This window comes from Lissotriton vulgaris, chromosome 2_1 (assembly GCF_964263255.1).
Source record: "Lissotriton vulgaris chromosome 2_1, aLisVul1.2, whole genome shotgun sequence".
Lineage (NCBI taxonomy): Eukaryota > Metazoa > Chordata > Amphibia > Caudata > Salamandridae > Lissotriton > Lissotriton vulgaris.
In genome coordinates, this window is record NC_141687.1 from 1,597,834,827 (window position 1) to 1,597,906,915 (window position 72,089).

The window sequence follows — 72,089 nt, forward strand, 5'->3', positions numbered from 1 at the left end:
TGTTTGCTCCACTGATCCTCTGCAGAGTGATATATATATATATATATATATATATATATTCACCGAAAAAAACATAGGTTATAGACCATATATAGTTAGGAATTAGCATTTACAAAACCTTATTTTACTCACACAAAACCGTTGAAATTTGCATATATAGTTAGTTGCACTAACTATATATCGCGCACCCGCAATCCACTGCTGATCATGTCACATATTACATCATTCATGAGATGGTCAGTGACATCACTGATGACATCACTGATGACATCTCAAATGACATCACTGATGACAACATCCAGTGACTGTATGTTTCTGTAAAGTTAAAATATGTCTTACATTATTGTATGGCTTTGTTTATGTTTTTGCTAACACTCAATAAAAATTTCTTAAACAAAAAAAAAAAAAAAAAAAAAGCTTTCTGTCAAATCTGGTGGAAATCTATTAAGCGGTTTTGGCTGTAGCTGTGTCTAATTTTGCAATGGAAAATAAATAGATAAAATGCTTTTTGGGATGCCTCATTTTTCTCAGCCCCCACTTGATCTTTCTCCCCAAAACTTTCCAGGAGGGAGCCGAGGTGGATGAATCATTTTTTGGGAAGGTTCATGAGTATTTGTCAGATGGCACCAAAGTTATAGGGAAACCAAAAAATTATTTTCCTAGGCAAACTTGGTCCTAACTGTAAGTACCCATTGGTGACAGTTACTTGGTAATATATGCATGGATGTATGCATATATATATAGTAGATTTATCTTTTCAAAATATGTCCTTTTTTGATAATGGAAAGCGTAACAGACTTTATTGCTTTTGCTGATGAATTCAATTTCTAGACAGATCATTATTTTATGTGATGTTCACAAATTGCATTTGTTTATTGGAATGAATCTGTAGTAACCTATTTTTCTTATCCATTGGACTTAAGAATGTTGCTTCAGGAAAAAACTAGCCTCTTTAAAGCATGCCCTGATTTATGTTTTGGCTTTTTCTCAAATTGTATTCTAGTTGGAACTATGTGCACCTTATATATCGTTCAATGGGCAGCAATATAAAACTTTCAGTAACACTCTACATTATAGCGCATGAACATGTACCTCATCTTCTCATATGTTATCCATTTATTTGGGTCATTCTTACTTGGTACCTTGTCTCTTTGGTCAAATCAAATGGCAATCATCAGTTGGCAGTTCAAGAATACTTGGTAGAGAACAACCTCCTTAATGACCATCTTTCAGGATGAGAACCTGCCAGTAGCACAGAATGTACTCTAACCGTTATCAAAGAAGCCACTCTCCTCTGCCTAAGTGAATACAAAAAAAGAAGCCTAATGATTTCCTGACATCTGCTGACTGTGACATGATGGGGAGAAATCCCCATTGAAAGATTGGAATACTATACAGGTGGGTCCAGAGTCACTTTGGCTTTCATCCATTCCTTACTTATCAACCAAAGCCGAAGAAAATCGAATGAATACAGTGGAAACATCTTCATGATTGGTATTATGAGGCAGCCCTGGGGATCACCACTGTCTTGCTTTCTTTGGAGTGTCTACATAAGCCTTCTGGTACGGCTCTTTGAAGAAACAAGTGCATTTCCAAATATATTCAGATTACACCCAAATCAAGTTAACCTGGAGAATGACACAATACACTAGTCTAACCACTTGCTCAATCCAAAACTTTCATTGGATGAAGGTGAACCTAAACAGAAAGAAGAAAGCTGAAATAGAATCATAGTCATGGTAGGGTTTTAAGGACTCCTTGCCTTTGGTGTTATCCCAGAACCACTGAATGTCTCCTGTGCTACATCAAAAATTAGGAACCTCTGGATTATTACCGACCCACAGCACTCCTTTGTTCCCCAGATCACTGCATGGGAACCTCCTTCCTCCAAAAAAAGGCCTACCCTCCTCTGAACTGATCACTTTGTGGAGTTCACAAGACTGCCGGACACAGCCCACCTTAACGACTGAAAAATCGTGTGCTCCAAGTTCCAAAAAAGCTCACCAAAGACTCCAAAAGCTGCAATATTAGGCAGTGACCACATCGCTGAATGTCTTCTATTAGCATTTCATTGGCCTTCATTTGAACCTTTTCATTGACCTTCGGTTGAACCTATAGTCAGATTTTTGGGGGTGTGCCTCTCTAGGCCATGGAATGTCCTTGGCCAAAATCCCTGAGGAACCCAAACTATGTGACTTGGAAAACAGCTGATCAAAAAACACTTCAAAACTGCCTACAAGTGAACATGAGCATATAAGGGTCACAATTGAAGATTTTGACTTTTTGTTCCATATTTCAGCGCTCGGAAGTAACCAAAAAGAGACATTCAGCACTTTACAAAGCTTCCAAAATAAGATTTCTAAACACTTTTAAACAATTAACAAGATTAGGTTATATGTTTTGACATTTTGTATTGTTTCATGTAACATACCCTTAACTAAACTTGTGAGTTAGGGGCTCTGGTCTTTTCGGCACTTCATTTGAAGGTATTGCCAGCCAGGTCACTGTTGAGAAGGTTTTAGCCGCTCTGTGAAAAAAGAAAACTTACAGCTAGATTCATCAAGCATTTTTGCGGGCGCAAACGGTGTGAATCGCTGAATTCGGCCGTTTGCGTCCGCAAAAATGGTATTTGGAATTCATCAATGGGTCATGAACTCGCAATTTGAAAAATCGCAAAAAATTGTGATTTTTCAAATTGCGATGGCATTTAAGGAATCTCAATTTGAGATTCCTTAAATGCTATTCATGAACCATTAAAAAATTGCGATTTCGCTATTTTTTGCCGCTATTTACCGCGAAGTCTGACTTCGTGGTAAATAGCAAAAACTGAGAAAAATGCACTTTTGTGCATTTTTCTCAGTTGTATGTTACACACACACATGTCCTTTGGACATGTGTGTGCACAACATAAGTCTAAATTTACATTTCAGGGGTGCTACATGGTGTCCTTTGGACACCCCTGGCACCCTTGAAATCGCATCCTTATTTGCGATTAGCAATTTGCTAATCGCAAATAAGGAATGTGTAGGAATCGCAATTTATTTAGCGATTCCTACATGAATCCTGTTTTGCAAGTCCTTAATAGCGATTTCTTAATAATCGCTATTAAGGACTCGCAAAATGGGACAATGATGAATCTAGCTGATAATTTCTATTTTTTTTCGAATACTTCATCTCACATTTTTTTCTTCAGTAACTGCATGTAAATTGAATTGGTAATATATATCGAGACACAACTGTAGCATTTTGTCCCTCTATTTTTCCTCACTATTCGATGTCTGTTAAAATGGATTCAAGGTACTCGGGGGCAAATTTACAAACACCTTGCAGCACTTTTGCACAACTGTTGCGTCACATTTTGTCCAGTCATGTTGCAGCCCATTTACAGCGTGATGCATCTAGGGAGATACGTCATGTTGTAAAGTGCTGAGACACATTATACCTGTGTCAGGTATAATGTATGCAGGGTGGGCATTTCCACGCAGGAAAGCCTCGTAGAAGTGACCCAGTGAAATATGCAAGATTTTACTACGCCTCTTCTAGGACGCCACTGCGTCAAAACTCTACGCCTCCTTGGAGCAGGCGTAAGGAGTGACGCAGTGTTTTGGGAATAGGCCTCCCCATGCATTGCTGGAGTTGTGTCGTGCTTGCGACACGACTCCTGCAATGAGTGACCTTTGCACCAACAGATGCGTCAGAATTTCTGACACATCTGTCAATCCTTGCGCCATTGTGCGCCGTATTGTAAATACAGCGCATCCATGGTGGCACAAGGGTTTTGCAAGGAGGTGCAGGGAAGCTGAGGTATCTGTACAGATGCATCAGTTTCTTGTAAATCTATCCCTCTGCAACCACTTTGAGTAGACTGATTATGGCATAATTATTGAGGCATACCTTTGTATTGAGTTTGATCTTCTCATTGTGATTTGGGCTAGACTGAAGGATCACTACCTTCTTGTGTGGGCATCAGGCAATACCTGTAGCAAATTTACGAAGGAAAGTAAATTGTTGATCTATTAAGTTCTTTAAGTCCCAGTAATCTTTACAGCAGTGGTGTGTAGATGATACACATGTATTCTATGGTCCTGAGTTTCCTTTTGCATTAGGTGGTACTGTTGGCATCTGGAAATACAATTACATTTCTATTGCTTCAGATTGTGGCATTTTCTTGTCTCTTTTGGTGTTCAAAGGCATTATTTAGTATTGCTGGAATTCTTCACAAAAATAGAGATCGGGAGAAGGATTATGTTTGGGAAGGGGGGAAATTAATCTACTTTCTAGAATTCGTCATCGTTTTCAATAAAGGACATATCTGTCTAGCTTTGCAACTAGGAACACTGACTTTGCGGTGCTTAAGGACTAAGGAAAATAGGGCTCACAGTAATAAGCATTGCAAACAAGACCCTCATAATGAGTAGCTAGGAATCTTGGTCATTATCGCCCCTGCATCACAGGAAGTAACACTACCTGGGGTCTCTGCAACTCTGTGGTGGGGGATTTTAACAGGGATTTTGATATTCTTTATGAATTGAAGAATAACATGAGGAATCAGACTTAACATGTCAATTACTACAGGCTCTGAGCTGACTCCTCATAATCCTGAATTATCCTTGCAAAAAATAACCTACACTCTGTTTGGTTAGGCAGATTAACTGCCCAAAGCGTGGTGACAGCTGCAAAGGTGTCTCAGGTGATTTGTCTTTCATACGATGACTGCTCCTTTCATGACCTAGGTGTGCCATGGGCTTCTTAGAGACATATGCCCCTACTGATTGGGCTTTGGGCGTATAGCTGTCAGGATCCTGTTCAGTCAAAAGGGGGACCAGGTCTGCTCAATGCCAGTCTAAGCAAGTATGAGTGATTTGTGGTGGGGCATGTTTCGCCACTATGAAAGGAGGAGTCCCTAGGCACTGAAGCAGCTGATACTTTGTGAATTCCTCTTTAAGCATGAATGGGAGGTCTGAACAGACTCCAAAGCTGCATGTGCTCTCACGCTTGCAGTTTGCCACCAACACTGTCGGTTTGAGAGCAAGTCCAAAATCACCGGACAGTGCAGCATGAGCCTTGTCCCGAATGGCATTATGGTCTGCTACCCACAGAGCTTATCGCAGAACACATCAGAAGAAAGGGCAGTTGCCGAGGCCCTGGCAGCCATAAACATTTACAGAAGAGGGTGATGCAGTGCCAAGCCCATCGGTAATCTTCGGGATGGCAGCATGTCAAGACAATAAGGGCACGAACAGTGCCACACTGGAAAGCCCTGGAATGTGCAGCACACACAATAATGGCTGACATGCCCACAGAGATGATGAGGTGTGAAGGAACCACAGTGCAATAGGGCAGTCGCTCTATTACGAACAGTATGCCAGGCAGACCTGTTCACCACAGTGGGTGCCTATGGTGAACTTTATCTCCCTTCCCTTGCTGGGCTCTTCTCCAGTCCTCTCACACTGGCTACTGGAGCTTCTGTAGTGTTGCTAACCACCACCCCATGTTTTATTACACTCGCCCCTTCTTCTCTTGTGTATTGGAGGAATTCAAACCAGGGTTTTGAAGGGGGGTTCAAAGGCCTGGCCCCAACCTCAGCAGCACATGCCATGTTCTTCTTCACCCCATACTGGCAAACTCTTGCTCCCCTGGGGTTGGACAGATGACCGTAGGCATGGTGGTAGGCATTGTATGAACATCACCTGGTCCCCTTAGAGCACCTTATTGATCCTCTGAACATAACACCTGGGACACTTGGCTAGAGCAATCATGATGAAGGATAGGTTCAGGGTGCCCTCAGAGCAGGGGAAGATTGACAGTTTTGCCAAAGTAGGCAGCACAGCCCCTCAAGCCGCTCCAGTTGCCAACACTGCTTCACATACAGCAAATGAAGATGGCTGCTCCATGGCATTAATCCTACAGGCCTTTCAGGAAATACAATCTTGTCTGGAGAGCAGGAATGGGGAGATAGGAGGGGAACATTAGTCTCCTGAGCCAAAACCCCTGAAATGATGTCAACCGTGTTACAGAAATTGAAAGCCACCTATCCAAAGCAGACACACGTGATCCAAAACTGAAGGGGACAGAGCAAGATTGTGGTGTCCTGTAAGGATCTGAAGGGGAGGGCAGAGTAAAAAGGAGGCAGAATGTGCCTTAACAATATGCAGATTGTTGGCATTTCCAAGAGAGTTTAAAGTCCTAGCCCAGAATAGTTCCTCCACAGATGGATCCAGATGTCTGCTGATGCTTAGTTCTCATGCCTGAAGATAACTGGGCCCATCAGGCCTTGACGACCAGTCTCCTTCTTGTTCATCGAGCAGGACTCATGACGCCTGAATTCTGAAAGGGAAAGAGAGCATCCTGAGATCACTTGCCACAAATTTGAGATGTACTACGACCGTGCAAAGGTGATACTCTTTCCTTACTATGTGAAACAGGTGAAGAAGTAGCAGAAGTCTTTCAGTGATGTTAGTGAAAAACTCAGTGCCACAAATCTAGAGTAAATGCTGCTATACCCTGCAAAGCTGCAAGTGATATTTAAAGACAGGGTATACATCCATGATTCACCTGAGCATGCTTGAGACTGGATGGGAATTGAAGACAGACCAGAAACAACTAGTCTTTAAGATGGCTTCATCTGTGAAAGCGGGATCAAGGGGGAGACGGTGTACCCAATGACACACTAAACCTCTGCTTGAAAACTCACTACCTACTGTGAGGAGAGTGGCAACCTGGAGGACACCATGGACAAAACCGCTTTGATGGAGAATGCCAGACTCTGCCGACTCAAAGCCTCCAATTGGTAACTGACACTAGAATACTAAATAATACAATGCCTCCCTTAACTGAATTTAAGACCTATTTTTGCTACACTGTCCCTTTATAATCTCCATATCCTGGGATGTAGTGGGGGCATAGAGGCCTGTTTGTACTCTGGGGCTGAGGCGGCATGAAACAAACCCATCAATCTGTTTGTAAACTCTGACATAGGGGTTGGGTTCCCAACCTTTCCCTCTTCCTAATAATCGTATCACATCCTCTCCTTTAATATAAATGGTTCACTAATGAAATTAAGAGAAGGCAATTTTAAAATGTGATAATGTGACTTATCCCTTAAGTGTCACTGCTTCAAGAGGCCCTTCATTTGGGATCCAGTTCGCTTTCCTAGGGAGAGACTGGTTCACTCTGAACCTTTGAATATTCCATTCCGGGTTCATCGATGGAACCCATCTGGCAGGCCAAAAAAAAAAGAAAATTATTAAAATCGCTAACATGGATGCGTAATTTCTAACAAGCAAAATATGGCAGTACTGTAAATATTCCAAGTGCATTCTTTATGTTTTAGGATGAAAGTTATAGCTCCACCCTCTTTCTACTCAGGACAGAATTACAAGCTGTACTTGACCCTTAGTTTACAAAGGTGAGATCCGTAAAGGAGGGAAGAGTCCCTCTTTCATTACAAGTCTGCTACTTATGGCAGGACCTTGTAGTATGTCTACTATACCTGTGCAATCATTTGTTAATCAGTTTTAGACAAAAATCTATTTTGCACTAGAAAAAAGATTTTATAATATAGAGGGATGGTATGCTGGTTTTCCAGGGTGGGAATGCCCTATATGTATATAAACATCAAGATATGTCCCTTTTTCAAACATTTACAGACAATTAATCTCTCATCAATATCTGATTTTTGGTTCTTACCTAGGTGAGATGGACGAATCTCTCTGACAGGCATTGGTTGATCATCTAATAGTAAAGCTTGGGTTCTCAGTCAAGGAGTCTTCACACCTAGCCACTAGCCCATAACCTGGGGTCCGCCCTAAAAACTACTCAGTTTGTCCGCCTCTAGAAATCGATACCATTGTGCCATTCTATGGTCTCCCATCTTTCTATTATTTTAGTTTCATTTCCACCTGGTGCTTGATATCCACCTTCAGTTATGGATTGCCGCTTCTTGGTTCCCGAAAGTGAGTGGAACTTGAGTACTTGTGGCTTCTCCATCAATTTTTTGGGGGGATTGGCCTCCTACCTGATGTGCTTTCCACTTGGATGGGGGCTCTGCATCAACATTCTGCTGCTAGTCTCCAGTTCACTATGGGTGTCCATCTCCCTGGTAGTGCTTTAGTGCTGACCTTCTTGGTTTGCCTGATGCCAATGCCTCTTATATACTGTGAAAACCCTGCCTCCAATAAGTGTCCTTATGTACTGCAATGTGCAGCACTTTTGTTCTTTTCTTTTCAGAGCCCCCCTTTGGGCAGTTGGGGATGGAGGGATTGTGGCCGATATTTCTTGATAGATTAGGGATCCTGCTCGGTGCCTCTTTGTGAACACTGTGGAACGCTGATAGACTGGCCAGTGAGCCTCCCCTTGGGCTGATTTTGCTTCCCCCTAGCCTGGGACTCATCATGTGGCACGCTGTTCATGGCTCAGATGCTGGCTGGTTGGACCTGCAAAATAAGTGGTTCTGCAGCTTCATCTTGAAGGGATAATTCTTTGTGGCTTTTGCTGCACTGTAATGTCTTCTACCTGGTGAATTCAAACGATGGTCTGGTGACATTTAAATTATGCTGTTATGTATCACAAAATTTCAGGACTTTCACTTTACGCTTGTTCTGAGAATTTTCTGAAACAACCCCATTAGGCCACTTTGGGTAAATATGCACCATTTACTATAAAACTGAACGCTAGTGGCTGTTGTTTGCTCTGTATACTTTGTTTAAATGCATTCTTGTGCCAAAGATTGTCGATTCATGGATGGATGGATGAATTTGCATTTTGCATAATAACACACAATTTCACATAATTTTGCCAAAATTACACAAAAGCAAATTATGGGAATTTCGCACACCCCTATTTTAAAGCTCCTGTGATAACCAGTGGCAAGTTGCTTGTCCAGCTTCTGTGAATTTTGGACTGTGTTTACATATTGGCTGTCTCTAGTCTCCTACTGGGTTTTTCTTCCCCTGTTGGTCTGATAATAGAGAATGGAAAATTTCCTAGCTAACGTGCAGGAAAGTTTCAATTCTATTAAGGATGCAGAGGCAGGGATTAGGCTGAATCTTTCTCCATTTATTACGCTCCAGCAGCTTTATAATGAACAACAATCCACATTAAACTACATTTTTCCATAAACACAGGGAAAATGGAAACAAAGAAAAGTCCAACAGAGGCAGCCAATCTTTTGCGAGGACGTCTCCCCACTCGGACGCTCTATCTTCCTCTTTCTTAATGCAACCTCATCAAGGCAGTCTTCGATTACTCTTGCTTGCCAGCATCCATTCCTAAGCCTAAAGAGAGCTCGGTAAGTCTGAGGGACTACGACCCTATTCAACAACCTTGAACAGCATAACACGTCAGAGGACAATGAACCACAATGGCACAACTGACATTCCTCTGGAAAGAAGCTTTACCATAAACATTTTACTCACCATACGTACACAGATGTTCTGGGCAGGTTCAAATGAACACCGGGTGGGCTAATCCTCCCCTCCGCATCCTTAATAGAATTGAAACTTTCCTGCATGTTAGCTAGGACATTTTGCATTCTATGGCAGGACCGGAGGCTTCAGATTAAGGTAGTTTAAAGCTTGTCCACCACCAAAGACCCCAGTGACACATCTGGTTTAAAATAGAATCTCTTGAAGGTGGAATCCGAGGACCAGCTCCGGCAGTCATAATATCCTCTAGCCGCGCTCCCAGGGAAAAAGCCTTGGATGCCATTGCACTCCTCACAGAATGAACTCCAAAACGGGAAGTATCTATAGCTGCCTCCTGCATCACCCAGCGGAACCATCTCGCAATAGTAGTGTACTAAACCACCCTGTGTGGTTTAGTAAGAGCTAAAAACAATTGTTTTTCGCGGTAAACAGTCAAAATATCGAGTTTTTAATTTCGACCTACACTAATATCGAGTTGCTAATATCGATGGGACAGAATATCGATGTCCAGAATATCGATGGCCAGAATATCGACCCTAAGGTAAGTAATATCGAAATTACTAATATCGATAGCATATATATCGATGTAAGTAATTTCGATTTACTAATATGTGTTAGAAATATAAGTTAAGTATTTAAATTAATTGTTATAATATGTGTTTAATATGTTTTTATAATTTAAAAATATATAAGAGTAAATAATATGTTTTACTACCACAGCGGGTTGTGGGTTTATAGGGGAATAGGGTGGGAAGTAATTTATTTGTAATTAAATAATTATTTTTCAATTATTAATTTATTTTGCAATTAAATATTAATTGGCAATGATTTATTTTAATTGATTAATTGATTAATTAATTGATAATTTATGTATATTTTTAACTAAATTATGTTTTACTACCACAGCGGGTTGTGGGTTTATAGGGGAATAGGGTGGGAAGTAATGTATTTGTAATTAAATAATTATTTTTCAATTATTAATTTATTTTGCAATTAAATATTAATTGGCAATGATTTATTTTAATTGATTAATTGATTAATTAATTGATAATTTATGTATATTTTTAACTAAATTATGTTTTACTACCACAGCGGGTTGTGGGTTTATAGGGGAATAGGGTGGGAAGTAATGTATTTGTAATTAAATAATTATTTTTCAATTATTAATTTATTTTGCAATTAAATATTAATTGGCAATGATTTATTTTAATTGATTAATTGATTAATTAATTGATAATTTATGTATATTTTTAACTAAATTATATGTTTTACTACTGGAGCGGGTTGTGGGTTTATAGGGGAATAGGGTGGGAAGTAATTTATTTGTAATATTAATTAATTTTGGGTAAAGGGGTATTTTTAGGGTTCAGGGTCAGTTTTCAGTTTTTGGGTAAAGGGGTATTTTTAGGGTTCAGGGTCAGTTTTCAGTTTTTGGGTAAAGGGGTATTTTTAGGGTTCAGGGTCAGTTTTCAGTTTTTGGGTAAAGGGGAATTTTTAGGGTTCAGGGTCAGTTTTCAGTTTTTGGGTAAAGGGGTATTTTTAGGGTTCAGGGTCAGTTTTCAGTTTTTGGGTAAAGGGGTATTTTTAGGGTTCAGGGTCAGTTTTCAGTTTTTGGGTAAAGGGGAATTTTTAGGGTTCAGGGTCAGTTTTCAGTTTTTGGGTAAAGGGGTATTTTTAGGGTTCAGGGTCAGTTTTCAGTTTTTGGGTAAAGGGGTATTTTTAGGGTTCAGGGTCAGTTTTCAGTTTTTGGGTAAAGGGGTATTTTTAGGGTTCAGGGTCAGTTTTCAGTTCTTTGGTAAAGGGGCATTTTTAGGGTTCAGGGTCAGTTTTCAGTTCTTTGGTAAAGGGGTATTTTTAGGGTTCAGGGTCAGTTTTCAGTTTTTGGTTAAAGGGGTATTTTTAGGGTTCAGGGTCAGTTTTCAGTTTATGGGTAAAGGGGTATTTTTAGGGTTCAGGGTCAGTTTTAGGTTTTTGGGTAAAGGGGTATTTTTAGTGTTCAGGGTCAGTTTTCCCTACTGTTGCACCCACTGGAGTGGGAATAGTAATTATTGTTAAGTAATTATATATTATATATGATTCATTTTTTTTTTTAATTAAATATGTATTATTATTTTTTTTAACAATTATTACATATATTTAAATATGTTTTAGTAATTATTATGTATTATTTACAGTTTTTTTATGTTATTTTAAATTTAAAAAAAATCGATATATTTAACAACGATATTTTTTACATCGATATTAAATTTTCGATATTTTGGTACTTACCATGTTGTACATAGGGCGTCGATATTTTTGCTATCGATATAATTACGCCGATATTTGTGTAGGTCGAAATTCTGTCTGTCGAAATTCTGTCATAGATCCGTTTTTCGCCTGTGGGCGTATATCTATTGTTGCCACTTCGTAGGCTTTGAGCGCTCTGACCACACACAATTTAGGGACATCAGGGAAAGGACACAGACCATGAATTACTCTTAGTTCTTCTGGAAATGTGAAAATTAACTCCTTCCGGAGTGAAGACCCGGCCCGTGAGATATAGGGTCCTCACATCAGAAACCCTGCGACATGAGGTAAAATACAGTAGCATTGCTAGTTTAGCTGACATTTGCTTCCTCGACAAGTATTTTTATGAAGGGGTCTCCAAAGAGTTTGCCCTGCACAACCTGATCAGCTTCTGAGGTGGCCAACTCCCCTAGTTTAGGATCTATTTTTATTAGCAGGGACCTGCGACGTTCTGTAGATATTGCCACATTGGCGTTCCCTGAAAATATGATCGCCCCCTGTGCCCAACTAGAGAGGGTGTCCTGGCAGATCAAGGTGCCCGAAGCCTTGGCTTCTTCGGCCATACCCATAATTTTCACCAAGGGACCTGCCTTGTCCAAGAGCTTATGTTGGCACTTTCTCCACGAGCGGTCAATGCCCTTCTTGGGATCGTGAATGAATTCCACCAAAAAGGTGGACATCTTAGGGTCCACTTAAGGTGTAACTGCGACCTTTCCCTCTAGAGTAGGTCTCGGGCATTCCGCACGGAGGCCAACTCCTCACTTCTTGATCTAGGGGTGTGCGTAGTCTGGCCGCCATGTAGGCTGCTACCTTGGGGGCAGGGATCCACTGCGTTGATCGTGGGTGTAGTAAGTCGTCGGGCCTAGGGTGCTAACTGGACTAGCTTTGTTGGGTGCCATGTCCCTTCAGACTGCTCATCCCCGTTGGAGGTCTGGGGGACTCATCTGGGTCCAACGTAGTCACATCATCACGAACACCAGAGGGCCCCGCCAGAGCCTCCGCTGGCTTTCTGGGTGGTGCGGGGTCTGGGCATCCATGAATGCCTTTTTGAGGCATGCAAAGACGTCCGTGTCCACTCCCATGTCCTCTGAACGCTTTCGTTTGGTTCCACCGTGCTAGTGGAGGGTTGATCTGGAGGTAGGGGCCCGATAAATCTTCCCTGGGGTCGAGGGGTTGTCGACATTGTGCCTGTAATAGGTCAATTTTCTTAACTAATGGGGCAACCACTTGGGACACCACCTTAAGGATGGAGGAGTCCATGACCTAAGAGAAATGCTCATCTACAGGTAGGTGCATGATCTCCTCCTCCTCCTCTTCATAGTAGTCCTCATATTCCATAATGTGCTGGCACTTCCACCCAAGCTCAAGGACCAAAAAGGGTCATCAATATGAGGAAAAACCGTGTGCACATGCAGACTGAGCATAGCCCTGAGACCCAAATTACCCCCCTTATTCTGAAGATAGTAGAACCTGCCTGGGCCTGTCCCTTTTTATTATGAATGGTCTTACCCAAAATGCGGATGTTCAGGCTCCAGTCAGAGGCTCTCTGGTATAAAATATGCCCAAACTCGGTTAAATTTAATTACAATCTTCCCCCGCGACTGCAGTAAGTCACGCAAGCGAGTCTGTCTGACCACGATGAGAAAATTGAAACTAGACGACTCGTTGCTGCACGGGGGTAAACGCACTTGAATTGTGCGGAGTGAGAGGGTGCGCGGGCCCCTCGCTACGAGAGGCCGCACTGTGCTGAAAGCTTGAATTAACAACTGCCTCCACGAAGGAGCAAACAACACTCCAACTGCCGATACCTGGTAAAAACAGCGTTAAACACGTCAACAATATCTGAGGCAACAATCCCCACAATCTCAACGCAACACTGTGCAGTCAATACAGGTAAAGAGCATAAATTGAACAGTAAGTTTGAGGAAACTAAAAGGCACTCATCTTGATGTTGCTGGAGCAGCAAAGAAAGAGGAAGATAGAGCGTCCACTGGAGAAGTTATGAGACATCCTCGCACGAGATTGGCTGCTTCTGTTGGACTTTCCTTTGTTTCCATTTTCCCTGTGTTCATGGGAACGTAGTTTTAATGTGGATTGTGGTTCTTTATAAAGGTGCTGGAGCGTAACAAATGGAGAAAGATTCCGCCTAATCTGAAGCCACCGGTCCTGCCATAGAATCTGGGTGCGTCCTTGGTGCCTTGATCAGCTGGAGATGTGCCCTTTTCCTAATGTTAATGTTGTTGTGCCACTCCTTTGCAACTCCGCCTTGATGGATTCACAACTCTGTTGTTGTCTGAATTCTTGCAAGCTTGTGTTACTGATTGCTGTATGACCTCCCTCTCTCTTATCTAGCGTTCTTCTTGAGCCATGCTCCGGATCTGGGGAATTGTTTATGTGAGTCTCCAGCTCTGAATAGAAGTGGAGCTTTTCTACCTTTTGTTATGTCAGTCTGTCTTGAAGTTTTTAGTGCGGAAGTATGCTTGACTCCTGCTCTTTTGTGTGGGGCCCACTTCTTGAGGCTTATCCCTGGTGTTTGGCCTAAAGAGGTTACTCCCTGGCAGTTTGCGGTTTGCTGTGCAAGTGGTAGCTGTTGTCTACGCATTGACCTTGCCACTCGGTCACTGGCATTCTTCATTTGGCTCATAAATTCTGCCTCTTCTTCCCTTTTCCACTGGTCGTGCCACCAGAGCCCCCAGTTTTGCTGTCCAAGTATTTCAGTTTGTCCATCTCCTTTTCTGGAACCTCATTTCTTAGGCTAAGTGGTTTCATGACCCTTGGGAGGTGCTTAGGTGCTTTATGTTGCCTAACCTGTAGATTGCCCCTCAACATGTTCTTGCTGGACAGGTTGCGTTTTCTCAGTGGTTCTGCACCTGTAATGGACCCCTCTGTTCTGGAAGTGACTAATAGTTTTCCTCTCAGATTCTTCCGGGACCAGTCGTCAGCATCTGTGTATCCGTTTGACCTCTATAGTGATTCCCTGTTACTTTGACATCATGTGCACTGGATTTTTCATGTAGTATCTCATTTTGGGGTCCCATTGTTTGTGGTATTTGTGTAACATCTCCTGCCCTTTCATCAGTTGTTGGGCAGTTGTTTGTGAGTTTGTCTACAGCCGAGATCAGTGCAAGCTGGTGAGATCTCCTGTGGTCAGACTAATTCCTTGCTTTGGTTCTCCTGACAGCTTGGTAGCTGTCTTTGCCGTTGGTCAAGCCCAAGTTGTGTAGTCATCTCAAGCTAAGGTAAGGATTCTCTCACTTCTGGGACTAGTTCCTAGAACACTTCTACTGCTCTACACTTGGAAAGATTAGCTTTCCATGTTCTAGAATGTTATACCTGTTTGTCCAGGACAGAATTATTCTCTGCCACTTCTTGTTTCTCCATGGGAGAATATTTTACTCATGCCCTTGTAAAACCATTCATAGAGTTGGAAAGAGGAGTTTACCAATACTTGCAAAAGTGTATAGTGTTTACCCTGACAGAGCAGATTTCAACTCTGAAACATTTACCAATAACTCCTGTAATTAGATTTATTGACAGTAAAAAAAAATCCAAAAATGGTTTTGCACTCATAAAAAGGCTGTCTGTCTGACTGTGTGGGCAAACTTAGACTTGCAATAGATTTTTTAATCATGCCCAATGCATTATTTACAAATAGTAGTATTCATAATACCAGGTGTAGAGGTTTTGGTCAACCTTTTTAAATATGCCTCATTGTGTGCCTTGCCCTAATCAGACAGCAGCTGTATTGATTCTTATCGTCTGGTGTGATGGCTGCAAGTTTCCCTCAGAATCTCAGGCAATGTTTTGAGCAGGTTTAGCAGCAGGAGTCACTGCTGAAGTTTGTTTCCACTTCCTGTGAGTGGTGGAAGGTTTTTCCTGGAAAAATCCCCATCCACTACTGCGTCAGCAGCTCCAGCAATCAAGTTACACGTTTTTAGGCATTGCCAGTTCTTGTTTGTAAACGAATAAGTGCTGAGGTCCTAAGGTTTGCTCAGAAGCCCATGGCCATCATAATCGAAGTTCGAGTAACCAAATACCAAGGCCGTGCTGTCTTGCTTTCACCTCATGACTCTTATTTACTCCGCTAGGCACTCCAACCTCTTCATTTAACTCTTACAGGTTCTTTTTCATCCCTTCTTTTGCCATTTGGCACTATATTTCTGTTTTTCTTTTCCTCCTTCTTTTACTCTTTAGTGTTTTTCTCTCTGGATCAGAGTCTGTTGATGAAAAATAAGTGCCAGTGCCCCAAAATGAATGTCAGTGGGCCCCACCTGTAACCACCGGCTCAAAGTAAGCACTGAGCATTGCGGCATTTCACTGCAGGAGAATATCATTCAGCCTTGACCCTTTACTTCTACAGAGAAATCTTGAACTTCCAACTCAGAGTATTAAAGACACCGGTGCATCAACAACCTGCGCACATTCACACAGATTGTCTGTGGCAGAGCTGCCGATTAACTAGAGCCTGTTAAGGCTTCCTATCCCCAGAGGTTACTAACAAGTCTCCTTTAAGAGCACTCTGAATTAAAGCTGGGACGCGGGCGTTCAATAAAGATAAGAGTTGCCTGGACGCATTACTGAAAAGAGACAGTTATGTGACTGGTACAAGGCAGGCGAGTTTACAGTCTGCCTTAGCAGAGCCGGATGTGCACATGCTGTAGCCCTCTCCATGAAACAATCACAACTCTATTCCAGGCGGGGATGGCTGCAGGCAGTAACACGGCTGAAGTATATCTGTCATGAACAGTCTAGTGTCAATGTGCTCCCCCCAATTTATTTACTGACCTTCAACACAACAGCCACACTCCTGACCCTCATAAGAAGGAGCCTGAAGGGAAATGGCACTGAGCACCAATTCCTATATCCTGTTGTTCTGTGGTCTAAATTAAGAGCTAATTAATTACCCCTGGCATCTTTGGCATTGCCTGTCACACTGGATTTAGGATATCCTTTCGCTGCTAACACAAATGGCTCTGGCTTGCCGGCTGAAATTCAGACTGTTAATATTTCTTTTGCTTACAAAACAGTTTTTGTTTTAAAAAAAAAAGGCCCAGATACCTCCTCTGCTTTATGGTCATTTCAGGTAGCTTTTAAATAAGGTGAACTAGAGTTGCGATTGCCAATCTTGATTAATAGCCCTCCCTTAATAAGCATCCTGTTATGCAGTTTCCACCTGCACTTGCTCATGTGGCCTGGAATCAATTAAGCCATGTAATATAATTTATTTTTGCAAGGACATATTTGGATGGAGTGTGTACAAGAGGATGCTCTACTCCCAGTACTGGTTCAGCTGGAGGGTTTTCCCTTCGCATCTTTTTTTCTCTAAAATTGCTGTAAGCAAATACTGCCAAGGGCATTTTCGATCTCATGTAATTTAAAAACAAAAGTATGACTTATGCTTTGGATATTCTGATTAAGCACATTGACTGAGGCTGAACAGATTTATTGCATGTTCACCACATAGCTTTTTTCGAGCTGTCGAGATTGTTTGGGCTAGCCTGCTGTAGATCGAAAAAAAATATTATATGTAACAGTCATTATTTTAAATCGTGGGAAGTAGTAGGAGACGTTATCATTTATGCCAACATTTCAAAAACGCTTAACCGCATGCCCAAAAGACTGAGTAGCACATCAAATCAGCACAGCATTTTATAAACATGCCTTTGAACATCCCTGAAACAAAAGCAGGCCTCTAAAGTTGTCTCTGGTGTCAAACCTGCGTAAATGATACCATAATGGACTTTGCTTGCATTCTGGTACTTGCAGTCATGAGAAATGCTTAATTAGAAGTATCAGAGAGAAACCTGGGCTGGATTAGCTATTCATGCCCTACAAAGCACAATCCAAGTGCTACGCATAATAAATGTATACATTATCACCAGCCGCGGTCCGTGCAGGTAACAGGGGTGGGGTGGTGGCGCTGGGTACGGGTGCGATTTCGAGGGACGATGCAAAGAGAAAATTAATTATTTATTTATTTTCTCTCTGCATCGTCCCTTGAAATCCCCCCTCCCCAGACCCACCACTCTTACCTGCATAGGCCACGTCTGATTTTCACAAATAGTTTGAAAATTATGTATAAGACCGTAACTACACATTTTATCCAGAGACTTCCAATTCTTCTTTTTTTCACAAGGAGGGTATCTCGTCATAGCATGTTTTTATTTTATCGTCCTCTTGTACTTGGGTATTTTTACTTTAGTTGTTCCCGCTTCAAACCTAGACCCTAAGTAGCATGGTACGAAAAACAAGCCGCAGCTGACCATGGCAACTTTCCCACTCTGCTTAATTTTTTTTTCTCTTTTTTCTCAGAGTTGTACATAGCGAGAACATGACCCGAAGGTTTCAGTTATCAGAGCGCTTTACACGAGCACCTGTTGCGTTATACGAGGACACATTCATTTTTTCTTGGGCACGGGACATTAAGTGATCTACCCAGAATCACAGGATGTTGAGCGCCCTGCCGAGACTCAAACCCGGTTTCTCCACATCGAGGTCGACCGCTCCAGCAGTAATGCCACACCCTCTCCCCTAATTGAATATCTTATGTTGATACTCTGTATCCTAGCTGCTAAATAGTTCCTTACTGGTAATGCAACACACATGGCATACAAGGTAGGTCCAGGGATTAGAAAATCAATCAATTATGGTTGGTAAAGCACAACTATTCACACTTGAGGGTCTCAAGGTACTGGGGGAGGGAGGGCGGCTCTTTTGAGTGCTGGGGTCATCCAAAAAGCAAGGTCTTGAGGTCCTTCCCCAACTGAAATAGTGTAGGGGCTTGCCTGATGTGGAGGGGGAGGCCGTTCTAGGGCTTGGCTTCAAGGTAGAAGAAGGAATTTCCTCCTGTTCGGGTCTCATAGATGCGTGTAATGGTGGCCAGTGAAAGGTCAGCTGATTGGAGGTATCTTTTGGGTGCATGGGAGGAGAGGCGGTTGTTCAAGTATGTTGGTCTGATATTGCGGATTGCCTTGTATGCATGAGTGAGGAGTTTAAAGGTTAAAAAATCAGTTGGGGGAAGGGATCACTTGTCCTAAGTAACCAGGGTTTTATTGTTCTTATTGGTTCCGGTTCCGATAAAAAAAACCTCATTCACGTACCAAGGCTCGATAGGCGGTATATCTTGGTTCACCGCCTTGTTGTTAGCGACATGACAGCATCATCATTGGGTTTGATAGTGTGCTTCCTTCACCCGGAGGTGAACCACTGGTTAGTACAGTAGTGATTTAGTAATCATGAAGAGGGAGGGGGGTTTGTGCAGTTAAAAAAGGCTTCTGTTGACCAGAGATGATAAACTTTTATTAGTACTGGAAACAATGCCTTGTTAAAAAAGTTTGGGCATGCATAGGAAACTGAATTAGGATGTTTCCCCACTGAGTTATGTCCAAAAGGAGGTTGACATGTTTCTGCCATGAGTTGCCCTCAAGGGGTCAAGTCGGCTTTCATCAGGACCTAGTATCTTCAGAACAGACAAACAGGGGGGGGGATTAGTTGGATAACTTCAAGTTAGGGTTGAATTATAAGAAAGATTCATCTAGAATTAGAAAATGTCTTATTATACCTGTGAAAATAAAGAAAAAAGGGGGTGGGAAGACAGACAATACACACATACCTAGCATCAGTGCGCTGTTTCATGAAGGCTGTCAGATTATTGAGCAAGAAGAAATAAGAAACTAGAAAATGGCAATTCTTCATTTATAAGCGGCAAAAGTTCTCTCATTCCCAATTAGGCAAAAAGCTATCTCTTGTTGTTCATGTATATACATGTGTAGACAATGTATCGTTTGTTATCTCAAATGTTAGCTCTAGAGGCAGGGTACCCCGTCTTACTGGGTGGAGGACTAAGGTGGGGTCGGTGTTTGATGCCCTCTTGTGTACTGTAAGTGTGTTCTCTCTAAGCCGGTCGCTTGTGTGAGAAGTGTGCCCACTGGATGAAAATGGAGTCTCCAAGTGGTAGGCGTTAACTCTAAAGAAAGACTCGCAAAGTGCAGAGACATTACATGTGTATCGTGTATGGCGTAATTTTATGGGCACGGTGCGTTACGGTATGCCAATAAAGTCTCCGAAGGTAGCAGAGCCCCTCGAATTAAATGCTCAACGGTGTGACGAGTTCAGTAACTACGCCGCTCAGTTTAAATAAGTGCGGCGCTTGAAATGTGCTCTAGGGGCTCGAAATTAGAGAGAACGTGTGCTTCCTAGTGTTCAAAAATGGGTTGGTGGGATGTCTTCTCATTCGCGCATGCTTGCTCGTAAATTATACCTTGTAGCTGACATCAATAGCTGACACCTAGTCCCAGGCAACAGGCCCCTCTGGAGGGAAGGCAGCCTGGGGGGAAGGGGCTCTCAGAGACCATGTGGCAGGAGACCCTGGGCGACGCCATTTGGAACAAACCCAGAGACCTGGGTAGTAGGGAGGGAGCAGGGGCAGAGAAGTAATGTATCGCTGTGTGATAGGGCATACAGAGACTTCCTGTCAGCCCCCTCCCCAATTCTTAAAAAGTGTTTGCACAGGAAGGGAAGCTCATTCTGGGTTGTGGTCTGCTGAGGCAGAGGGTACTAGAGCTAGCGCAATGGGCAGTTGAAAGGAGGAACCCCCTGACAGTCCCAGGATCCTGAACAGCACCAGGAGAAGAGACCAGTACCAGTGTGCAGAAGCAGGGGTCTCTGTGCAGGGAGGAGAGGCCCAGGAGGAGATCCAGACGAAAGGCTGGTGCAGGGGAGCCAGTGAAGACAGCTCCCTCCTTGAGACCAGGAGGGCAACGGAGAATGCTGCCAGTGGCTGAGGAGTGCCACTAGGAGCAAGAGGAGGCAACACTGCACAAATCCGCAGCCTGGGGGCCGAGATATGCCCCCCAGAAGTCAGCTACTTTTACCTCCAAGATGACTGACGATGAAGCGCGTGGGGCTCCGTCGCTGATCACAGATGGGTCCCCAGGGTGGGTTAGGTCCCGGGGGCTGCCCCAACAGAAGTTAAGGTGGGGAGTGCGGTCGCACTCCCCGTGAGGAGGGTGAAAAGGGGGACTGCGGGCATAGGGATGCGGTCGTGCCCCCACAAAGATGGAAGTCAGGGAGCGCCTTTGCGCTCCCCGTAAAGAGTTTCTCCTCCGTCGTGCTTCCCGTGAGGATGTGGAAGGGGAGGAGCCCGGAATCCCAACTCTGGGCCCTGCCAAAGCCGGGGTGCGCTGGTGCGCACCCTGTGAAAATGTGCCAAAGGGCCGGGACCCAATCCCCGGGCCCGAAGTGGGAGATAACAAGTCGGGGAGCGTGATGGGTGCCAGGGGTCCACCCTGGCCCCAGAGACTCCTGAGGGATGAGAGCACTGTCGCGCCCCCTCAAAGATGCCCGGGATCCCATGACTCTATACCCGGGCTCCATGGAGAAGGAGGAGACCAGGGGAGTGCACTGGCACTCCCCCCAAGGACAGTAGAAGTCCAGCGCGTCTGCTCGCTAGAGCAGGTAGGTCCAAACTGCTTTGCCGGCTCCCACAGCAGCACTTGAGGGTGCTGGCCAGGTGTGGAGCCAGCGGGGGAAGCAGGGGGTGGGCTCTCTGGGCTGCCCTTCAACATGGGGGCATGCGAGGGTCTTGGATGGGACCGGGACCCCAAAAGGAAAGGAAGAGGTGCGAGGGGCCTGGGTGGGACCGGGCCCAAAGAAACAGAAAGAGCTGCCGGGGGTGGGCTCCCCGAGCTTAAACACTCACCTAGGGGTCCGGGAGGGACCGAACCCTTCAACGAGGAAAGCAGCAGCCGGAGGCCCACTTTGCGCCTTACCCGGAAGCAGCGGGAGAACCGCTGCTCTAATATGCAGGAATTCCCATAATGCCTTGCAGGCCAGGACCGGCCTGCAAGGGCAAAACAGTGTTTCCTCAGCTTGTGATGGCCCCAGGAGAATGGGGTCACCATCATATGTGTGGAAGGGTGCAGGGGGAGCGGCAGGGGAACGCAGCTTCCCCCATCACCAAAAAATCCCTCTCTAAGTCTCATGGGGACTTGAAAAGGATAACCCCTCAAGGCCTCAGCCAATATTTTAACTCTTTCTGGGCTGGAACCTTTGTTCTACAGCTGGGGGAGGATTCAGAAGTGCACCAAGGGATGAAAGGCTGAGTTGGGGATGTATTGAGAAGGGCATCCCCTGGGGACGAATAGACGTAATTGCACCTGTAGTGCATTTACTAATGTTATTTCTTTCAGAGGAACTGAAGATGAAATGTGCAGTATGAAGTACCTATGTAAGGTGATGTCATAAGCAAAGTGGGGTTGGGTTGCCAGACATTCCTGCTAGGGTGTCTGGTTTATATGCTTAATCCTCTGATTCATCTGTGTTGCCTTTAGGGGCTGTAATTGGAACTCATTATAATGTCCAACAAATGTGATGAATACTGTCATTCTAAGTGATGCTTAGACATGTGTTCTTGCTGCTGCGCTTAGGTGAAGAGGAACCCAGACTGTTAGCCCTGAGGATGTAGAGGTGTGCACTTCATGGTCAGTAGGAGATGCTCAGTCAGGGTTATGTGTCGCCAGGGCACGGTTGCCTATTTTAAATACTTGTTGAGGTAATGGAGTGGTTCGCCACTGGGATGGTACCAGTGTGCAGGGCCCTCGCTCCAGGTTATGTTCAACTAACTGCATTTGGGGGCAAGATGATGTGCATACATGGGAGTGGTGGTACTAGACCCCACCTCCCTTGCGGGCGGGGTGGAGATGTTATGCAATGTCACAAAGTAATGCCAACAGCATATTTATATTTTTAAATTGGTGCATAGTATTGAGTAGTCTGTGTGTTTAATAAATGTACTCTTACTTTTATAAAGCAAAGTATATACTGGACAATCAATTATTGAGTGTTATTGCTGTGCACCTGTAATGGCGATTACTAGCCCACACCACCTCCCTTGAGTAAGCCTCAGACTGCTCTGCAACGCAACCCTCTGAGAGTCAGGTGCTACAATTGGTTGTTTGGTTCACAGTGATGGACAAATGTAGTCATGTTTTTTGTGCAGGCCTCACAGACACTGCCTCGTTTTCCAACACAGACCCATACAGGCACTCACAAACCCACTCACAGACCCACACTGGGTCATGTATACTGTAGTAATCAGGTCCACACAGGTAGATGTGGTACAAGAAGATTTATTCAGGTTAGTTACAAGATCAGTAATACAGCCCCACCAGGAGCAGCCAGCACACAGCTCAGCCCATTTACAACTGTAATTTCCAGACACCACCATTCCATATTACATCATCCATACAGGGTTCCACTGGTGGAGCAGTGGATGACATGAACAGCACTAAGGCTAAGATACAACATGTCCTCCTTTCTTCCAGAAGGTAAACAGAAAAGAGAAATATAGATTCAGATGTAGAAATTCGAAGAACAAAATTGAGGGGAAAGTACCTGGGAAAAACAGGGCAGATATAGAGAGAAATAAAACAACCAAGACACTTGAAGAAACAGATAAACATAACCTGTTCCATCCTCCTTTCAATAAATGAGAAAAATAAATAAAGAATAGAAAGATAATTCATCAATGACTACCCTCTGCACACTCACTGGTCAGATAAGTATGCGAGAGGGCAACCCACATCAGAAGGAAAGAAGATGACAGAGAAGAAGAGAAATACCTTACATAACTCATACTTCTCCATAATATAATAAACATTTGAGTTAAAAAGAAGAAAAGTACTGGGCTACAGTGTTGAGAATGAGATGGAAAACAGAGTTGAGGGAAAACGCCCAGTCTAATGTGCACCAATGCACTATAGGTAATGGGCAACAACCAAACTATACACCTGTGTGGGTAACAATATGAACGTGCAGAGGCAACCACAAGAGAAGATACAACTATTGTTCACTGTAGAATAAAACAAACAACCCACACTAGACACCTTACGTAAGGTAAAAACGTGCACTGTAGTGAAGATATAAGTCTTAAGAAAGACCGTGTAAAAACGCACCTCGACTGGAGGTCATGCGTTATGCACATGAAAGTGGGAAATGACGCAAAACACACTGCGTGGAGAGGTCAAAAAATGTGCATGTATGAGCAGGACAACAGTCCACTCAAAACCTTGTGTAATTAAGGATTGTGAATGTGGAACAGAGAGGTCAATGTTGTGCACTAGAGAACAAGAATACAACCCACATGAAACACCCCGTGAAGAGGTAAAAAAACCATTGTGCACTGTACACCTCCTGTGGAGGTAGGAACGTTGTGCACTGGCGTTGTACACTGTGTGAGCGTAAAAAATATTGTACACTGCACAAAAGACACATACCTCGTGGAGAGGTCAATGTTGTGCACTAGAGTAGCGGGAAAAATATCAGGACTGAAACCTAGATGCATAAAATAACGTGCACCGTACCAAACAGGACAAAACCCCTACCCCGTTTCGAGGTAGTGATATTGGGCACAGTGTGAGGTAACTGCAAAATTAGAGTACAGACATCCTCGATAGACACAACAGCGCTATGTACTCTAGTAACGTGACCTGAACCCTCACAATGTCCTAAGTAGGGTAAAAGTAAGACACAAGTGCCGCATAAGTCACATGAAGTAAATATGGGTGAACCCATGACCTGTCTATTTGAGGATGAATTGTGTGCAAAAAAAAGTCAATTGTGCACAATTTGAAAATGGAACATGAGTTAACACACTCGGCATACATATACAGAAAGTGTCTTGCAAGATTGTAGAAGTAGTGGAATGCATGATCAATACCAACAAGTACCTGAATTGCAGAGAAACAAAAATGAGAATGCACCATACAGTGGATGTGGGCCGTGAACACAACCTAAACATAGGAAACTTTGATAAATGCAGCAAAAATCAATCATCAAGAAGGGCCACCTGAAAACTATCGAGTCAATACCGAACTGGCTTGATACCAGGTGTTTGGGAGGCTTCACACAGAGACGTCCAAGAAAGATGATACCAAAGTGGCATAGCATAGAGACCGGACTCATGGGGCCTGGACTGTGACGCTAATGGAATAATTTTAAACAACTGCAGAAAAACGGGGCTCGGTTGGCGAGCTCACACTCAAAGAATACCGCGTTTTGTGCCCAGACATCAAATGCGCCCCAACACAAAATGGCAGCACGTTCTGACGGCTACGCCGAGTGGCTCTTGGCAGAGAATTGTTGCTCAATATTGGACAACAGGCTGTGGCGCTGGAGAGAAACATCACAGAGCACACTCCGAAGGTATCAAAAAGAAGGAGGTGCAAGAGCAAATTATGTGCATTTGCGTGTGGAAAGTGGGTCTCGTGGCAGGCTTGAATTTTAAAAGAAAGTGGCAGTTGAGAAACGCCACAGACATAAGGTCTTAGCGTGGACCAAACATATTGGACAAGTAAAGTCTCACCTGAAGTAGGTCCCTGGGCTAGAGTACCGCAGATGTGTGTCCTCAAAGTCGTTACCCCAATCAGCACAATCAGCAGATGCATATACAAAATATTTATAGCCCACCAGAACAGTCTTTGAACGAAAGTGAAGGTCTCAGTGCCACATACCTCAGGAATGGGTAGAGTTAAAGCACCAAAATCATTCACAGCTGTCCAACTAGTTTTCAGCCGAACAAAGTGTAGGTATGTTTGCCCATGTAGTAGGAGAGTGTCATGTCATTGTAGCAGGCAAGGACAAAATGTAAACATTTTGCACAAACAGCTTCTGTGTGACTGACTGCACATTGACTTCTGTGTGACTGCCCGCACATTGAGTCACACCCTGATGCAGCACACCATGATGGTGGTTGATAGCAGAAAACACACAGATGTGACATGTTGACGCGCAGACCAAAACTTGTCCCAAGTAAAGTTGATCTTGTGAGGTATATGTAGAAAACAGGTTTGCGCAGACACAGATGTACCACACTGGAGGCACAAGTGCAGGCTGCAGATAATTACCTTGCTTGTTGTTGAGCTTGGGTTGCAACAGGAACTCAAGCAGCGAGAACTGGCACGTTTGCGTAGAGGGCGACCAGTGGGAGGTCACCGGTGGGGCTGATGTGCCAGTAGTTGAGTAAGTGCAGTTGTAGTTACAGAAGTTGCTTTAAACAAGCATGGTTCTTTGAGGTCCTTGTCACCATAAAAATTGTAGTAATCAGGTCCACGCAGGTATATGTGGTACAAGAAGATTTATTCAGGTTAGTTACAAGATCAGTAATACAGCCCCACCAGGAGCAGCCAGCAGGCAGCTCTGCCCATTTACAACTGTCATTTCCAGACACCAACATTCCTTATGACATCATCCAAACAGGGTTCCACTGGTGGAGCAGTGGATGACATGAACAGCACTAAAGCTAAGATACAACATATACCCACTCACAGACCCACACAGGCACTCACACACCCACTCACAGACCCATAGCACCCCTCACACAGTCACTCACTGACCCATACAGCCACTCATACATCCATTCACCAACCTATCTAGCCACTCACATACCCATTCTCAAAGTTTAAACGTTACAGTTAGGAAATGCAAATTTTAAAATGGAGAAATTCACTGAAAAAACAAAAGGCTACAGGCACATTATAGCTAAGAAACAGAATAAAACAAAAAAAATCATGGAAGAAACCAAAGATTACAGGGACATTAAAGTTAGGCTGAGATTTCAATCTTACAAAACCCACTAACTCACCCACATAGCCACAGACAGTCACTCACTCACCCATACAGCCACTTACATACCCACTCACACACCAATGCATCCAGTCACTCACCCATACAACCTCTCTCATACCCATAGAGCCCATCAGACACCTACTGACACATGGATACACAGTCACACAGCCACTTACAAAATATGTGTTACAGATAGTAACACTCATTAGTAGTACACAAGGTTTACTGATTTAACATTTGTACTATCTTGCTCTATATCTTTAACACTCAAAAATGTTTAGACAACCCTCAGAGACACAGTATGATGCCCGCAGTTATGTCATTTGAGATGTCATCTGTGATGTTACCGACAATGTCATAAGTGATGTAATATGTGAGGTCATAAGCAGTGCATTGCGGGGGCGTAAGTTATAGTTAGCTCAGGAAACTAAAACTGCTGAGTTTCTATGGTAATTTACAGGTGGAATCTGAGTATAACTATAGCACCCCTGTAATCTTTGCTTTTTTCAGTGAATATATCTATATATATATGTATATATATATATATATATATATATATATATATATATATATATATATATATATATATATATATATATCGTTACACGTTCCCAAGGTTTAGTTCCAGGAAAGAAAAACGGCCAGCACTCCAATGTCATAATCTCTTAAGTTATTTTATTTCCAAACCCCCCAGCACCCCCGACAGACGCGTTTCGCACAAGGCTTCGTCAGTGTCGTCAGTGTCCAAACATTTTCGCCATTTTAAACAGTCCGCCCTTTTTGGAGTCATAGACATCAACGATGGTACAGAATCAATTTTGTGGCGGCCATCTTGTAGTGTGTATATACAAGGTTCCTACCACTGTTTAAATATGGCGATTAATAAAAGTGCTCAGTGCAGAAAATATAAAACAAAGTTTGACATTTGACAAAATATGTTATATGACTGACACATATTTACAGTAATTACAATTTCGATACCAGGAAATATACTTTACATATTTACAGGTGTCTCAGGTGTTATAAGGGGGTGTATCCCCTAATGTGTTCAGGGCATTATATTATGCAAGTTACATGTATGCATATGGTAAGTTGTTCAACCCAATGCACCTCACCTTTAGCCGTCTCTAAGGTTGTGTGGGGGTGTATCCCCTAATATGTACATGGCTCTATTGTGTGCAAATCAAGTATGTGTACAAGTTGCTGATTGTACAACCCTATGCCCGCTATATACAAATCTACATGATGTATTTACATGTCATGGGAGCAATTCTCAGCTGGGCTGGTTGATTGACATTAGGCCCAGTATGGGCTTATGATTATGCCACAATTTGCCAACATAGTTTACTGGTATCAACGTTACTCTTTACAATCTTATCACCATTGCATATATGAAGGGAATACGTATTTCATAGGCCTACAGTCAGTTACTATTTACATTAGGACAGGGAGTAATCATGTTGTTATCACAGATTGATTATTTCCTTGCAGATCATGAATTTATTATAGGTGCACCCACATTTCAGCATCGTTGTTAAGACCCCATGGTGTCATCGTTTTAAGGTCCAAAATGTAACGTGATTCCAGTATACGTAGGGATCTTTCTCTATTCCCCCCTCGCTCTGTCTTTGGAACCTGATCAATACAATAGTACATGAGTAAATCCCTATTGCTTTGGTGTTGTTCAGCAAAATGACGGGCTATCGGATATGTTTTGTCGTTGTTCACGATAGCCCTCATATGTTCTAAGATCCTCATTTCCGCTGGTTTTATGGTGCTTCCTATGTAACGTTTGTTACATGGGCAGACCAAACAGTAGACTGTAAAATCAGAATTACAGTTTAGATGTTTCGTGATCTTTCTACTGGGTCTGTCCTCCCCTGATCTGCACGGATACTCCTTGACCTTCTTACTGAATTTACAAGCCTTGCAGCGTAAGCAAGGAAAAAAGCTAACTATCTTATTTGTCATCTGATTGGTTTTAATAGGGGAATAATGGCTGTGGACGAGATGGTCCGAAAGAGACTGGCATCTCTTATATGTTACCATCGGTCTATCTGGTAACGATTTCTTCAAGATAGTATCAGTCTGTAATATATGCCAGTTTCTTTTAAATGATTGAACCAGTTCTCCCGATTTGTTATTGTATGTCGTAATCATTCTGACCTGATCACTGTCTTTCCTTGACTCTTTCACTAACAGAAGATCCCTTCTGTCAACAGTATCTGCCTTAATATTGGCTTGTTCTAAGATGTTCCGTGAATAGCCCCTCGCTTGGAACCTGTCGCTAGCTTCTTCCTGAGCTTTCTTAAAACCCTCCGTTCCAGAGCAGTTTCTTTTGAGTCTAAGGTATTCACCATACGGTACATTCCTTATCAGACTTCTAGGATGGTGGCTGGCGGCGTGTAATACGGCGTTGCCAGCCGTTGGCTTTCTATAAAGTCTGGTGTGGAGATGGTTACTATCCACAAAGACCTCTAGGTCAAGGTAACATACACTCTGATCACTTATGGTGCTGGTGAACTTGAGATTCAGTTCGTTATCATTTAGAGCCGAGACATACTCCTCAGCCGAGGCCCTGTCTCCCCTCCAAATGATAAACAGGTCATCAATGTACCTGGTCCACATCAATATCCTTTGGTTCCATCTTTCATTCCTGCCTCCCCATGCCTCGTGCTTCTCCCACCAGCCCACGAAGAGATTCGCGTAGCTGGGGGAGAAGCACGAACCCATTGAGGTCCCTCTGATCTGCTTGTAATGTTGGCCTGCAAAAAGGAAGTAATTATTAAACAGACAAAATCTCATCATGCTTAGAATCATCTTGCTGTGTGCTCGGTATTTCGGCTGTTTTTGCTCCAAAAACCATTTCGTGGCACCCAGTCCCTGCTCGTGATCTATGCATGTGTATAGATTAACGAAATCCATAGTTATTAATAGCATGTCTTCGTCCCAGGAAATATTGTCCATGATGCGAAGAAAGTCCTGTGTATCTCTTACATAAGAGGGCAGGTCCTTAACAATGGGTGCTAAAAAAATGTCTATGAAGCGTGATGTATTTTCCAGGAGACTTCCGATTGCCGAAACAATCGGCCTCCCTGGTGGTCGTTTGGCATTTTTATGGATTTTGGGCAAATGATAGAAGGTGGGCAGCACGGGGGAATCACATTGTAAGAAGACCAATTCATCTTGGCTAATCATGCCCTCTTCTTTCCATTGTTTTAATAGATTCTCATATACAATGGTGCTCTTAACATATTCTTCTCTCTTAACAGTGATGTAGCATTCTTTGTCACTCAACTGTCTGAGTGCCTCCTGTTCGTACAGTTCCTTGCAAAAGATTACGATGTTCCCACCCTTATCTGAGGGCTTAATCTCAATTGTCTTGTCATCTCTCAAGGATTTTATTGCAGCCCATTCCTTCCTGGAGATATTAGAGGACTTCATATCCATTTTTTTATTTGCCATTTTCTCCAAGTCTGCTGTAACGGCTTCATATGGCCGGGATACCTGTCACCCCCTCCCAACACAATCCCCAAGGATGGGAAGACGGACACAGTTCTTGACTTTTGGAAGGCGGGAGGGAGTTACCCTCCCGGCCGTATTTATTAAAATATGAAACAAAATCAAAACATTAAAATAACAGTTTCATATCATGTACAATTTCATTTTCACATTACGATGTTTATTGGCTAACCTTAACACAGCTCTAATACAAAGGTTCTTCTAGCCGATTCTAAACATCCTGCAAATGCATATACTCAAAATTAAATTGTACATCCTAACATTACGGGCCAACGGCAAGGTCGTAACCGGTGTCAGATCCCTAATACCAGAACTCCCCCCTTACTTGTAAGGGGCGGGCGCACAGAGGACTGTACCTCTGTGCCAACTTCCAATTTCCCTTGTCTTAACGGGGGCCCCATATTTACTCGACGCCATCTTAGTGGTCGTCCGAGGACTCGTGTGAGGTGTCTAGAAGGTAGCGTAGACCCCCCTCCCACCCCACACTGCTTACCACATCCGCCGTCGCGGATGTCCTGGCCCTGGGAAATTCCCAGGAGGGGCCCGTAGCCCCTCCTCCCCAGGGAGGGGCCCGTAGCCCCTCCTCCCCAGGGAGGGGCCTATGACCGCCTTCCCTTTCGGCGGCCCCATCCTTAGAGGGGTACCGCCTCCCCGTGTGAGGGGCCAATGGCCGCCTCCCCCCGGGCGCTCCCATCCATAATGGGTGGCGCCCCACCTCTAGGGATCTTCCAATTACTGCTCACCGATCATGACCTTACCGCCCGACCAAAATAAATACGACATTTTGAACCTAATGAGGACGGTATAAACGGTTAGAATGGATATCACACAATAACCTTTATTTACACAGGGAACACATCATTCAACTAGGCCGTGATACTACGCCTAAGAACATGCTAAATAGCAACCATTTTATTAGCCTCAAAAAGACAATCCAGACTTTATTAAAACAACCTGAAAAAGAAATAATATCACCGTTAATCGACTTTATTGCAGTACTAATCGTTGCCATAAGGGGCTGGTGGGTGGGTCAAAATTGGCTCCTTGTTCCGTCTCGGGCTCACGTGCAACGAGGAGGTGCAGCTTCCAAGCACAGGAACAACAGGATGCTTCCTTAGATTGTTGCTCTTTTATTCTTCCTCGGGAGGGCGTGTACCCTCCTCCGATCCGCCTACGGGGCGTGGCCAACGGTGCAGGTGTCTAGGACAACCCCTCTTGGGCGGGAAAAGGCGCGCCCCGGCTACGCCGCTTCGGGCATACCAGCCGGGACACGCCCCCCGCCCAAAATGGTTTCCCGGGGGGGTCAGGGCACCCTACCATACGTTCGGGGGGACCGAGTGGTCGCCCCTTTCCATATGGCCGGGATACCCGTCACCCCCTCCCAACACAATCCCCAAGGATGGGAAGACGGACACACTTCTTGACTTTTGGAGGGCGGGAGGGAGTTACCCTCCCGGCCGTATTTATTAAAATATGAAACAAAATCAAAACATTAAAATAACAGTTTCATATCATGTACAATTTCATTTTCACATTACGATGTTTATTGGCTAACCTTAACACAGCTCTAATACAAAGGTTCTCCTAGCCGATTCTAAACATCCTGCAAATGCATATACTCAAAATTAAATTGTACATCCTAACATTACGGGCCAACGGCAAGTTCGTAACCGGTGTCAGATCCCTAATACCAGAACTCCCCCCTTACTTGTAAGGGGCGGGCGCACAGAGGACTGTACCTCTGTGCCAACTTCCAATTTCCCTTGTCTTAACGGGGGCCCCATATTTACTCAACGCCATCTTAGTGGTCGTCCGAGGACTCGTGTGAGGTGTCTAGAAGGTAGCGTAGACCCCCCTCCCACCCCACACTGCTTACCACATCCGCCGTCGCGGATGTCCTGGCCCCGGGAAATTCCCAGGAGGGGCCCGTAGCCCCTCCTCCCCAGGGAGGGGCCTATGACCGCCTTCCCTTTCGGCGGCCCCATCCTTAGAGGGGTACCGCCTCCCCGGGTGAGGGGCCAATGGCCGCCTCCCCCCGGGCGCTCCCATCCATAATGGGTGGCACCCCATCTCTAGGGATCTTCCAATTACTGCTCACCGATCATGACCTTACCGCCACAGGCCGGATAGTTGACCGGCTATCCGGACCCCCCACAAACTCCTACTAAAGGTCATGGCTACACAAACACTTTAACCAAGCTATGAAGTCTCCTATGAGTAAGACATTCCCCTCCCGGGACAAATGGACCCCATCTTCAAGATACATATGGTCCCCCCGAATACATCCATGTGGAATACAATGCAACTGGCCTGAACGAAACAACCTACTAAGTTTGTTATTAACTTTCTTTACCGACTGATTCAAAGCTGGCACAGAGAGGGCCCCCCGCCACACCCTTCTAGGAATCATGTGTGACCATGCAATCGTGCACCCCGGAACCCTTCTTGCCAACCAACTCACTGTGGATAAAATTAACTCGAGAAGTACTCGTCGACCAATGGTTACCAAATCATTGCCCCCAAGATGTACTATGATTACAGACGGAGGTGACCTCGTCCGCCCTAGCAGTCCCTCCATAAAAGTTTGAAACTGGTCAATACAGGGTCCGCCCCTTCCGTGGAAGGTCACCCTGCACCCGTATTCCCCAGCCACTTGAATCATGTCACCTGCTTTGAATACGTCCGCGGCTCGCCTCACGTATGAGTGGCCAACGACCCACACCACTTTTTCCTCAGCCGGTGATCTTTGACCGCTGGTCCCCAGGTGTCGGGTCAACTGCACAGTCCGCCCCGCAAATCCTGCTCGCGAAACTGTAAACCAAACAGAAAACAAGAAGCGTGAGTGCATGACATTAGCTTCACAACATGTGCAACCGCACATACCTTTTATAACAATTCGAGGACCAACGCCCCAACTGTTTCACCTTTTCAACACTCAGACCCCTGGCTGTAGCCTCTGTAGCAGCCCCTATCCGGAAGGAATGGGTCCCAAAATCGCTCGGGTTCAAGCCCGCTGCCGCGATTGCCATTGTTAACACCCGCTGGAACTGAAACCTAGTCAGTGGGGTGGCGTCGGTGTGTCTCAGCAAGCTTCCCCCCCATGATGCCGCCCTCTGCGCTAAATACTCCTCCACGCATTTTACCGGGCACATGGGAGATCCTGGAATCCGCTGGACTACCACACAGTCCCCGATCGCTCCCTGATCGGTCTTGGACCTGGCTATCGAGACTACCATCGTCTCCCCCTTAATTTGAATGTGCTCTCGACACAGACCTCCCCCCGTATCCTGCTTATTCCTTGCCACCAGTTCGCTTACCCGCATAGCCCCATGGAATGCTAATGCAAAAGCGGCCCGGAACAGCACTGTCTCTGATTGAGATGAACATGTCGCAGGGAGTAAGGACATTAACAGGGACAACCTTTCTAGACCAATCGGGTGCCTCTCATCCACCCTACGACCCTCAAGGCGTTGCCACCCACGCAAAGCCTTCTTTACGAGAAAGGACGATGTGGCATGTGGATGAAGGCAATGGCGGCCCTGTGCCTATTGGCTGTTGCCAGTGATCGGCCTGCCTGATGTAGTGATACCAGAAATTTCAGGACATGCTCCTCCTGCCCCCAATGCTCCCCGCTAGCTGAACCCAAAAATTCCCAATAGGAACGGAACGCCCCTTCATATGCCTTCCTTGTCCTGGGTGCTAGACTCTCTCCCACGAGGTTTTGTAATCCGGGGCACCGAGAGACCAGAGAGCTTCGGGAAATGGTGCCGCCACCAAGTCCGCTGAGGGCAGAAAACCCCGGAAGGCCTGCATGTGGGAACGAGAGAGTGCATCAGCCGCCTGGTTCAGTACCCCAGGCACGTGTCTTGCCCTAAAGTGGACGTTTAGTCTCATACATAGCAAGACAATTTCTATCAGCAATCTCAAAATCCATTTGCAGCGTGCTGCCTGATTATTGATACATTCAACAACGGTCATATTATCAGACCAGAACACCACAGTGCGATCACGAAACCCCTCTGGCCATGTTTTCAAGGCCACCAGAATGGGGAACAGCTCAAGAAACCCAATGTTACCTGTGAGCCCACCATCGTGCCACCACGCCGGCCATGTTCGTGCCGACCATTGATTACCAAAGATGGCGCCAAAGCCCACACTCCCTGCCGAGTCGGTCCACAACCCCAGCTCCTCGGAGGAAGCTGGCGGTTTGTTCCACACGACGCGACCGTTGAAATCCGCCAGAAATGCCAGCCATATGTGCATATCCTGGCGAACCTCTGCTGACAGTCGTGTGCGGTGGTGCCCTTCCCTGAGGCCAACCATGGCTTGTGCGATAGAGCGGGAAAAGTGGCGTGCCATCGGTATCACTCTAAGGGCAAAGTTAAGCTGATCCACCGCTTGTTGCAACTGATGGAGAGTCACTTTTTTTTCTCGCCGAGGCACATTTCAAGTGAGGCTTTAAATTTCATTACCTTCTCTTTGGGCAAACGGAAGCACCCCTCTACTGAATCGAGCTCAATTCCCAGAAACTCGAGTGAAGTAGATGGCCCTACCGTCTTACCTGGTGCCAGTGGCACGCCAAAACGTTTCATGAGATTACTGATTTCCCTCAAAGCCTGTGCACATTCCGTGTCCCCAGCTGCCCCCAGAAACAGAAAGTCATCAAGGTAATGCATAACCTGCGTAAAGCCCGTGGCTCTGGTGAACGCCCATTGCAAAAAGGTACTGAATTTCTCAAAATACGCACAAGAGATGGAGCAACCCATCGGCATACATTTATCCATGTAGTAGCGTCCTTGAAACACAAAACCTAAAAGACGCTGGTCGTGTGGGTGTACCGGGAGCAACCAGAACGCTGACTCGATATCTGATTTAGCCATCAGCGCTCCGGGCCCCAGGCGATTCAACATGGCGACGGCCTCATCAAAGGATGCATACCGCACCGAACAAACTCCCGGGTCAATCGCATCGTTCACCGAAAGACCCCTAGGAGCGGACAAATTATGGATTAACCTGAACTCACCCGGGTCCTTCTTGGGGACCACTCCCAACGGTGAACAAACAAAATTAACAATCGGCGGGTTTTCATATGGACCCGTAACCCGACCTCAGGCCACCTCCTTTGCAATCTTTGCCTGTACCACCGCCGTATTTTGTTGAACCGATAGTTGGTTTTTACACTGTGCTTCCCCCCGAAAATCCCCCACTGGGATGCGGAAACCATATGAAAAACCGTCTCGCAACACCCCGGCAGAGACATGATCAGGATATTCGTTCAGCCAAGGGATCATTGCCATGATATCAATGGGAGTAGGTAACGGTGCCCCTCGGTCGATGTTAGACCTGTTTGGCCCCCCCTCTACCTCCTGTATCACCATTCTTGGCTCTGCACGAACTCTCGGGGTGTGAAGACTGTCCGCACCCTGCACACTCATGCCTGAACTTGCATGTCCCTTGTGGCCTAATGCACTTGCCCCTGTTAAAGCTCCAACAGACCCCTTTTCTACTCGAGTTCCCGTTACTCTTTGTGTGCTGTTCGCTGTTGGCGCCCGCCCGAAAGGGCGCCACCACATAATGGCGGGAAGGCTCCGCCCCATTCCCGCCGAAAGAAGACGACTTCGTCGTGTTCGGCATCACCTGTTTCTGCCAAGAAATGGAGTCGAAACAATCCCACGTCAGGGATGAGTCGTGCTCCTTGGCCTTATGAAATTTGTTATCATAACCCATCCATTGATTGCCTTCATACGTTTCATAACATTCCATTATACGTGTCTGGTAACAGGCTAATCCTGACAATACTTCAGGCCTACGTTCCCCAATGATTGCAGTGAACATTCCAAACGCTCTGGCCCAATTAGCGATCGTTTCATCTACTCTGAAACCCGCCATTTTTGCACGCCATACACTCGGATGCAACAACTCCTTCTGATTTCTAACGTGCTCTATCTCATAATGATCGGTCAACAGCGAAAACATGTTCACATATTTATCTGCCCAAATCCTTTCTTTCACATCCATCGGGATATGTTGGACCACCTTTTCCCTCCTTGAGGGTAACGATCCCTCCCCCGCCATTGGCAACGGCTGCTTACCCGAACCAGTAGCTGGATTTGTTGTTGCTGCTGTTCCAACGCTCGACGCCGGTTGTTCCGAGGAATTCTGCGGGGAAACAAGAGGACAAGGTGCCTTCGCAGCATCTCTCGATTGCCGCAACTGCTTCATTATTAATCTGGCCTCCTCGGCCGTGTCTCCCGGTGCCACTGCACCCTCGTTGCTCTTGCCTAACCACACCGCCAACTAGGCGGCCAGTTCGGGAGGCATATCCCCCTCGTTCACTGGTGTAACTACCACAGGGATCGGCTGTCCCGCGTTCGGGATCGGAACTGGGGCCTCAGCTGGACTGACCGGGCTCGCTGGAGGTGACTCGGGCACCGGGGCCTCCCCCCCTGCCGCCCTATTCCTGGCCCTTTTACCTCTCCCGGCAGGGACTACTCCCGGCAATGCTGGCCCAACGACTTTCTTTGGTCCACCCGTACCATTCATTGCCGCCATCTGCTTCTTCATGTTCGCCATGTCTTTCACCAGCATGCGAAGCATTTGTTCGGTCCCGACCTTCTTTCCGACCTTCTTTCCAGGCATCGTTCACAGCTATTCAATTCGAGGTCCTGGATCCAAAGCTTCGGAGTCACTGAAATGAGCAACACAAAAATTACAAGTTCTCAAAATTGGCTCCTTGTTCCGTCTCGGGCTCACGTGCAACGAGGAGGTGCAGCTTCCAAGCACAGGAACAAGAGGATGCTTCCTTAGATTGTTGCTCTTTTATTCTTGCTCGGGAGGGCATGTACCCTCCTCCGATCCGCCTACGGGGCGTGGCCAACGGTGCAGGTGTCTAGGACAACCCCTCTTGGGCGGGAAAAGGCGCGCCCCGGCTACGCCGCTTCGGGCATACCAGCCGGGACACGCCCCCCGCCCAAAATGGTTTCCCGGGGGGGTCAGGGCACCCTACCATACGTTCGGGGGGACCGAGTGGTCGCCCCTTTCCATTAAACACGTCAATCGCATCATGGGGTGTATTTGGTAGTTTTCTTGATTTTAGTTTTAGGTTGCTCGGATCTCTGGCTTGTTCTAAAGAAAGTTCAGTCTCTTGGTCTAAGTTTTGTAAATCTTGTGTTGGTGTGATCAAGATTTCCAAGAGATCATCTTCAACTGTTGCAGCAGCATTTTCTGAGTTATTCAAAGCTGCTTTTTCTGGGATCTGCATGAAGATTTTTTTGAACTTCAACTTTCTGATGTATTTGAACAAGTCGATTTTGGCATCCACTAAGTTAAACTCACTGGTCGGGCAGAAACTTAGACCTTTTTTCAAGACGTTGATCTCATCAGTAGTTAAAATCCTCTTAGAGAGATTGATGACATTATTGTCTTCTCTGGTGATTACTTTTTTCTGCGATTGGAGGCACTGCGTGTCACCATTGGGGTGGTATTGTTCTGTGAACCTCCCCTTGTGCCTCTTCCCCCGCCTCGTCCTCCTCTTTGATTTTGTTGAGGGGGATGGTTTCTTAGTTGTGGTCTCTGGCGGGTTTCCTTCATCACCTGATACTCGTCGAAAAAAGGTTCCCCTGTTTCTTTTTCCTTTCTTCCCGGGGCTGAGTTTTGTTCTCCATCTGAGGTTTCTACTTCTGACTCCTCAGTGTCCATACCTGTTGTCTGTGCGGTACCCTGAGCTAATCTCTTGCGTGTGGCGTCAAATTTCCGTGCAAAAGTCAGAATTCTACCAGATGAGTAGTCTTGCTCATCCCTCTGGAATTTGGTTTGCTTCCTTTTGCGTATTCTCATTTCATAATCTTTGATCCTTTTACCTATCGCATTGCGGAGTTCTTCACAGGTTTTGGTGTCTTTGTCCTTGGCAATCTCGTCCTCGAGGTCTGCTATATCTTTCAAACACTTCTCACGGTCGCTCCACGCATATTTTACAAGCAACCTGACCATCCCCTTGGAGGACTCTGCTGTGTATTCTGCCCAATCTTTTAAAAGGGCAGGGTCCGGGTTTTCATAGGAGGGGATTGTGTAGATACGCAGGCCTCGGGGAACTCTGTTGCACTCTAGATATCTTTCAAGGGAGGTGGCCTCCCACCATTTCCTCACTTCTCATTCCCGAAGCCGCTCTAGCTTCAGAAAAAACTTTTCAGGTTGGTGGTTTCCTCAGTCGGTGGGGCCGTGCCCTTTCCCTTTGATGGTTTATCTTTCACCGACATGAACATCACATTTGCAGCAGCCTCCCTCTCTCCCGTTAGTTCTCCCATAGTTGCCATGGTGACAGAAATGTGCAGTCAATTTAATTCAACAGTTCGAGGGGCGGTGGCATCCCACACTTTCTTTCAGGGGGTTTGGAAACACAGTGTGACACAATACGGGACAGAGGATAGCTAGTTTTGCGTGTTTAGGACTGACTGAAATTCGCCGCCGTCACTCACCGCAGACCTCGGTGAACTCCGTCGCGCACCCACTGCCGCCGGTGTACTTCAGAGATCCTCGCTCGGTCCGCGGGGAACAGAGACTCTCCAGACGTCCTTTCCTTACTTGTCGCGCAGAGGTTTTTATTCAACACTCCGACTCCATTGCATATCCATATCCTCGGGGCGGGCGGCCAAAATTGATTCCTTCACAGCTCCATCAACGCCGCCGCTCCACAGCGTCCCGGGTGCTTGAAACCAGCGCTGGTGAGGCGCTTTCGTATCGTTACACGTTCCCAAGGTTTAGTACCAGGAAAGAAAAACGGCCAGCACTCCAATGTCATAATCTCTTAAGTTATTTTATTTCCAAACCCCCCAGCACCCCCGACAGACGCGTTTCACACAAGGCTTCGTCAGTGTCGTCAGTGTCATCAGTGTCCAAACATTTTCGCCATTTTAAACAGTCCGCCCTTTTTGGAGTCATAGACATCAACGATGGTACAGAATCAATTTTGTGGCGGCCATCTTGTAGTGTGTATATACAAGGTTCCTACCACTGTTTAAATATGGCGATTAATAAAAGTGCTCAGTGCAGAAAATATAAAACAAAGTTTGACATTTGACAAAATATGTTATATGACTGACACATATTTACAGTAATTACAATTTCGATACCAGGAAATATACTTTACATATTTACAGGTGTCTCAGGTGTTATAAGGGGGTGTATCCCCTAATGTGTTCAGGGCATTATATTATGCAAGTTACATGTATGCATATGGTAAGTTGTTAAACCCAATGCACCTCACCTTTAGCCGTCTCTAAGGTTGTGTGGGGGTGTATCCCCTAATATGTACATGGCTCTATTGTGTGCAAATCATGTATGTGTACAAGTTGCTGATTGTACAACCCTATGCCCGCTATATACAAATCTACATAATGTATTTACATGTCATGGGAGCAATTCTCAGCTGTGCTGGTTGATTGACATTAGGCCCAGTATGGGCTTATGATTATGCCACAATTTGCCAACATAGTTTACTGGTATCAACGTTACTCTTTACAATCTTATCACCATTGCATATATGAAGGGAATACGTATTTCATAGGCCTACAGTCAGTTACTATTTACATTAGGACAGGGAGTAATCATGTTGTTATCACAGATTGATTATTTCCTTGCAGATCATGAATTTATTATAGGTGCACTCACATTTCAGCATCGTTGTTAAGACCCCATGGTGTCATCGTTTTAAGGTCCAAAATGTAACGTGATTCCAGCATACGTAGCGATCTTTCTCTATTCCCCCCTCGCTCTGTCTTTGGAACCTGATCAATACAATAGTACATGAGTAAATCCCTATTGCTTTGGTGTTGTTCAGCAAAATGACGGGCTATCGGATATGTTTTGTCGTTGTTCACGATAGCCCTCATATGTTCTAAGATCCTCATTTTCGCTGGTTTTATGGTGCTTCCTAAAAAAAAAAAATATATATATATATTTGAATTTAAAAACATTTATATAGCGCACTTATACCATGCGGTTTCATGGCGCTTCAGATTGCGAGGGGATGGCAAACGAGGAGAGTTAGGCAGCAAAAGCACGAGAAAAAAGGAAGGTTTTGAGGTTTTTCCTAAATTCAATGTAAGAGGGTGTTGTGCGGAGTGCCACGGGCAGGGAGTTCCAAAACACAGGGGCCAGAACAGAAAACTTGGTGCCGCCAGCCTTTTTCTTTTTGAATCGGGGGACAGTTAAGAGGGCCAGGTGGGAGGAGCGAAGCACTCTCCCTGGGGTGTAAGGCTTGATAGCCGAGCAGATGAACTCTGGTGCAGTGCCCATTCTGGCCTGAAAGGTGAGGCACCCAAGCTTAAACAGGGCCCGCTCTTTCACCGGCAGCCAGTGCAGTGCCTGCAGTAAAGGGGTGGCCCGATGATATTTAGGCAGGCCATAGATAAGTCGGGCCGCCTGGTTCTGCACTAGTTGCAGCCGGTGAATGGCGTAGGCAGGCGCGCCATTGTAAATGATGTTGCCGTAGTCAAGGCGCGACAACACCATCGCCAGCACTATGATCTTTAGGGCGGGGAGTGAAAAGAACCGAGAGATCTTCCTGATGGTTCTGAGGGAGAAGAAACAAGAGGAGATAACAGAACTAACCTGTGAATGAACAGAAAGTGAGGGATTGAGGAAGATACCAAGGGTTTTGACTTTGGGGACCGGGAGCGGGGGAGCACCGAGTGGGGAGGGCCAGTGAGAAGGGGACCAAGGACTGCAACCACCTCCGGTCAAGACTAGTTCGGTCTTGTCCGGATTGAGTTTGAGGTGGTTGCAGTTCATCCAATCCTGAATGAACAGCATGACAGATTGGACATTCTGGAAGGATGAAGGGGAATGAGAAAGGTTGAAAATAAGCTGGAGGTCATCGGCGTAGTTGTACACCGTGACCTCGAGCTGCTGTAACATAAAAATGAGGGGGAAAATGTATAAGTTAAACAAAAGGGGGGAGAGTGAGGAACCCTGGGGGACCCCACACGTCACCTTGTGAGAGGCCGCAGTGAAACCGGTAAGATGGACTGCCTGAGCTCTGCCGCTTAGAAAGGACTCAAGCCAAGCGAAGGCTAGACCCTCTATGCCCGCCGCCTTGACACGGGTAAGTAAGGTGGAATGGTCCACCGTGTCAAAAGCGGCGGACAGATCTAAAAGAATGAGGGCCTGAGGGAGATTGGTGTCGATGCCCTCGCGTAGGCTGTCCATAACTGAGACCACTACCTTTTCCGTGGAATGGAGGGGGCGAAAGCCCGCCTGCCGAGGGGAAAGGCAGTGGTTGATTTCCACGTGGGAGCTCAGAGTGGCGGTGACGTGGGTTTCTAGAACCTTTCCCAGGTAGGGAAGGAGGGAGATAGGACGATAGTTGGAAGGGGATGAAGGGTCCGCACCAGCCTTTTTTAGAATGGGAATAACGGCTGCAAATTTGTGGGGGGCGGGTACCACTCCATTTCTGAGAGAATCATTTAGAAGTGTAAGGGGTGGGGATGGGCATGTTAGAAAGATTTCTCTCAAGATGTGGGCGGGGGCGAAATCTAGGGGGGAACCTGATTTCACCCTGTGAAGCAGGGGGAGAAGCGTGGCTGTGGTCAAGGGGGGGATGGAGGTGAGTTTGGAGGAAGTGGGGGGGGGGGAAGGATTGGTGAAAGTGGGGGATGGGGGAGGGATGTTGGCCTTAATCTTTATCACCTTGTCCACAAAGAAGTCGTTAAGCGAGTCACAGAGAGATTGAGAGGGTGGAATAGAGGCCGAGACTCTGTTGGATGACGCGAGCTCGTGCACTGTGGCGAAAATTTCCTTCGACTGTGACTCTGCTGACAATATTCTATTGGAATAGAATAAGGTCTTGGCATCAAGGATGCTCTGCTTATATTCCTTGAGCACAGAGAGATAGATGGTTTTTAGAGAGGGACAGTATGCTTTTCTCCATGCTCGTTCTGCCCTACGTGCGGCCAGCTTTTTCTCCTTAAGAGTGGGAGTGAACCACCGGTTGGCGGCGTGGGCTCGCTTGACCGTAATACGCCTAAGGGGGGCGAAGGCGTCGCCCGCATGGGTCAACCAGTTGTTAATGGTGTCCAGTTGGACAGGGGCGGCGAGACCTGAGAGGTCAGGGCTGGTGCTGGCTAGCGAAGAGCAGAAGGATGGCAAATCGACTTTGCCCCATTTTCTGGCCCAGGTGTTCTTAGGGAGTGGAGGCTTGATAATGGGGGCTAAGGCAAGGGAAAATGAAATTAAAAAATGATCAGACCAGGGACAAGGGGAAATGGTGGGGGGAGTAGTAGGGATGTTCAAGGTCCAAACCTGATCGAGTGAATGGCCTTGAACGTGGGTGGGGCTGTGGATGTGAGGAGTGAAATTAAGACTAAGCATAAGATCGGTGAAATCTTTGGACAAGGGACTCTCGGCAGGGTCATTAGGCCAGAAGTTTAAGTCACCTAAGACTAGCACTGAGGAGTTATTCACTACCAGCGTTGCCAGTATGTCCTGGAGGTTAGAGACAAAAGTGGGAGAGGGATGAGGGGGACGATAGATTAGAACAGAGGTTAAAGGGGAGGATTGGGAGTTGGAGCGGATGACCAGGTAGTCCACTTCGGGGATGGGGGGGGAGGGAAGGGTCTGAAACTGAAGGTCAGTGCGGGCTATCAAGGCCACTCCACCGCCTCTCCTGCCCTCTGGCCGGTCTGCTCGAAGAGCCGAGTAGCCAGGGGGAAGTGCGGCTAAAACGTTGGGCAGGGAGTCAGCCTTAAACCAGGTCTCCGTTAAAAACAGGAGATCTGGTTTATGAGTGTCGATATAATCGTATAGTTCGTACTGATGGCTAACAGCAGACCGGGTGTTTAGTAACGTGGCCGTGGTGTTAAAGGCCGGAGTACATGAAACGGACGGAGGGGGGGGAGGACAGACAGGGATGATGGATGGGGGTGAGAAGGGTGGACGGCATAGTAGACCTAGCTGAGCCAGTAGTGCGGATGTGGACGGGCTGACGGTACCAGGAGACCATAGCGAGAGAAGGAGGGAGGATGAATATAAAGGGTAATGGGCAAGGGGGGGTGCCCCTAGCCCCGGCCTGCCGCGGACGGGCGCAGATGGGCAGGACTCTGGCTTGACTCCGGCGAGCCTACGGCGCGCCCGCTGCGCTCGTCCGCTGCGCTGACACATGGGGGACGTTTAAATAGAGGAGCAGCGTGGGGGGAGTGGCGTTATATATATCCTTTTGAAACGGCGTTCCTCAGCGAGCACTCGGGCGTCCTTAAACAAAACCACAGTCCACGTACCAGTCCACAAAAGTTGAATTTATTACTCCATAAATCAACGTTGATTTATGGAGTAATAAATTCTACTCTTGTGGACTGGTACGTGGACTGTGGTTTTGTTTACTGACGCCCGAGTGCTCGCTAAGGAACGCCGTTTGAAAAGGATATTGTAAGGCGGTGGCTCCGCCGGAACGAGCCACCCCAGCTGAAGGCGAGGGGTTGTCAATATATATATACATATATATATATATATATATATATATATATATATATATATATATATATATATATATATATATATATATACGCACACGCAAGGATGGCGTGCTTAAGCCGCTTTGAACGGCGGGCTCACGACGTGGTTGGCCAGCCCCTCAATGTGCACACACTCCTGGTTCACGATCCTTCACATGGAAAAAACCAGAGTCGGAGCCCAATTGTAGTACGGTGCTTGTCAGTGTTTAATCAGCAGAAAAAAAACACCCAACGCGTTTCGAGATCAGCCAATCTCTTGCTCACGGGTGGAGCTTACCAGTACCATCATTCATTTAAAGTAACACACTTTGTTTTGAATTGCACCACGTGATCATAAACATAAAGAAAACATTTAGGTTAATGCAGTGTCACCAATATTGTTTAGATAGACGTTTCATGTAAACATTCATATCGCATCATTATACAGAAACGGAAAACCAGTGGGAGTCACATTTCAATTGGCAGTCGTATTTAAATTGCAACAATCAACATCACAGTCTATGCAGTGTTCCGCAAAGCTTTATAATGTAGCCATGTGAGATTTCACATTGTCAATGTTGCTCGGGCCAAATTGTCCCCCGGCAACAGTTGCTTTGTTTGTGTTAAGCCACACAAACAGTGAGCATGTAATAGTTCTTGGTTGGCGATGCCGCCCCAGTGGGCATATGCCGCATAGCTCAATTTCGCCATTGTAGTGACCTCCCAAATTCAGCCCAAGTGGGCAAAATCACAATAGTTTTCTTGTTCCTGCAAGGAAAGAAAAACGGACATTGCTGTGTATGACAGTTATTTCTTTGCAGATCCGTGTACTGTTAAAAACATTGTTAAAATACCAGAATTCAGTTACCTAAGAAGCAGCAGCTTCTCACTACACCAATTGAAACTCATTTCAGATCTGGAGGTGAATTGCTAGCTCTTCCCCCAAATTATGTCCTATAGGCTGCATTGTATTGTACATTATAATGTACTTTGATTCTAGTTTTCTGCACGGACATTCCAGTGCGTAGTCCCAAAACAACACACAATTGATGAAAGAGTACGCTTCATCACTACATATAACAGCCAATCTTGGAAACTGCGCAAATGTTTAGGCAAGTATTGGGACACACTTAAACTTGATAAAGATGTAAGAGAAGCCATCCATGACATTCCCTCTTTGACCTTTAGGAAGGCTAAATCCTTAAAGGATGCATTGAGCACCACATTGGTGAAAGAAAGCCACAAGACAAATACAATACAAGGATTTTATCCATGTCGCAGGTGCAAAGCTTGCAAATATAGTAACAATTGCAAAACAATACAACTGTCTAAAGAACGCTGTGCACATAAGATTACTAAACATCTCAGTTGCACCACTGAATATGTTATCTACGCACTGGAATGTCCGTGCAATAAATTCTATATAGGGTGCACTACTAAGCAGGCGAAACTTAGAATTTTGGAACATCATAGAGCAATCAGGAATGTGAATCAGCAAACCCCGTAGCCAGGCATTTTGCTGAGGAACACAATAAAAATCCCAATTTGATGAAATTTTGAGTCAAACTCTCATATACAGCCTTTCACATATGCAGTTACTCACACATGTACCACTGAGGCATCCATTCACTCACCAAGACACACACACTCACCCAGCCAAACATCCCTTCACAGATAAAGACTTGAACACATATACCCAGTGAATGATCCACTCACACATCTATGCACAAAGTCACACCCCCACCCACCCACACAGACACTCAGGCACCCACACAGATACTCAGACAAGCAATCAGTAGATCATATAGATCCTCCTTTAGCTGCTAACCAAACCATGCAACCGCTCACACACCAACTGACAACCTAAACTGTGTGAATGTCTGTATCAGTCACAAACACATGCATTAAGCAAGACTGAATTAATCACTCACTTATACAGTCAGTCACATAGCTACTTATACACCCATTCATTCTATATAAAACATATTTACATGATATAGAAATACACATTCACTGGATGAATCACTGTCAAAATATCGACCTACAAAATATCGATATACAGGAATATCGATGCAGAAATTTCAAAGGCAAGAATATCGTCATCCTGAAAAAAATCTAGATGTTAAAAATATCGATGTTAAAAATATCGTTTTTTTTCCTGTAAAAATATAAATGTAAAATGAAGTAAGTGAGGGATAGGGTCGCAGGGGGAGCCTGATGTGATGGATTTTAGGGAGGTTTGTAGGGAGTCCCTAGTTATCAGGGGCCAGTTGTCCAAGGTTTGTGCACATTACAGTTTGTGATGTGCTTTTTACTTTGAGTTTATGCCACTTACGAAGCCTTAATTTACTGGTGAATTTGTAAAGGTCTATTCTTTCTTGGGGATAAGAAAAATCATTAGTGGGGCAAAAAGAGAGGCCAAACGCAAAACATCACATTCAACATCAGTTAGTGATCTATCAGAAAGATCTACCACATTCTTGGTGTTCGGTATTTGCCTCCTTGTTTCTTTTGGCCTCTCGTCTCCACTCCCAGTACTGGGCTTGGGAGTTTTCCACCAACCGCCCCTCCTGATTTGTTTGAGGTTGACAGTGTTTCTCCTGTTTGCTTTCCTCTTCCTCGGCCTCGTCCGGTAGATCCCCTTCCTTGCCCTAGACCTCGGTCTATCTGCTAATTTGGGTAATTCTGGCTCTGATTCATTAGGCAAAATTCCTTCCAAAAATTCGGCAACATATTGGGTGTTTTTCTGTTGTCAAAGTTCCATCATCTGATACATCACTTTCGCTTATTTCACTTTCCACTCCACTCACTGTTGTATTTCCTGTGGTCACTTTCTTGCTAACATTGTCATACTTTTTGCTGAATGTAAAGATCCTACCAGATCTATTTTGTCTCTTAAGAATTTGCATTCATTTTTTGCAATGGTCTCTTCTTCATATTTATAAATGTTCTTGACGATCTCCTCCATTTTGGTACTGAAGGTTTCACCACTTTCTTCCTTCTCAATTTCATCTTTTAATTCGGCAATCAGTTTCAGAACAGATGCACGTTCCTTCCAAGCAAATTTTATGAGTATTGTGAGCATGCGATTTGAGCAATCCATAAGGTTCTCAGCCCACTCATCTGCCAGTTCAGGGTCTTGATCCTCATATGAGGGAGCAATCAATATTCTGAGACCCCTGGGCACTCGTCTTTCTTCTTGGTACTTTTCCAATGTTACTTCCTCCCACCACTTAGATATTTCTTTCTGCATTAATTTCTCCAGTTTCATATATTTTTGGTGTAGTGAGGTTGGGGCAGTAGTTTTTTCACGTGCATTTGTTTGTTCTGTTGTTTTTACCAACATAGTGGTGGCTCTGAGCCTCCTTCACGCTTCCATGTCCTACTCCATGGTTGGCTTATTCTTAATAGATGTAACAATATTCCATAAGCTCAATAAGCTGCTTCCTTAGCTTTACTCATGTGTACCCCCACTTGGAGAACACATTGGCGATATTGCAATCCGTTCTAGGACTCGAAACTAGTATCCGGTTCGAGCCTATTCAGGGAACGCTACTAAATAGGGGCACCATTCAGTGTCTTTAATTATTTCTGCCGCCTACAATTTGTTGCATTCGTTTTCACCATTCATACAAAATTGCATGGTAACATACTTGGTATTCTCGAGAAAGCCGCTGATTATACTGGGTGTCGTCGATCACGTTCAGGTTTGCTCACATTTAAAACATGCTATTGTCTCACCTTCTCGGCAGTCCAATTCGGCGTCTCCTTTGATCCAAGTTGTTTATACCATGCGTAGCCGCGGCAAATTCAATTCCAGATACTCCTCCCTGTAGCGGTCAACTGGTCATTTTATTACTTCACCTTTCCACTGTCCTTGTGAAACCGGGACTCTTCTGCGTTGGTGCAATCCAGGGCACAAGGTCGCCCTGCACAAATCCACTCCTCCTCGCACCCACAGGTACGCGATGCACTCTTTGCAATAATTATCGCCACTCAGAAACATAGCTTGGAAGACTTTATTTCAACATCCAGCCAAACTCCAAAAACCCAACGCGTTTCAGAGATACACTCACCTTGGTCACGGGTAATCGTTTGTTTGTGAAACCAACATTAAAAAAAGATAAACAAAGTGCTCAAAAAATATAAAGTGCATAATCATCAACATAGGACTTCAAAAGTGTCGGCCATCTTTGCATTGTGAATTACGGGGATTCTTGATTTGTATCGCATTCTCTTTCCAACCAATCTAGAATCTGACATATTATCATGTTCTCAAAACTATAAGTTGTCCCGTAATGAAAAATCACTGCATAATTATTTTAGTATGTCTTTAATGATCGTTATTTGATTAACATTGAATTATTAGAGGTGAACTGATACACAATATAGGTACTACAATTCATTAATAAATGTAATGTGCCCGGATAATAACATTGATAAACATTCAAAATCATGTTTAGACAACTATAATAGTCCCAAAATTCAAAATAGTACTAAATCCTCCATTCACACACTTATACATCCACTCAGTCTTCAAGGCAGATTGCTATATATATATATAATACATATTTAAATAACAAACCAAACCACTTTCACTGGATGATATCATCAGTGATGTCATCAGTGATGTAATTTAAGATGTCGTCAGTGATGTCATCAGTGATGTCACTGGCTATGTCATGAATGATGTAATATGTGACATCCTCGGCAGAGGATTGTGGGAGCGCGAGTTATAGTTAGTACAACTAACTATAACGGGGAAATTTCAAAGGTTTTATACGAGTGAAATATGTAGCTAACTATAACACCCCTAAAACGTTTGTTTTTTTCAGTGAATTTCTAAGGTTTTTTAAATGCTAATTCCTAACTATAACTTATCTGAAACCTATGTTTTTTTCACTGAATTTCAAAGGTTTTTTAAAAGCTAATTCCTAACTATAACGGAAACCTATTGTTTTTTAGTGAATTTCAAAGAGTTTTTAAATGCTAATTTGTAAATATTTTTATTGTTTTTTTATATTTTCTAACTACATTTTTTAATCTTTTTATTATTATATGTTATTTTTTAAATTACATTACACATTTTTTAATAATTTTTTTTTCATAAAAATGTTTTTTTCATTATTTTATATTGTTTATTATATGCTTGAATTATTTTTATTACTTTTTTCTTTTTTTGCAGTTGCGCACCGTACGAACACTCTACTCATTTACTGAGCGAAATGTGTCCGCCATTTTAGGGTCGCTGTCTAGGATCCGCGAAGGGTGTGCGACGGGTACAATTTTTCCCACGCGGTTTCTATGCGACTCGTGCGTGACGCCTTGCGCATACGCAAGATGTACGTATAACGTGAGGTGACGGACGTGCAGTAGCGTGTGACGTCTTATACATATCAGACGCAGTGTGTACGCGACTTCCGCGATTTTTTCAATGTTGAAAAACCTATTTAAATATATTTCATATAAATATTAAGACAAGAGATTATCTGAGGTTAATATTTTAATAATTTTCTTTAACTTTCTTAAAAACTACATCACTGTTATCCTATGGGTAGAAATTCACTTAGCAGGTAATTAGTGTTATCACTTTATTACTCAGTGGTGGATCCTGGATACAGCACTGCTGCATCTTTATGAACAGTTGAAATAATGCAAATTACCAAAGACGCACGGAAGCCCACGTCTTTTAAAAAAAAATATATCGCTAGAATGCGTGGATCATACGCGAACTAGGAAAAAAAAATAGGGACCTTGGGAGACCTTGTGGGACCCCCATGAGGAGACTTAGAGGATCAGGGTGTGTCTGCCCTCCCCCTTTTCACGTTTTAAACACACATTTTACACGCTTCTTCAGCCTCCCTTGTACCGAGACATAAAATGGCTGCCAACAGTTTCTAGTTTCGAATGTTGACAACCACTTGACAGCCAATTAGCCTTCAGCGTGTGATTGAAAGGGTGCGCTTATGGTACGATGACAATAGGCAGATTATACGTGTTCAAGTATTTTTATGGGAAGTGGGCCCCGTGGCCCCCCTCCCGTGCCCAATTCCGGGCACCGGGGTCTCCTACCCCCGGGGCATGGCTAATTATATAATATTATTTTATGGAGGAGGGCTGCAAAGTCCTCCCTCCCGATGCGTGTTCATGTTACGCATGCGCACAATATGTCCCACCATCTAGCTATGTACCCATAACGTATTTCATTTTATTGCGCATGCTTAATTACAACATGTCCAATCACAGCTCTCATGTGCCCCATGCATTGCAAAAGTAATGTTTTTGGCAAAAGTGTATTTTAGTACAGTTTCCAGCTCTTATAACTTAAATATTTTGCCTTGGTAGGCGATGTTTCTGGGCAAATCACTTAATCCTGCTGCATATAATTTTTAAGTAGTGTGTCACATGCTTCTTCCTCCCCATACACTGCACATGTAATTGATTGGTCAATGTTGTATTTTAGCACGCTCTCCATGTTTTTTAATAACCTTAAACTTCATTTGCCCACTGTTCTATCTCATTATTCAGATATCTCAACCATGAGACGTACTGGTCGCCACAAGCTGTCCTGCCCATACACTATACCACGTGGTGGTGAACAACTCGACACACCAGATCCACTGACTGCTCTCCATATGTTATCAGCCGAAAATTGCAATGGGCCTAATGGGGTTATCAGGTTTGTCTTCAACATTTCATGATCGAAAACTATTCTGAGATAAGCATTTGTGTATTTCATGTGTTTGCAGGTGGATAACTTTGTTATTGTCATGTTTTACTAGAATTCATAGGCATTCTGAAATCAACCAACCGTAAAAAAAAGCATGTCCTCCCGATGTTATTGCCCAAATATGTGATTTAAAATTTAACAATATATCAATTATAATTTTTCTTGCTTCTATAAATATTTTTATAAAATATAAATCTGCATTGTGATAGTCTTATAGACGTTTCTTTCTGAAACCCATTTCTCTGTTAAATGCTCGTTACACATTTTCAGCCTGTACTTCATATATAAAGTAAAAATGTTTTTTTTGTTTGAAAACTAGTCTTTTAATTTTCCTTGATATTTATTTCTGAATTTCTAGATCATGGCAGTCCAAAAAGGGTTCTATCAGATCAAGCCCGGGAGTTTGTGAATGAAGTGAGTGACCAATCTCGGCCTAATATTTGTATGTATAATGCAATACTATTTCCTATTTTGCTGTCCAAATATACCCTCTGATGATTACTTTTCATCCCCAATCCTATTGAGAACAATTGTTTTTATGAACATTAAACTTAAGCTTGGACATATGTACAACATATACATTTTTAATTTTTTTTTCAGTTACCACAATGTTACATAAGTCAGCAGCAAGTTACCAACATTTATGAAAGTATATCCTCCTGTTCCAGTTAATTTCACCGATGTCTCAAATATGGCATGAACTAGTTGTATGAAGCCAGAGAGATTCACAAATTTTTACCGGACAACTTTAAGGTAAATGAAATAAAATAAGATTACTTGATGTAGTTAAAAAGTAACGGATATAAGTACTTGAGGGGTTGCCGGTGGCAGATAATCTCCAATTCACACTTGTACGCATAGGTCTGATACAGGGTATATCTCTGTATAACTAAAGGATGATTAGGTATTAGGATGGCATACAGAGCTCCCAACCTTCTTAATTTTTTCTTAAAGGGTTCTAAATTGGGGACTAATATTAGGCTGTGCAGTAGAGGTTGACAGTGTTGCTCCACTGGTACTTGGGCCTCCTCATGAAGCAGGAGGAGCCTTTCTCAATCTCCTTAACTCTTCCCTTGCAAAGTTGACCGGATTCTTAGTCTGCAAGTGCTTCCGCATACTTGCAGTTCCACACCAGTCATCTATATTGGGGTCTCCTCTTGAAAGCAGTCTTGCATACGCGGCAAGTAACTTTTCTTCCATTCACCTTTTTTAAGACGTGTGAAAATTAATTTCAAAACATTCAATAAATATGGTGTCACTATGCATTGTGTCAAATGCTTTATTAAAAATATGCAGAAAATTTTCCCTTTAATTGTTGTCAAAGTCTTTACAAGAGAATTTGAAAGGAGAAAGTAGGAGATGAAGAACAGAGGTAGGACGTTATATCTCAAACTGCAAAAATTGATAAAAAGGGTGGACCAAAGTCTGCATGTACAATGCCAGTAGAAGCGTTTCAGGCACACTGCAAACATTAAAAAATATATAAATATCGTCAAGTGTTACTTTGACTTGTAATGTTTGACCTCATTTGACCACATAGGACGTGGAAGCTCATAATTCACTCCACTAAGTCCGACTGCCTTTTTATTCGCTAGCGTGGGCCCAGATATTAAAGTTACCTATTTACCCTCGGGAACTGGGACCCACTGCAGAGCTTTTAAATCACTTTCTTACACACCCCCCTCACAGCACACTCAGAGAAGTATACCAGCTCCTCAGTAATCTGGAGTCGAAGCACACCCGGGACACATTCAGTGTCACTGTGGTGGGCCCAATGATGAAGCATGCCACCAACTAGGTTGGTGGGTGAGGGCTTAACAACCAAACCAAGTGGTTTGCCGTCATACGTATGTACTGAGTCTCCCTAAAAACACAACGAAGCTAGTCCTTTACTGATAAATACATATTAACCAGGGGATCCGGACTGGCTTACCCAGTCCTCTCTCTCCCTTTTGATTTGCTGCTGACCTCATTTACTCACATCAATCTAATTTTAAACACTAATTTTCATTTTTGTTTTGCAGATTAACTACAATACTTCTTTTGGAATCCATATTATATGTTGCTAATTGTTAGACCTGGCACCTTGGCATGAGTCTCCCTTCCACTTTTTGCTGATGTGCCTCAGATGTTTTTGCTGGTGTTCAATGCTCAGGGCACTGCGCCACGGCAAAACCAATGCCGCAGTGCAAGTGCTCCCTATATAAAGTGTACCCGTAATTGATTTCCATGATTGGCTTATTTGGTTTACTGTCAGTCCCCAGTAACGTGCGCCAGGAGTGCCGGGGCTTGTAGATACAAATGTAGCTAGCCGAAGCGGCCTCATCAAAGATGTCTTGTTCCGCCATTGCAGACCCTGCATACAGTCTGGTAAAGTCACGCTGACTGTGCAAGTGCCCACACTTGCCAGTCCCTAAACCTTCCCTAACCTTCATATCAGTCACCCCTATGGTAGGCCCAAGGGCAGGGTGCATTGTAAGCGTAAGGTAGGACAAGCCCTGATGTATGTGGCATGTCCTAGTAGTGAAGTACCGCCCTTTTTCGTTCTTCACTATTGAAGGGCTGCCTGTTCTCTTAGGCCAAGGTGAACGGCTGGATCAATTACACGCTATTGTTCCGGCCGGCTCAGGGAACACGGTGGCATGTCAAGTTTGGTATGCCTGAACTCAGAATAATAAAATACTTTCTTTAGCAAGGTTTATTTTAATATCCTGTGTTTGCAACTGCTACTTTTAGAAAGTTAGCATTTGCTCGCCTGACTATTTCAGCCCGCCTGCCTCTGCCAGGATGTGTATCTGTTGTCTGGGTTTGTGTGAGTGACAGGGCTGGGGAATTCCTGGGGACAGTCCGGGTTACCAGGTGGTGTATAGGGTGCTTACACCAGGATGGGTTGTCGGAGTAGTCCTTGACTCTGCATAGGGTTGTGCTCCACCACCACAATGCTGGCTCCACCTCCTGCGGAGCATCTGATGTCCTTGCCCTGCACCCTGAAAGAAGACGGCAGCGTCCTGTCAACAGAGTACTCAAAAACCGGGTTGAACCAGGCTCAGGCCCCCTGGCCTGCCAAGACAAAAGAAACCGAGTATAAAGGTAGGAGCCCTGCTCCTAAGAAATTAGATCCAGTTTTGACCACAATGAACCTCTGCCTGACTAGAAGGACCAAGAGAAGCTGAGGAGAAGGAGACCTGCAGTGGTGCCTTGCTGAGGACGGAGAGGAAAAGACCAGAAAGGACTTTGAAGACTTGTGCCTGAAACTATCTCCAAGGGCTTGATCACGAGCTTGCCCCTGAATGGAACCCCAGGACCATTGGGTTCTATTCTGCCTGTGCCCATTTGCTGTTGGGCCTTTTACTTCTTATTCCCTCGCCGGAGTTGTGACTCGGGTGCCTTCGCCCTCCAAGGTCGTGACAGCTCAGAGCCTGGTCGTCCCGCCGCAGAGAGCCCCGCTCAAGCTTGAGTCACTCTCCGCTTCAGTGCTGGGCTGCCCATTCTCCTGCCACCTCGCCAGTTACGGAGCACGCTGTGCGCCTCTCATCTTCTCCCGCCGGAATCTGCGCGGAGCGCATCTGATAGCCTCGGACGGTCCGTACGTCGTAACGTACTTGACTGTCTCGCTTTGCCCTCCTGCATACCAAGGCCGTGCCACACCTCAAGAAGGCCTTCCGTACTGTGGTACCGAAGGCCCAGTGCTGCACCCATCTGCCTGAGAACGCGACGCTCCAAACAGATCCACAGGTACGACCTGGTGTGCTAAGAAGTAGTACGCCCCGCAGGCCTGAATGGCGCCTCGCCCCGTGAGCTGCATCAGATCCCGGATCGCTACAACCCTCCACACTGTCCTGCTCTCCCGCATCGCACCTCGAGCGGGCTCCGAGCCGGATAGATCCTTTGGAGAGCCGTTGGCCTCATCCAGGGTACGCCCTCACCAGTAGCCACGCATGAAACGCCTCGGACACTCATCGCAAGGTACATTGGAACTCTATCCCGAGTTCGCATTGGATCCAGGGTCCGCAACGTTTGCTTTCCCTGTCATCGTACCTTGCTAACCAAGAACACTTAAGAATAATCTCCTATTTAAATCTGGTGGCCTTCATTCGCTAAACGTTATATGGTCTTGTGATAATTCTGCATATATTTTTACATAAAGTCTACATATTTTTGATACAATCCTATGACTGGTGTCCGTTTCTGTGGGTCAGTGGGTTTCCTGTATGTGATCATAAATGCTTAACTAACTATTGCCCTGAAGATTAGCCGTGTCTGCTCGCGCCACACTATCTAGAGGGGGAGCCAGGGTTATTTCTAAAGGAGTAGTTCTCTTACCCTGACCAGAGGAGAGGGTCCCTGTTAGTCACAACTGCATACCTGTGCCAACCAGAGACCCCCGATTCTAACACTTTATATTGTTTTGTTAGTTATAGTTTTAGTTATTTATTGTATCGTTATCTTTTAGTTATAGTTCCAGTTATTGTTTTAATAAAAGTTATTTAAAAAAGTACATACGTCTGTTTTTTTTTGTGAGGGGAGCAGTCATCAATAGAAATTATATTTATAATTTGAAGTATAATTCTGAGGCTAACTCATTAGCAACATAGTGTGGTGAGCTTTTAACCTCTGTGCTCATGTATGTGTTCCATGAACTGTTACTATGGTAACAGGCAGAATGCCGTTTTGGGGTAGAGTTAAAAGTTACTGGCTGTACAAAAACCGTTATATTTACCCAGGATCTTGTACATAACAGAAAGGAAAGCAAAGTAAAACAAAACACTGTGTACCAGATTTACAACCGCCTTGCACCACGTTCGCGTCCAACCCCCCTATAACATTACAAGTATGTGGGCTTTAACGACCCCCCTCAAGCCCCGGGAACCACCACTCCCTGAAATTTGTGTATTACGGGAGGCAAACTGCTTGGCCAATGTTTTTATTTATTCACATGCCACCTTGCGTATGCACCACTAGGATTCAGGAGGCCTTCAGTTGCAGGAGCTGCAGCGTCAATCTGACCGAGACTGGGGATAAAAGCTGAAAGATCAGAATCAGAGCCTAAATATACCGAACCCGCTGTTCGGAGTGAAAAACCCCAAACTGCACCAAGTCCAGAACCGCTCCGATAAAGAGGAGCTTCTGAGAGGGGCACAGGTGCGACGTCGGCACGTTGATGAACAACCCCAGCAGGTGCAAGAGGTTGAACGTAGTCTGGAGGTGGGAGACGATTTGCTTGGGCGAGCCTGCCTTCAACAACCAGTGATAGAGATAGGGGAAGACTGGAACACCTGATCTGCGCAGATAAGTGAATAAACATGTGAATAAATATTTTTACTTTTCTATGAGACTATAGAATATTGTCCATATACCACAACAATCTGTGTTTCAATATGCATGGCATCTATTAAAGAGATAATGTAAATTTTACAGATGAAGGAAACCGAGTCTTCCTCATGAACTTCAGACTCTTCATCGGTACTTACTTGTAATTACTAAAATCTCTTAATAAACACAAGGGCTCTTTGTAGAACCACCCAACATCTATACACACAAGCTTGATATATATATCTGAAAAATACAGGCTTAGTTTTTTTCAGCAACCAAATGCGCGGATCCTACGCGCATCTCACAACTTTTTTTGTAAAAAATTGTTCTTACTTTTTTTGCCCTACGGGTCCCTATTTCAACCCCTGAGCAGGCCTAGGGGGTCAGGGTATGTCTAACATGCCCCTGTTCACGTTTTGCCAACATATTTCACAGACTTATTCACCCTCGCTTCTACCAAGGCACAAAATGGCAGCCAACAGTTCCTGGTTTCGAATGTTTACAACCGCTTGACAGCCAATTAGAATTCAGCACGTGATCGGAACGGTCCACTTATCCTACGAGGCCAATCCTCACAAAATCCGCAGATCCTCCGCGCCATTAGATATATAAATGACTTTAACCGTAATTTTCAAAGAAACTACTGAACAGATTGACACCAGATATGCCAAAGGCACAAGTCGGAACTGAGGACTACCTCTCTACCACATTTGTTGTAATTCAGTTCAGCCGTTCGAGCTGTAGCCGTGGCTAAAGGTCCTATGAGAAATTGCATGGGGAAAATGATTTTTGGGACCCCCCTTTTTTCTCAGCCCCCGCTTCACCACTTACCCCCAATCTTTCAGGGAAGGAGCGGAACTAAGCTGGCCAAAAGTTTGGAAAATTTCAAGACGATTCATCAATCAACACAAAAGTTATTGGCAATAGAATGTTGCATTTTCCTATAAATAATAGGTCCTAACTATAACTACCTACTAGCGACCGCCAGTAGGTAATATATATATGTCAAACAAAAGTGTGCCGCACACAAGGGCATCGCAGTTCTCAAAGTCTTATTCACACACCACTAACATCAACGCATTTTGCCACAAGGTCTTGATCATGGTTGGTGGGTAGTTGGGTAAGTATTTCATTCATTTCTTTTTATACTAGTATTCTGTATTGCCCATGATGAGGCATTCTGGTAGTTGTAGTTCATATTTACAATGTTGACACTAAATGTTTGAGCAATCATTTTAAAATGCATGTTCTGCATAGTTTACATTATGACATGTATATTGGAAAAAATACCTGAGGCATAATGGCTACACACTCTAACTTAATTTGTATACAATGGCTTATGTCTGAACCAATGGCATATGCAATGTTATACATTGATATGTAGATTTTTATAAATAAAACAATGCTACCTCGGGTCCATATGCAGGCACATAAGCAATGTCTAATGTGTGTGCAGAATCTCTTAAGAAATGTGGGCGTTGCCTTTATCTAACTCAGGGGGAATTATACCGTAAGGACTAGAACCCTCACTCACCCAAGGGTGACATGCTTCGTCATATGGGTTCCTCCTCCCAGCAGGACAGCAGGAAATCCTAGTCTCGCTGCGGGCTACAACCCCCTCACTGTGAAGGAGGAGCTCAGGGATGTTTTAAAGCGATGTTCTCTAGTGGAACTAGGATGCTAAAATCCCATATGTGAAGAATAGGTGTAGTGTGAGTTCAGCACAAAAATGTGGTAAACTAATAACTAAATGTTAGGAAAAAGTGGTTATTGTAACACTGCCTAGGAAGATGCAGCGAAAAAATTCTTTATTGAGTAGCTCTCACTGGTAGGATTAAAAAGCAGTGCAATGAGCTGTATATTTATTCATGTATATGCTTATATAGCACTAGAATCGACCCCCAAAGGGGTATCTCTGCGCTTAAGCGTCACTTGAGGGTGTTATGGGGCCCTTCAAGCTAACAGGTATGGAAAAGAGTAGTTTTAGCAGCTTCCTGAAATGTAGATGGTCTGAGCACTGTCTCAGAGGTAGGGGCAGCTCATTCCAGTAGTGAGGACCAAGATGGGAGAGAGCCTTTCCTCCCAATCTTGCTCTTCTTACTCATGGTACCTCCAGCATATGTTTAGTGCTCGAGCGGAGAGATCTCAGGGGAGCATAAGGTTTGAATTTCTCAGATAGATAAGACGGGCCTGAGCAATACAGTGCCTTATGGATGGTGCAGCAGATTTTGAATTTGACCCTTTGATGGATGGGGGGCCAGTGTAGTTTCACCAAAACTGGGCGGGAGGGAGTTCTCAGGGGTACGTTAAGAACCATTTGAGCTGCCGAGTTCTGAACTGCCTGTAATCTGGCCAATGAGGCTTCATTGGCAGAGACGTACAGGCTGTTACAGTAATCCGGGCGACTTAATATAAGTGCCTGGACAAGGGTTTTCCGGGAGGAATCAGGGAGCAAAGGGAAGATTCGGCGTAATAGGCCCATTACATGGAAGCAAGACCAATGTTGAAAAACCTATTTAAATATATTTCATATAAATATTAAGACAAGAGATTATCTGAGGTTAATATTTTAATAATTTTCTTTAACTTTCTTAAAAACTACATCACTGTTATCCTATGGGTAGAAATTCACTTAGCAGGTAATTAGTGTTATCACTTTATTACTCAGTGGTGGATCCTGGATACAGCACTGCTGCATCTTTATGAACAGTTGAAATAATGCAAATTACCAAAGACGCACGGAAGCCCACGTCTTTTTAAAAAAAATATATCGCTAGAATGCGTGGATCATACGCGAACCCCACGATTTTTCACAAAATAGGAAAAAAAAATAGGGACCTTGGGAGACCTTGTGGGACCCCCATGAGGAGACTTAGAGGATCAGGGTGTGTCTGCCCTCCCCCTTTTCACGTTTTAAACACACATTTTACACGCTTCTTCAGCCTCCCTTGTACCGAGACATAAAATGGCTGCCAACAGTTTCTAGTTTCGAATGTTGACAACCACTTGACAGCCAATTAGCCTTCAGCGTGTGATTGAAAGGGTGCGCTTATGGTACGATGACAATAGGCAGATTATACGTGTTCAAGTATTTTTATGGGAAGTGGGCCCCGTGGCCTCCCTCCCGTGCCCAATTCCGGGCACCGGGGTCTCCTACCCCCGGGGCATGGCTAATTATATAATATTATTTTATGGAGGAGGGCTGCAAAGTCCTCCCTCCCGAAGCCACTTCAAGACCAAGGGGACATGCTAACTCCATCTATGTATGTACCCGGTAGGAGTTGCCTTCACTTTGCGCATGGATGTTTGTGGTAGAGGATGCGTGTTCATGTTACGCATGCGCACAATATGTCCCACCATCTAGCTATGTACCCATAACGTATTTCATTTTATTTGCGCATGCTTAATTACAACATGCCCAATCACAGCTCTCATGTGCCCCATGAATTGCAAAAGTAATGTTTTTGGCAAAAGTGTATTTTAGTACAGTTTCCAGCTCTTATAACTTAAATATTTTGCCTTGGTAGGCGATGTTTCTGGGCAAATCACTTAATCCTGCTGCATATAATTTTTAAGTAGTGTGTCACATGCTTCTTCCTCCCCATACACTGCACATGTAATTGATTGGTCAATGTTGTATTTTAGCACGCTCTCCATGTTTTTTAATAACCTTAAACTTCATTTGCCCACTGTTCTATCTCATTATTCAGATATCTCAACCATGAGACGTACTGGTCGCCACAAGCTGTCCTGCCCATACACTATACCACGTGGTGGTGAACAACTCGACACACCAGATCCACTGACTGCTCTCCATATGTTATCAGCCGAAAATTGCAATGGGCCTAATGGGGTTATCAGGTTTGTCTTCAACATTTCATGATCGAAAACTATTCTGAGATAAGCATTTGTGTATTTCATGTGTTTGCAGGTGGATAACTTTGTTATTGTCATGTTTTACTAGAATTCATAGGCATTCTGAAATCAACCAACCGTAAAAAAAAGCATGTCCTCCCGATTTTATTGCCCAAATATGTGATTTAAAATTTAACAATATATCAATTATAATTTTTCTTGCTTCTATAAATATTTTTATAAAATATAAATCTGCATTGTGATAGTCTTATAGACGTTTCTTTCTGAAACCCATTTCTCTGTTAAATGCTCGTTACACATTTTCAGCCTGTACTTCATATATAAAGTAAAAATGTTTTTTTTGTTTGAAAACTAGTCTTTAAATTTTCCTTGATATTTATTTCTGAATTTCTAGATCATGGCAGTCCAAAAAGGGTTCTATCAGATCAAGCCCGGGAGTTTGTGAATGAAGTGAGTGACCAATCTCGGCCTAATATTTGTATGTATAATGCAATACTATTTCCTATTTTGCTGTCCAAATATACCCTCTGATGATTACTTTTCATCCCCAATCCTATTGAGAACAATTGTTTTTATGAACATTAAAATTAAACTTGGACATATGTACAACATATACATTTTTAATTTTTTTTTCAGTTACCACAATGTTACATAAGTCAGCAGCAAGTTACCAACATTTATGAAAGTATATCCTCCTGTTCCAGTTAATTTCACCGATGTCTCAAATATGGCATGAACTAGTTGTATGAAGCCAGAGAGATTCACAAATTTTTACCGGACAACTTTAAGGTAAATGAAATAAAATAAGATTACTTGATGTAGTTAAAAAGTAACGGATATAAGTACTTGAGGGGTTGCGGGTGGCAGATAATCTCCAATTCACACTTGTACGCATAGGTCTGATACAGGGTATATCTCTGTATAACTAAAGGATGATTAGGTATTAGGATGGCATACAGAGCTCCCAACCTTCTTAATTTTTTCTTAAAGGGTTCTAAATTGGGGACTAATATTAGGCTGTGCAGTAGAGGTTGACAGTGTTGCTCCACTGGTACTTGGGCCTCCTCATGAAGCAGGAGGAGCCTTTCTCAATCTCCTTAACTCTTCCCTTGCAAAGTTGACCGGATTCTTAGTCTGCAAGTGCTTCCGCATACTTGCAGTTCCACACCAGTCATCTATATTGGGGTCTCCTCTTGAAAGCAGTCTTGCATACGCGGCAAGTAACTTTTCTTCCATTCACCTTTTTTAAGACTTGTGAAAATTAATTTCAAAACATTCAATAAATATGGTGTCACTATGCATTGTGTCAAATGCTTTATTAAAAATATGCAGAAAATTTTCCCTTTAATTGTTGTCAAAGTCTTTACAAGAGAATTTGAAAGGAGAAAGTAGGAGATGAAGAACAGAGGTAGGACGTTATATCTCAAACTGCAAAAATTGATAAAAAGGGTGGACCAAAGTCTGCATGTACAATGCCAGTAGAAGCGTTTCAGGCACACTGCAAACATTTAAAAAAATATAAATATCGTCAAGTGTTACTTTGACTTGTAATGTTTGACCTCATTTGACCACATAGGACGTGGGAGCTCATAATTCACTCCACTAAGTCCGACTGCCTTTTTATTCGCTAGCGTGGGCCCAGATATTAAAGTTACCTATTTACCCTCGGGAACTGGGACCCACTGCAGAGCTTTTAAATCACTTTCTTACACACCCCCCTCACAGCACACTCAGAGAAGTATACCAGCTCCTCAGTAATCTGGAGTCGAAGCACACCCGGGACACATTCAGTGTCACTGTGGTGGGCCCAATGATGAAGCATGCCACCAACTAGGTTGGTGGGTGAGGGCTTAACAACCAAACCAAGTGGTTTGCCGTCATACGTATGTACTGAGTCTCCCTAAAAACACAACGAAGCTAGTCCTTTATTGATAAATACATATTAACCAGGGGATCCGGACTGGCTTACCCAGTCCTCTCTCTCCCTTTTGATTTGCTGCTGACCTCATTTACTCACATCAATCTAATTTTAAACACTAATTTTCATTTTTGTTTTGCAGATTAACTACAATACTTCTTTTGGAATCCATATTATATGTTGCTAATTGTTAGACCTGGCACCTTGGCATGAGTCTCCCTTCCACTTTTTGCTGATGTGCCTCAGATGTTTTTGCTGGTGTTCGATGCTCAGGGCACTGCGCCACGGCAAAACCAATGCCGCAGTGCAAGTGCTCCCTATATAAAGTGTACCCGTAATTGATTTCCATGATTGGCTTATTTGGTTTACTGTCAGTCCCCAGTAACGTGCGCCAGGAGTTCCGGGGCTTGTAGATACAAATGTAGCTAGCCGAAGCGGCCTCATCAAAGATGTCTTGTTCCGCCATTGCAGACCCTGCATACAGTCTGGTACTGTCACGCTGACTGTGCAAGTGCCCACACTTGCCAGTCCCTAAACCTTCCCTAACCTTCATATCAGTCACCCCTATGGTAGGCCCAAGGGCAGGGTGCATTGTAAGCGTAAGGTAGGACAAGCCCTGATGTATGTGGCATGTCCTAGTAGTGAAGTACCGCCCTTTTTCATTCTTCACTATTGAAGGGCTGCCTGTTCTCTTAGGCCAAGGTGAACGGCTGGATCAATTACACGCTATTGTTCCGGCCGGCTCAGGGAACACGGTGGCATGTCAAGTTTGGTATGCCTGAACTCAGAATAATAAAATACTTTCTTTAGCAAGGTTTATTTTAATATCCTGTGTTTGCAACTGCTACTTTTAGAAAGTTAGCATTTGCTCGCCTGACTATTTCAGCCCGCCTGCCTCTGCCAGGATGTGTATCTGTTGTCTGGGTTTGTGTGAGTGACAGGGCTGGGGAATTCCTGGGGACAGTCCGGGTTACCAGGTGGTGAATAGGGTGCTTACACCAGGATGGGTTGTCGGAGTAGTCCTTGACTCTGCATAGGGTTGTGCTCCACCACCACAATGCTGGCTCCACCTCCTGCGGAGCATCTGATGTCCTTGCCCTGCACCCTGAAAGAAGACGGCAGCGTCCTGTCAACAGAGTACTCAAAAACCGGGTTGAACCAGGCTCAGGCCCCCTGGCCTGCCAAGACAAAAGAAACCGAGTATAAAGGTAGGAGCCCTGCTCCTAAGAAATTAGATCCAGTTTTGACCACAATGAACCTCTGCCTGACTAGAAGGACCAAGAGAAGCTGAGGAGAAGGAGACCTGCAGTGGTGCCTTGCTGAGGACGGAGAGGAAAAGACCAGAAAGGACTTTGAAGACTTGTGCCTGAAACTATCTCCAAGGGCTTGATCACGAGCTTGCCCCTGAATGGAACCCCAGGACCATTGGGTTCTATTCTGCCTGTGCCCATTTGCTGTTGGGCCTTTTACTTCTTATTCCCTCGCCGGAGTTGTGACTCGGGTGCCTTCGCCCTCCAAGGTTGTGACAGCTCAGAGCCTGGTCGTCCCGCCGCAGAGAGCCCCGCTCAAGCTTGAGTCACTCTCCGCTTCAGTGCTGGGCTGCCCATTCTCCTGCCACCTCGCAAGTTACGGAGCACGCTGTGCGCCTCTCATCTTCTCCCGCCGGAATCTGCGCGGAGCGCATCTGATAGCCTCGGACGGTCCGTACGTCGTAACGTACTTGACTGTCTCGCTTTGCCCTCCTGCATACCAAGGCCGTGCCACACCTCAAGAAGGCCTTCCGTACTGTGGTACCGAAGGCCCAGTGCTGCACCCATCTGCCTGAGAACGCGACGCTCCAAACAGATCCACAGGGACGACCTGGTGTGCTAAGAAGTAGTACGCCCCGCAGGCCTGAATGGCGCCTCGCCCCGTGAGCTGCATCAGATCCCGGATCGCTACAACCCTCCACACTGTCCTGCTCTCCCGCATCGCACCTCGAGCGGGCTCCGAGCCGGATAGATCCTTTGGAGAGCCGTTGGCCTCATCCAGGGTACGCCCTCACCAGTAGCCACGCATGAAACGCCTCGGACACTCATCGCAAGGTACATTGGAACTCTATCCCGAGTTCGCATTGGATCCAGGGTCCGCAACGTTTGCTTTCCCTGTCATCGTACCTTGCTAACCAAGAACACTTAAGAATAATCTCCTATTTAAATCTGGTGGCCTTCATTCGCTAAACGTTATATGGTCTTGTGATAATTCTGCATATATTTTTACATAAAGTCTACGTATTTTTGATACAATCCTATGACTGGTGTCCGTTTCTGTGGGTCAGTGGGTTCATGTGATGTATGTGATCATAAATGCTTAACTGACTATTGCCCTGAAGATTAGCCGTGTCTGCTCGCGCCACACTATCTAGAGGGGGAGCCAGGGTTATTTCTAAAGGAGTAGTTCTCTTACCCTGACCAGAGGAGAGGGTCCCTGTTAGTCACAACTGCATACCTGTGCCAACCAGAGACCCCCGATTCTAACACTTTATATTGTTTTGTTAGTTATAGTTTTAGTTATTTATTGTATCGTTATCTTTTAGTTATAGTTCCAGTTATTGTTTTAATAAAAGTTATTTAAAAAAGTACATACGTCTGTTTTTTTTTGTGAGGGGAGCAGTCATCAATAGAAATTTTATTTATAATTTGAAGTATAATTCTGAGGCTAACTCATTAGCAACATAGTGTGGTGAACTTTTAACCTCTGTGCTCATGTATGTGTTCCATGTACTGTTACTATGCTAACAGGCAGAATGCCGTTTTGGGGTAGAGTTAAAAGTTACTGGCTGTACAAAAACCGTTATATTTACCCAGGATCTTGTACATAACAGAAAGGAAAGCAAAGTAAAACAAAACACTGTGTACCAGATTTACAACCGCCTTGCACCACTTTCGCGTCCAACCCCCCTATAACATTACAAGTATGTGGGCTTTAACGACCCCCCTCAAGCCCCGGGAACCACCACTCCCTGAAATTTGTGTATTACGGGAGGCAAACTGCTTGGCCAATGTTTTTATTTATTCACATGCCACCTTGCGTATGCACCACTAGGATTCAGGAGGCCTTCAGTTGCAGGAGCTGCAGCGTCAATCTGACCGAGACTGGGGATAAAAGCTGAAAGATCAGAATCAGAGCCTAAATATACCGAACCCGCTGTTCGGAGTGAAAAACCCCAAACTGCACCAAGTCCAGAACCGCTCCGATAAAGAGGAGCTTCTGAGAGGGGCACAGGTGCGACGTCGGCACGTTGATGAACAACCCCAGCAGGTGCAAGAGGTTGAACGTAGTCTGGAGGTGGGAGACGATTTGCTTGGGCGAGCCTGCCTTCAACAACCAGTGATCGAGATAGGGGAAGACTGGAACACCTGATCTGCGCAGATAAGTGAATAAACATGTGAATAAATATTTTTACTTTTCTATGAGACTATAGAATATTGTCCATATACCACAACAATCTGTGTTTCAATATGCATGGCATCTATTAAAGAGATAATGTAAATTTTACAGATGAAGGAAACCGAGTCTTCCTCATGAACTTCAGACTCTTCATCGGTACTTACTTGTAATTACTAAAATCTCTTAATAAACACAAGGGCTCTTTGTAGAACCACCCAACATCTATACACACAAGCTTGATATATATATCTGAAAAATACAGGCTTAGTTTTTTTCAGCAACCAAATGCGCGGATCCTACGCGCATCTCACAACTTTTTTTGTAAAAAATTGTTCTTACTTTTTTTGCCCTACGGGTCCCTATTTCAACCCCTGAGCAGGCCTAGGGGGTCAGGGTATGTCTAACATGCCCCTGTTCACGTTTTGCCAACATATTTCACAGACTTCTTCACCCTCGCTTCTACCAAGGCACAAAATGGCAGCCAACAGTTCCTGGTTTCGAATGTTTACAACCGCTTGACAGCCAATTAGAATTCAGCACGTGATCGGAACGGTCCACTTATCCTACGAGGCCAATCCTCACAAAATCCGCAGATCCTCCGCGCCATTAGATATATAAATGACTTTAACCGTAATTTTCAAAGAAACTACTGAACAGATTGACACCAGATATGCCAAAGGCACAAGTCGGAAAAGAGGACTACCTCTCTACCACATTTGTTGTAATTCAGTTCAGCCGTTCGAGCTGTAGCCGTGGCTAAAGGTCCTATGAGAAATTGCATGGGGAAAATGATTTTTGGGACCCCCCTTTTTTCTCAGCCCCCGCTTCACCACTTACCCCCAATCTTTCAGGGAAGGAGCGGAACTAAGCTGGCCAAAAGTTTGGAAAATTTCAAGACGATTCATCAATCAACACAAAAGTTATTGGCAATAGAATGTTGCATTTTCCTATAAATAATAGGTCCTAACTATAACTACCTACTAGCGACCGCCAGTAGGTAATATATATATGTCAAACAAAAGTGTGCCGCACACAAGGGCATCGCAGTTCTCAAAGTCTTATTCACACACCACTAACATCAACGCATTTTGCCACAAGGTCTTGATCATGGTTGGTGGGTAGTTGGGTAAGTATTTCATTCATTTCTTTTTATACTAGTATCCTGTATTGCCCATGATGAGGCATTCTGGTAGTTGTAGTTCATATTTACAATGTTGACACTAAATGTTTGAGCAATCATTTTAAAATGCATGTTCTGCATAGTTTACATTATGACATGTATATTGGAAAAAATACCTGAGGCATAATGGCTACACACTCTAACTTAATTTGTATACAATGGCTTATGTCTGAACCAATGGCATATGCAATGTTATACATTGATATGTAGATTTTTATAAATAAAACAATGCTACCTCGGGTCCATATGCAGGCACATAAGCAATGTCTAATGTGTGTGCAGAATCTCTTAAGAAATGTGGGCGTTGCCTTTATCTAACTCAGGGGGAATTATACCGTAAGGACTAGAACCCTCACTCACCCAAGGGTGACATGCTTCGTCATATGGGTTCCTCCTCCCAGCAGGACAGCAGGAAATCCTAGTCTCGCTGCGGGCTACAACCCCCTCACTGTGAAGGAGGAGCTCAGGGATGTTTTAAAGCGATGTTCTCTAGTGGAACTAGGATGCTAAAATCCCATATGTGAAGAATAGGTGTAGTGTGAGTTCAGCACAAAAATGTGGTAAACTAATAACTAAATGTTAGGAAAAAGTGGTTATTGTAACACTGCCTAGGAAGATGCAGCGAAAAAATTCTTTATTGAGTAGCTCTCACTGGTAGGATTAAAAAGCAGTGCAATGAGCTGTATATTTATTCATGTATATGCTTATATAGCACTAGAATCGACCCCCAAAGGGGTATCTCTGCGCTTAAGCGTCACTTGAGGGTGTTATGGGGCCCTTCAAGCTAACAGGTATGGAAAAGAGTAGTTTTTAGCAGCTTCCTGAAATGTAGATGGTCTGAGCACTGTCTCAGAGGTAGGGGCAGCTCATTCCAGTAGTGAGGACCAAGATGGGAGAGAGCCTTTCCTCCCAATCTTGCTCTTCTTACTCATGGTACCTCCAGCATATGTTTAGTGCTCGAGCGGAGAGATCTCAGGGGAGCATAAGGTTTGAATTTCTCAGATAGATAAGACGGGCCTGAGCAATACAGTGCCTTATGGATGGTGCAGCGGATTTTGAATTTGACCCTTTGATGGATGGGGGGCCAGTGTAGTTTCACCAAAACTGGGCGGGAGGGAGTTCTCAGGGGTACGTTAAGAACCATTTGAGCTGCCGAGTTCTGAACTGCCTGTAATCTGGCCAATGAGGCTTCATTGGCAGAGACGTACAGGCTGTTACAGTAATCCGGGCGACTTAATATAAGTGCCTGGACAAGGGTTTTCCGGGAGGAATCAGGGAGCAAAGGGAAGATTCGGCGTAATAGGCCCATTACATGGAAGCAAGACCAATGTTGAAAAACCTATTTAAATATATTTCATATAAATATTAAGACAAGAGATTATCTGAGGTTAATATTTTAATAATTTTCTTTAACTTTCTTAAAAACTACATCACTGTTATCCTATGGGTAGAAATTCACTTAGCAGGTAATTAGTGTTATCACTTTATCACTCAGTGGTGGATCCTGGATACAGCACTGCTGCATCTTTATGAACAGTTGAAATAATGCAAATTACCAAAGACGCACGGAAGCCCACGTCTTTTTAAAAAAAATATATCGCTAGAATGCGTGGATCATACGCGAACCCCACGATTTTTCACAAAATAGGAAAAAAAAATAGGGACCTTGGGAGACCTTGTGGGACCCCCATGAGGAGACTTAGAGGATCAGGGTGTGTCTGCCCTCCCCCTTTTCACGTTTTAAACACACATTTTACACGCTTCTTCAGCCTCCCTTGTACCGAGACATAAAATGGCTGCCAACAGTTTCTAGTTTCGAATGTTGACAACCACTTGACAGCCAATTAGCCTTCAGCGTGTGATTGAAAGGGTGCGCTTATGGTACGATGACAATAGGCAGATTATACGTGTTCAAGTATTTTTATGGGAAGTGGGCCCCGTGGCCTCCCTCCCGTGCCCAATTCCGGGCACCGGGGTCTCCTACCCCCGGGGCATGGCTAATTATATAATATTATTTTATGGAGGAGGGCTGCAAAGTCCTCCCTCCCGAAGCCACTTCAAGACCAAGGGGACATGCTAACTCCATCTATGTATGTACCCGGTAGGAGTTGCCTTCACTTTGCGCATGGATGTTTGTGGTAGAGGATGCGTGTTCATGTTACGCATGCGCACAATATGTCCCACCATCTAGCTATGTACCCATAACGTATTTCATTTTATTTGCGCATGCTTAATTACAACATGCCCAATCACAGCTCTCATGTGCCCCATGCATTGCAAAAGTAATGTTTTTGGCAAAAGTGTATTTTAGTACAGTTTCCAGCTCTTATAACTTAAATATTTTGCCTTGGTAGGCGATGTTTCTGGGCAAATCACTTAATCCTGCTGCATATAATTTTTAAGTAGTGTGTCACATGCTTCTTCCTCCCCATACACTGCACATGTAATTGATTGGTCAATGTTGTATTTTAGCACGCTCTCCATGTTTTTTAATAACCTTAAACTTCATTTGCCCACTGTTCTATCTCATTATTCAGATATCTCAACCATGAGACGTACTGGTCGCCACAAGCTGTCCTGCCCATACACTATACCACGTGGTGGTGAACAACTCGACACACCAGATCCACTGACTGCTCTCCATATGTTATCAGCCGAAAATTGCAATGGGCCTAATGGGGTTATCAGGTTTGTCTTCAACATTTCATGATCGAAAACTATTCTGAGATAAGCATTTGTGTATTTCATGTGTTTGCAGGTGGATAACTTTGTTATTGTCATGTTTTACTAGAATTCATAGGCATTCTGAAATCAACCAACCGTAAAAAAAAGCATGTCCTCCCGATTTTATTGCCCAAATATGTGATTTAAAATTTAACAATATATCAATTATAATTTTTCTTGCTTCTATAAATATTTTTATAAAATATAAATCTGCATTGTGATAGTCTTATAGACGTTTCTTTCTGAAACCCATTTCTCTGTTAAATGCTCGTTACACATTTTCAGCCTGTACTTCATATATAAAGTAAAAATGTTTTTTTTGTTTGAAAACTAGTCTTTAAATTTTCCTTGATATTTATTTCTGAATTTCTAGATCATGGCAGTCCAAAAAGGGTTCTATCAGATCAAGCCCGGGAGTTTGTGAATGAAGTGAGTGACCAATCTCGGCCTAATATTTGTATGTATAATGCAATACTATTTCCTATTTTGCTGTCCAAATATACCCTCTGATGATTACTTTTCATCCCCAATCCTATTGAGAACAATTGTTTTTATGAACATTAAAATTAAGCTTGGACATATGTACAACATATACATTTTTAATTTTTTTTTCAGTTACCACAATGTTACATAAGTCAGCAGCAAGTTACCAACATTTATGAAAGTATATCCTCCTGTTCCAGTTAATTTCACTGATGTCTCAAATATGGCATGAACTAGTTGTATGAAGCCAGAGAGATTCACAAATTTTTACCGGACAACTTTAAGGTAAATGAAATAAAATAAGATTACTTGATGTAGTTAAAAAGTAACGGATATAAGTACTTGAGGGGTTGCCGGTGGCAGATAATCTCCAATTCACACTTGTACGCATAGGTCTGATACAGGGTATATCTCTGTATAACTAAAGGATGATTAGGTATTAGGATGGCATACAGAGCTCCCAACCTTCTTAATTTTTTCTTAAAGGGTTCTAAATTGGGGACTAATATTAGGCTGTGCAGTAGAGGTTGACAGTGTTGCTCCACTGGTACTTGGGCCTCCTCATGAAGCAGGAGGAGCCTTTCTCAATCTCCTTAACTCTTCCCTTGCAAAGTTGACCGGATTCTTAGTCTGCAAGTGCTTCCGCATACTTGCAGTTCCACACCAGTCATCTATATTGGGGTCTCCTCTTGAAAGCAGTCTTGCATACGCGGCAAGTAACTTTTCTTCCATTCACCTTTTTTAAGACTTGTGAAAATTAATTTCAAAACATTCAATAAATATGGTGTCACTATGCATTGTGTCAAATGCTTTATTAAAAATATGCAGAAAATTTTCCCTTTAATTGTTGTCAAAGTCTTTACAAGAGAATTTGAAAGGAGAAAGTAGGAGATGAAGAACAGAGGTAGGACGTTATATCTCAAACTGCAAAAATTGATAAAAAGGGTGGACCAAAGTCTGCATGTACAATGCCAGTAGAAGCATTTCAGGCACACTGCAAACATTTAAAAAAATATAAATATCGTCAAGTGTTACTTTGACTTGTAATGTTTGACCTCATTTGACCACATAGGACGTGGGAGCTCATAATTCACTCCACTAAGTCTGACTGCCTTTTTATTCGCTAGCGTGGGCCCAGATATTAAAGTTACCTATTTACCCTCGGGAACTGGGACCCACTGCAGAGCTTTTAAATCACTTTCTTACACACCCCCCTCACAGCACACTCAGAGAAGTATACCAGCTCCTCAGTAATCTGGAGTCGAAGCACACCCGGGACACATTCAGTGTCACTGTGGTGGGCCCAATGATGAAGCATGCCACCAACTAGGTTGGTGGGTGAGGGCTTAACAACCAAACCAAGTGGTTTGCCGTCATACGTATGTACTGAGTCTCCCTAAAAACACAACGAAGCTAGTCCTTTATTGATAAATACATATTAACCAGGGGATCCGGACTGGCTTACCCAGTCCTCTCTCTCCCTTTTGATTTGCTGCTGACCTCATTTACTCACATCAATCTAATTTTAAACACTAATTTTCATTTTTGTTTTGCAGATTAACTACAATACTTCTTTTGGAATCCATATTATATGTTGCTAATTGTTAGACCTGGCACCTTGGCATGAGTCTCCCTTCCACTTTTTGCTGATGTGCCTCAGATGTTTTTGCTGGTGTTCGATGCTCAGGGCACTGCGCCACGGCAAAACCAATGCCGCAGTGCAAGTGCTCCCTATATAAAGTGTACCCGTAATTGATTTCCATGATTGGCTTATTTGGTTTACTGTCAGTCCCCAGTAACGTGCGCCAGGAGTGCCGGGGCTTGTAGATACAAATGTAGCTAGCCGAAGCGGCCTCATCAAAGATGTCTTGTTCCGCCATTGCAGACCCTGCATACAGTCTGGTACTGTCACGCTGACTGTGCAAGTGCCCACACTTGCCAGTCCCTAAACCTTCCCTAACCTTCATATCAGTCACCCCTATGGTAGGCCCAAGGGCAGGGTGCATTGTAAGCGTAAGGTAGGACAAGCCCTGATGTATGTGGCATGTCCTAGTAGTGAAGTACCGCCCTTTTTCGTTCTTCACTATTGAAGGGCTGCCTGTTCTCTTAGGCCAAGGTGAACGGCTGGATCAATTACACGCTATTGTTCCGGCCGGCTCAGGGAACACGGTGGCATGTCAAGTTTGGTATGCCTGAACTCAGAATAATAAAATACTTTCTTTAGCAAGGTTTATTTTAATATCCTGTGTTTGCAACTGCTACTTTTAGAAAGTTAGCATTTGCTCGCCTGACTATTTCAGCCCGCCTGCCTCTGCCAGGATGTGTATCTGTTGTCTGGGTTTGTGTGAGTGACAGGGCTGGGGAATTCCTGGGGACAGTCCGGGTTACCAGGTGGTGAATAGGGTGCTTACACCAGGATGGGTTGTCGGAGTAGTCCTTGACTCTGCATAGGGTTGTGCTCCACCACCACAATGCTGGCTCCACCTCCTGCGGAGCATCTGATGTCCTTGCCCTGCACCCTGAAAGAAGACGGCAGCGTCCTGTCAACAGAGTACTCAAAAACCGGGTTGAACCAGGCTCAGGCCCCCTGGCCTGCCAAGACAAAAGAAACCGAGTATAAAGGTAGGAGCCCTGCTCCTAAGAAATTAGATCCAGTTTTGACCACAATGAACCTCTGCCTGACTAGAAGGACCAAGAGAAGCTGAGGAGAAGGAGACCTGCAGTGGTGCCTTGCTGAGGACGGAGAGGAAAAGACCAGAAAGGACTTTGAAGACTTGTGCCTGAAACTATCTCCAAGGGCTTGATCACGAGCTTGCCCCTGAATGGAACCCCAGGACCATTGGGTTCTATTCTGCCTGTGCCCATTTGCTGTTGGGCCTTTTACTTCTTATTCCCTCGCCGGAGTTGTGACTCGGGTGCCTTCGCCCTCCAAGGTCGTGACAGCTCAGAGCCTGGTCGTCCCGCCGCAGAGAGCCCCGCTCAAGCTTGAGTCACTCTCCGCTTCAGTGCTGGGCTGCCCATTCTCCTGCCACCTCGCAAGTTACGGAGCACGCTGTGCGCCTCTCATCTTCTCCCGCCGGAATCTGCGCGGAGC